Raw genomic sequence first — 72089 nt, 5'->3', positions numbered from 1 at the left:
AGGCATATCTTCACCCCGCCATCCCTCCACCCAAGGGTTCTATAGTATCAGCATGAATACACGGATGGGTAGCTTCTCTGCACGTAGTCCTGTGTCTGCAGCAATAGGTACTCTTGTGAGCCTGATGTTCACAGGAACTCATAGAGGATATCCCCCACCTCCAATGCGGGTAGTCATAGATAGATAGATAGATACTTTATTGTTCACAAGACAAATTACAGTGTCACAGTAGTATTACAAGTGTGCAGGTACTGTATTCAAATATTAGAGGAGAAGTATGAAAGAAAAAAATAAGTTAACTCAAACAGTCTAACAGCAGGGGGTCATCACTTCTATATGTTGACTAATTATAGAGCCTAATGGCCGAGGGTAAGAATAACCTCATATACCGCTCTTTGGAGCAACGCAGTTGTCTTAGTCTATTACTAAGTCTATTATTTAGTCTGTTACGAATGAGGGGAGACCTCATAGAAACATTTTGAATGTTGAAAGGCATGGACAGAGTGGATATGGCAAAGTTGTTTCCCATGATGGGGGAGTCTAGTACGAGAGGGCATGACTTAAGGATTGAAGGACACCCATTCAGAACAGAAATGCGAAGAAATTTTTTTAGTCAGAGGGTGGTGAATCTATGGAATTTGTTGCCATGGGCAGCAGTGGAGGCCAAGTCATTGGGTGTATTTAAGGCAGAGATTGATAGGTATCTGAGTAGCCAGGGCATCAAAGGTTATGGTGAGAAGGCGGGGGAGTGGGACTAAATGGGAGAATGGATAAGCTCATGATAAAATGGCGGAGCAGACTCGATGGGCCGAATGGCCGCTATCTGCTCCATTGTCTTATGGTCGTATGGTCTTACTAAAAGTGCTCCTCTGCTCAGCCAAGGTGGCATGCAGAGGGTATGATCAGCAGGATTTCCTTTCCCTCTACAGCTTGCTGGATGCAATCAGTTAGGAGTCCCACCTCCTCACTGGAGAGAGCACAAGGAAAATTGGGACATTAACAACCAACATGCACAAGAAAATATAAACACAAGCGAGTCTGGAGATGTTGGAAATCAAAAGCAACATAGACAAAATGTTTGAGGAACTCAGCAGATCAGGCAGCATCAATGGAAACGAATAAACAGTCAATGTTTCGGGACAAGACCCTTCTTCAGGACTTTAAAAAAACACAAAAAAGTTGCTCCATAAAAAAACACAAAAAAGTTGCTCCACCTCCAAACATTAGAAAAAGCACAACACATTGAATGATGTGCTTTAAAAGCAAAGTTTATTTTTAATCCATCATCAGGAACTCAGTACAAGGTAGTCAAATGTTTGGATAATCCTAACTGAGGAAGGCCAGAGAATTGAATGAGGCAATTTAGAAATGACAGAGTAGATTGAACAAAGTACAAATTAGTTTAAATTGATTTAAATTCAGATTCAGATTTTTGAACATGTGAAACACACAATGAAATGTGCATTAACAACCAACACACCCAAAGGTGCTCGGGGCAGTCTGCAAGTGTCGCTGCACCCTCTGGCCCGAATGTAGCCTGTCCACAATGTTCAATAGAACCACAAAAGCAGCAACAACAACAAAACAAGGCACTAACAGCAAAACAAGCCCTTTTCCCACCCTTCCAGACAGCCACTCCCTCATGGTAGTGTGCCGGTTAGCTCAGCACTTTACAGTTGTTGCTTGGTGTAGCTCGAAGGACAGGAAGGGCCTATTCCGTGTTGTATCTCAATAAATAAAGTAAATAAAAAGTGAGTTTGTAAATCTGGTTGGAGCAAAGGATGTTGGGAATGGTGGGGGTGAAGCGCCATGGGAGAGACATGCGATAGGTGGGTGGAGGTTCCGGGGGATAGTTGACGTCTCCTGCCCCGAGACACCAGACAAGCTCATTTGATTCCAAATTTTTTTTTATTGATCATTTCAAAATATCTCTCTGGCACCTCTCACTCCCTCCCTTCTCCCTTCCCCTTTTCCCAATCATGATTCCCCTCTCCCTGCCTCCTGCCCACTCTCGGTCCACAATAGAGACCCTTAGCATGATGATGATGAAGATGATGATGATGATGACGACGACGACTCAGACCCAAGAGGCCAGCGTCAAGCATTTTCATGCCTTACAAGGTGCAGTTCAAAAGGCTGTGTGGGGTGCCACTCCTCGCATAGACATTTCACAGTATTATTTTATGAGGCCGAGTTGTGAGCTCGACATTAACCCAGCACAGATGGAGAGCGCACACGGGGGCGGTCTGCCACTGGATCGAACTCAGGAACCTCTGTTCTCGAGCCCGGCGCTGATCTCACTGCGTCACCTGACCCTTAGCAGAATCAGGTTTATTATTGCTCAAACATGTCAGGAAATTTATATTCCTTTGTATCAGCATAACAGTGCAATACATAAAATTACTACAATACTGTGCAAAAGTCTCAGGCATCCTAGCTATATATACATGTGTGCTAAGACTTTTGCAGAGTACTGTAGCATCAGTTAAGCAGCAGTCACAAGGAAAGCATACATTTAGCATACATTCAAGACAATTTTCACAAGAAGCAACCAAGAAACAAGGAAAAGCAAGAACAAAGTCATCATAACATTGTTAAATTGGAGAGATGAAGGTTGCGCCAGCTGATTTAAGAATGGATTGGTTGAATGAAAGCAGCTTTCAAACTGCAAATCTGAATTGTGTTGAATGAAGTAGAAACCACAGAGAGAACAAAGAAACAGTAGCTTAAAATCTAAAACCACTGTATATGAAAAGGAATTAGGTGTTGAAGTATGATTGATAAGAATTAAATCAACGTAGCAGAATGTAATTGATGATGGTCAAACAGCACTCAGATGAGACTACACCTTCAGTACCACAGCCAGTTCTGCTTCTTGTGTTCTGAGATACAAGTGCTGGAGGCACATTTCTCCAAGAGACAAAGGAAGTGTAAGAAGCAGAAACAAAAGGAGAGATGGATCTTGAAAAATAATTTGATTATCTAACATCATATCTGATTGGCTACCTCAAGCCGTTAGCCATCTCAATCCATAGACCATCTAGCACTGACTTGGGTCACCACTGTAGCGTAGTGGTTAGCGCAATGCTGTTACATCTTGGGGCGTCGGAGTTTGGAGTTTAATTCTGAAGTCATCTGTAAGGAGTCTATGTGTCCTCCCTGTGGAATACATGGGTTTCCTCCTGGTACTCTGGTTTCCTCCCACAGTCCAACGACACACCAGTCAGTAGAGTATTTGGTCATTGTGAAGTGTCGCTTAACTAGGCTAGGGTTAAATCAGGGGTTGCTGGGCGGCGTGGGTATAAATGTCGGAATGGTCTATTCCTTGCTGTATTTAAATAAACAAACAAACAAACAGATAGATAAATAAATGATTCCTGCAAACAGCTTATAGTACTTCAAGCTCATATAAAGTGCCCCATTACACTCCTAAACCTCCTTAAGGCCTTAGATTCACCACAGAAACATGCCCTTCGGAATACCTAGTCCACGCTGGTTTAACCTAGTCTCATCCATCTGCACCAAGACCATATCCCTCTATTCCTCTGTAATCCACATACCTATCCAAACTATTCTTAAAAATTACAATTTTACTAACATCTACTATTTCTGCCGGCAACTTGTTCCACACTCACACCACCCTCTGAGTGAAGAAGCTTCCCCACAGCTCCCCCTTAAATATGTAACCTCTCATCCTAAACCCAATGACCTGAAGTGTGAGTCTCACCCAACCTGAAGGGAAAAAGCATTTATACCATAAACTGTGCAACATCTTTTTATTCTTACATTCATAGACAATGTGAGAGGACGGAGGAACATCTGGAGAAACTTCTGAAATGCCCGCTTCGCTGCCGTTGCTACTGTGTGGTCCGGAATCTCCAGAGGAGAAGGCCTCTGAATCCTCGGCTTTGCTTGTTTCAGCGGCCGGGACGAGGTCAAAGGCGGTCAGCGGATCAACGTGTCTCAGTTACAGGGAACGTGCCGTGGGTGTGTATTGGAGGGGCTGGTCGGAGGCACGAAGTTTTCGGACGGACGGACTCAGTGTCGGCTGTGGTCGGGTGCTTCCAATGCATCAGCAGTTGTTGATGCCTGGAGGTTTATGGCAGGGAGTTTCTCCCTTCTTGCCACCTGCTATTAAGGACCATCGGAGTCGATCGAGACTTGAGATTTTTTTTACCGTGCCCGTGGTCTGCTCTTCATCAAATTATGGTATTGTTTTGCACTGATGTAACTATATGTTATAATTATGTGGTTTTGTCAGTGTTAGTCTTTGGTTTGACCTGGTTTTTTTGTGATATCCCTGGAGAAGCATTGTATTATTTTTTAATGCATGCATTTCTAAATGACAATAAATGAGGACTGAGTGTCCTCATAATCTAAAAAATCTAATGTGTTTAGTGTTAAATTACACCTTTTAAAACCAATAGCATCGATGCCACTCATGCAGCCCCCTGGCATGGTGCACTACTACGATAGTCGAGGGGCTTCCACATCCAACATGGCCTCTGCCTGTCCAGTATCGCAAAAAACTATACCATGGTCTTCCCTACCAAAACCTTACAGTGGTTGCATCATGCTTCAAAGCATCCCTCAGCAGGTATTCCTGGAGCCTCCACAGACATCTTGATGTGCTGGCAGACCAACAACACCAATGAGAGGGAACTTGATGATGGTGAGGACAATGTGAGTGAGGTTGATGTTCTGGAGCATGTTGATATTAAGGGAGAGGAGGTGTTGGAGTTGTTAAAATACATTAGGACAGATAAGTCCCCCAGGGCCTGACGGAATATTCCCCAGGCTGCTCCACGAGGCGAGAGAAGAGATTGCTGAGCCTCTGGCTAGGATCTTTATGTCCTCGTTGTCCACGGGAATGGTACCGGAGGATTAGAGGGAGACGAATGTTGTCCCCTTGTTCAAAAAAGGTAGTAGGGATAGTCCGGGTAATTACAGACCAGTGAGCCTTACGTCCGTGGTGGGAAAGCTGTTGGAAGAGATTCTTAGAGATAGGATCTATAGGCATTTAGAGAATCATGGTCTGATCAAGGACAGTCAGCATGGCTTTGTGAAGGGCAGATCATGTCTAACAAGCCTGATAGAGTTCTTTGAGGAGGTGACCAGGCATATAGATGAGGGTAGTGCAGTGGATGTGATCTACATGGATTTTAGTAAGGCATTTGACAAGGTTCCACACGGTAGGCTTATTCAGAAAGTTAGAAGGCATGGGATCCAGGGAAGTTTGGCCAGGTGGATTCAGAATTGGCTTGCCTGCAGAAGGCAGAGGGTGGTTGGTGGTGGAGGGAGTACATTCAGATTGGAGGATTGTGACTAGTGGTGTCCCACAAGGATCTGTTCTGGGACCTCTACTTTTCGTGATTTTTATTAACGACCTGGATGTGGGGGTAGAAGGATGGGTTGGCAAGTTTGCAGATGACACAAAGGTTGGTGGTGTTGTAGGTAGTGTAGAGGATTGTCAAAGATTGCAGAGAGACATTGATAGGATGCAGAAGTGGGCTGAGAAGTGGCAGATGGAGTTCAACCCGGAGAAGTGTGAGGTGGTACACTTTGGAAGGAAAAACTCCAAGGCAGAGTAGAAAGTAAATGGCAGAATACTTGGTAGTGTGGAGGAGCAGAAGGATCTCAGGGTACATGTCCACAGATCCCTGAAAGTTGCCTCACAGGTGGATAGGGTAGTTAAGAAAGCTTATGGGATGTTAGCTTTCATAAATCAAGGGATAGAGTTTAAGAGTTGCGACGTAATGATGCAGCTCTATAAAACTCTGGTTAGGCCACACTTGGAGTACTGCGTCCAGTTCTGGTCACCTCACTATAGGAAGGATGTGGAAGCATTGGAAAGAGTACAGAGGAGATTTACCAGGATGCTGCCTGATTTAGAAAGTATGCATTATGATCAGAGATTAAGGGAGCTAGGGCTTTACTCTTTGGACAGAAGGAGGATGAGAGGAGACATGACAGAAGTGTACAAGATAACAAGAGGAATAGATAGAGTGGATAGCCAGCGCCTCTTCCCCAGAGCACCACTGCTCAATACAAGAGGACATGGCTTTAAGGTAAGATGTGGGAAGTTCAAGGGGGATATTAGAGGAAGAGGTTTTTACTCAGAGAGTGGTTAGTGTGTAGAATGCACTGCCTGAGTCAGTGGTGGAGGCAGATACATTTGTGAAGTTTAAGAGACTACTAGGCAGGTATATGGAGGAATTTAAGGTGGGGGCTTAGATGGGGGGCAGGGTTTGAGGGTCGGCACAACATTGTGGACCGAAGGGCCTGTACTGTGCTGTACTATTCCATGTTCTAAAGGCTTTCACCAAGTTGACAATATTTATTTATTTACTTGTTGAGATACAGCACAGAATCGCCCCTTCTGGCTCATCCAGCCACGAATCCCAGTGATCCCCCAATTTAATCCCAGCCTGATCATAAGACAATTTACAATAACCAATTAACCTTCCAACAGGTACTTCCTTGGACTGTGGGAGGAAACCAGAGCATCTGGAGAAAACCCAAGCGGTCACAGGGAGGATTTACAAACTCCTTAGAGGTCCACATGGGAATTGAACCTGGGTTGCCTGTACTGTAAAGTGTTGTGCTAATCATTACGCTACAGTGCTGCCTATTAGTGGGGACAGATCTTCCAGCAGCATTTGATGTCTGTCCATGTGTTTGTCCCTGATAACAGCCAGTAGATCAGAGAGCCCGCTGTCTCACAGCTGCTTGGGATGAATCATGGCACAGGTCCTTGCTTCTTTCTCCGCACCCATAGCCCTCAAATTGCTGAGTGACCATCCCGTCAGATAAGGTGTGCTACCATCTATCACACAAGTAGCTGAGAGTCCCAGTGATCTGTGGAATTCTCTGCCCAGGGAAGCAGCTGAGGCTTCTTCACTAAATATATTTAAGAAACAGTTAGATAGGTTTTTACATAGTAAGGGAATTAATGGTTATGGGGAAAAGGCAGGTCGATGGAGCTGCATTTATGGACAGATCAACCATGATCTTATTGAATGGCAGGGCAGGCTCGATGGGCCAGATGGCCTACTCCTGCTCTTATTTCTTATGTTCTTATGTTCTTATTCTTTATATCCGAAGAAGCATATTTCACTCATTTCCCCCTCCTCTTTGCTACGTCCATATAATTGGTTCTAATCTGGTGAATAGGAACTTAGTGATTGGGGCGTAGACTCCTGTTCAAAGTGCTTTAACTATGGGTGTCGTTTGGAACAAAGGAAACATAATACCCAAAGCTCAAAGTTCAGAGTAAATTTATTATCAAAGTACGTTTAATTATAGCAATAACTATATAAGTAATTGTTGTTATTATTATTATTAACAATAAGCAGTGAGTAAGCCTGACAAGCAGGTACTGAACAGATCATTGTATTTAATGATAATAATGGAAGGTTGAATACTGGCCAGCACATCGGGGCGGTGGGGTGGGGGGTTGCGGATCATTACTGCTCTCTGAAACAGGATCAAGGAATTATGTATACTACTGAGCCAAGCAGACCCTGGTCAATGTTAAATAACGCTACCAAAAATTGGCATCTTTGGACAAAAGGTTTTTTCCCAGTGCTGTAAAGGAGTGTTAATATAGATTAGATTAGATTATGAGGACACGCAGTCCTCTTTTATTGTCGTTTAGTAATGCATGCATTAAGAAATGATACAATATTCCTCCGATGTGATATCACAGAAACACAGGACAGACCAAGACCGAAAAACTGACAAAAACCACATAATTATAACATATAGTTACAACAGTGCAACAATACCACAACTTGATGAAGAACAGGCCATGGCACAGTAAAAAAAGTTCAAGGTATCTCAAAAGTCCCACATCTCACGCAGACGGGGGAAGGAAGAAAACTCTCCCTGCCATGCCCGACCACAGTCTGACTCTGAATCGTCTGAAAACTTCGAGCTCTGATCAGCCCTCCGACACTGAGTGCCAAGCACCATCTCTGCCGAACGCTTCAACTTCAGCCTCGGTCGCCAGCAGCAGGCAAAGCCGGGGATCTTGGGGCCTTCCCTCCGGAGATTCTCGATCGCACAGTAGCAGCGGCAGCAAACCGGGCATCTCAGAAATTTCTCTAGCTGTTCCTCTGTGCCTTCTCACATCTGCTTTCATCAAATCAGAATTGTGCACAGCATCCTACTTACAAATACGATATCATTTCACCAGAGAGCTGTGCGCACTGCGTCGCGCCTCCATCTTTTCCTCCCTATAAAATTCAGTGCTAAGTTTTAGGACAGGGAATTATGTTTTCTTAATCTCTTTGCTGTTACATATGGATTTGCTGTGCCCTCTGCCTTTGTCTATAACACTCCCCAGGACCAATGTACCAGCTCTGCCCGGGTTTAACGTCCCAAAGTGCATATTTTGCACTTATCTGAATCAAATTCCATCTGCAACTCTCCCTGTTCATCAAGATCCATTTGTGCATTGACTGGCTGAGATTAAGGGAAGACATTTTTTGCAAACATTACTATCCAAAATGGCTGTGCATACAACAGAATAGGAAACAGATGGCTAAAATGATCTGGTTTTTCCACATGCTCCCTGGAGCCATGCACTCCGCATGCACTCATGTCCTCTTAAAGATGGTGGCTGGTAGTGATTTGCCACAAACGTCTGGTCAATAGCCGCATATGACCTTTTGCAAAATGTCAAAGAAAAGGTACGAAGAATAGTACATCATGCACATAAGTAGAGTACAGCCTTTTGGTGCAGAGTTAAGGCTTGAAATTCTCAAGACAGCATCAATGCATTTCAGGAACTGGTTTGGGGTGATTTGATTTTAAAAGATTTGTGTTGCAACTTTATCAACATTCCTCACCACCTTTCCTCTGTTATTTATACTTCATGTTTGATGAAGATTGTATAATTACATATAAATTTGGAATGCATGTAGGAACAAGTAAGCATTTTTCCCGTATAAACTGTAAGACTCATATTGCATGGTATTAGCTTCTAATTACTACCAAGTTCCAACATGCATGTTTTTGGTTTCTTGCCCTGAGTTGCAACTGACAGTGTTAAGCCTCCTAACAAAGAAATATTTCCAATAATTGTTTCAACCAGATCAATAACCTGCAAATTAAGCATCTGACCACGGAAATTAATGGGGGGGGGGGGAAGAGAGATAGAAGTGGGGGCAATGCTACAAGAAAGAGAACAAAGCCCGGCAAACCAAAAGCAAATTGGAATATGAAGTAGGAAATCCCAGCCCTAATTTCAAATGAGAAAATATCTTTGCCGATGCTTTTCAGAAGTATGATAAGGACTTGTGTGACTTTTTAAAAGGCTTGCAGGTCTAGTGAGTCATACCAGATCTTATCCATCACATTTCAACTTTCCTGCCTCAGCTGTAAATTTACCTCTATTCATAATTCATATTATCCTTATTGCAACTTTTTAAGGCACTTTGTGTGTCTATATTAAATCACCTACTTATTCAACCTTTCATAGCCTTTGTCAACATGTCTCTGGGTTTCTAGTGGAATACTTACCACATTTTTTTTTTCCTCATTTATTATTGCCTCTCTTTTTACATTCCAAATATCTTTATCCAGGTGGCCACACTACAGCCTTCAATTTTTAAAAAATCATTCATTGGAGAAAAAATATCTATTGCCACTATCAGCAAGTATTCTGTTCACAGAAGGTTTTGAGATCAGTTAAAGGCTTGGAGAGGTTTGAAAGTTAACTAACTTTTCTTCCATGAAGGCCCTCTTAATTTTCCATCAATTCAGTAGTGCTTTCAGAGACCATTAAGTGCCTCCAGTCAGATTTGGGCCAAGCAAGGGAGATTAAATCTGATAGGATTTAAAACAAAATGATCGGACTATTTAATTTGAGATGATGCAGCAGAAGTGGCTGATGCGAAGAATGCAGTATATATTCACTTTGCAGGCAATCAGAAAATGCTTGACAGAATCCCACATAAATATTAGCTAGTAAAACTGAGGTTTATGTAATAAAAGTTTCAATAGCAAAGCATGGCTTTGAGACATAAAATAGGATCATGGTTAGTGATTAATTTTTCAGAACAGAGAAAGGAAAAGGCAAGTGATAGAACATTTATTCTCTTTTGATTAATAGTTTGGACATTTCAATATTTGGAAGCTGGGAAGTTTGCTAAACTCTGTGGAAGATAATAATAGAGTACAAAGGGATCAAGGCTGGAAAAATAGATGTACAAGTGGCTTGTAAAACGTAGTGCAATAAAAATGTAAAAAGCATAAGAAAAACCAATATGGAGTAAATGGAGTGGCTCCAAAGAGTGAGGAAGTACAGAGGAGCTCATGTGCTGGAATGTTTAAATCTTTTTACAATGGTAGGACATGTGGAGATTGCACTCAATAAGATACATCAGATCCCAAGCTTCATAAACAGAGGCAAAACATATCAAAGCAGAGACACATTGTTGACTCTTCATAAATCACAAGTTCAGTCACAAGTGTGTTATGACTATTTTTAATCATATTCCTTTTGGAATTACGTAAAATCTGAGGAAGGAAAAAGAAAAAGAACTTGGAATGATTCATGGAAGAAAGGTTTTTTAACTATAAATTCAGACTGGAGAGGCTGAGGGAGTTCGTCCTGAAGTGAAAAGGTAAGGATGAAAAGTTTGATAAGGGTGTGCAAGATGATGATGAGAAAATAGTGATAAATTATTCACATTTGTGTGTGGTCCAAGGATCCAGGGGCCTCAAAGTGACTGGCAAAACATAAATGTGGGATATCAGGCAAAGAATGGTTATGATATGAAACTTGGTTCCTCTAGATGGCTCTGATAGCTCAGGGCCTGTACTCACTGGAGTTTAGAAGAATGAGGGCAGATGTCACTGAAACCTATCGAATATTGAAAGGTTGAGACAGAGTGGATGTAGGGAGATGTTTGAAATAGTGGGAGAGTCTAGGACCAGAAGTCACAGCTTCAGAATAGAGGGACATCCATTTAGAACAGAGGTGAGGAGGCATTTATTTGTTCAGAAAATGGTGAATATGTGGAATACATTACTACACTCGGCTGTAGAGTCCATGTCATTGAGTATATTTAAAAACAGAGGTGGATAGGTTCTTGATTAGTAAGTGTATGCTTAATGTATTGAAAGTATTGACTGCCTTGATGATTTGAACTTGCATCACTAGTTTACTTTACCACACATCTGGAGTGTTGATCTAGGAACTTAGCTACTGTGCTAACGTGTTCCAATCTAACATTGTAGCACTATTCTCTGATATGGTACCTCATTAAATATTTAATAAAATCTACAACAAAATGAAATTTTCTGCATTACCCCCCCTCTCTCTAATGTTGATCAAACTGCTGTACCCTGTAGTAATGAATGGTTAGTGAACTGATAATTAAATTTTATTGAAATACAGCGCAGAATAGACTCTTCTGACACTTCAAGAAGCACCAGCATGCAATCCCGCAATTTAGTCCTAGTCTAATCCCGGGGTAATTTACAATGACCAATTAACCTATGCCCTTGGATTGTGGAAAGAACCGGAGCACCTGGAGGAAACCTGTGTGATCATAGGTAGAACATACAAACTCCTTACAGGCAGTGGCTAGAATTGAACCCGGGTCACTGGTACCTGCCCATCACCTCCCCTCCTCTTCCCTTTCTCCCATGGTCCACTGTCCTCTCCTAAGAAATTCCTTTTTCTCAAGCCCTTTAGCTTTTCCACCCACTTGGCTTCAGCTGCTCACCTCCTAGCTAACCTCCTTTGTCTTCCCCTACCTTGTCATTCGGGCATCTTTCCCCTTCCTTTTCTGTCCTGAAAAAGAGTCTCGGACAGAAATGACTGAAGGTACTACTGAGTTCCTTCAGCATTTTGTTTGTGTTGCTCTGGATTTCCAGCATCTGCGGACTTTCTCGTGCTCTGTATAAATATATGTTGTTGTTCGATTTACAACCTGATTTGTATATCCTGTTATTATTAATGTGCCATTGAAAAAATTGTAGGCACAATTTTTAAGTGTTCTTTTAAGCTTGAGATATTTACTTGCATTTCATGCTCTTTAATGTTGTTTTTCTGTAAGATTTCAACATCCAAAGACCTTTAACGAGAATACTTGATACAATTAATGTAGTGATCTTCCCCTGTGGCATTTAGCTTACTGACATGGGAAAATAAAATGTCATGTTTCTTCACTGGTAGGTGTACTTCCAAGGGTGCGGCTCGGATGCTGTCTTTGAGCATTGTATAGAGAATCTCTACCTATGGTATAGATGACTTAAGAGACACAAGAGATTCTGCAGATGCCGGAAATATTGAGCAACATGCACAAAATGCTTTGGGCCAAGACCCTTCATCAGGACTAGAAAAGAAGAGGGCAAAATCCAGAATAAGAAGGTGGGGGAAGGGAAAGAAGTAAAAGCTAGAAGGTGATAGGGGAAACCAGGTGAGGGAGAAGGTGGGTGGGGGAGAGGGGGAATGAAGTAAGAAGCTGAGAGCGCAGAAGAAGAAGGAATCTGATTGGAGATGACATTGGGCCATGGAAGAAAGGGAGGAGGAGAGGAGGTAATGGACAGGTGAGGAGATGAGGAGGGGTGGATGGTAACCAGAATGGGAAATGGGAAAAGAGAAGAAGAGGGAGGGGGAGAAAGTACGAGAAGTTAGAGATATCAATATTCATGCAATCATGTTGCTTTAGCGAGTCTGTGTAATATGAGGATATTTCATTACCAAGCAGTTCCTTGAAAGCCATGTCAACCTCATTTAAAAACAATGCAGAGAATAACTTAAATGAAGAGATAGTAGAAAGTAATAGCCGATTAATTAATTTAAAAGTATTCTTCTTAAGCAAACATTAACATAAAATGAGTGAGAAAAAATATTGTGCAGCACTTATGTAAGACTTTTCACTAATCTTCAGAATTCCAAAGTTTATTAATTAATTCTGCTTTGACTGCAAGTGCTCCTGACTTTCACTCCTTCCAGGCTTCTATTAATTGATGTGAAATTCAAGTGAACAGATTGGAGCTTCACAAAGGGCTGAATTATGGTCATTCTGGACATTTCTTATCAGAATGCACAACTTTTCAAATCTGTCTTCAGCTATCTGTCTTTTTTTTTGTTTCTGGAAACCAGCTCTTAAATTTTATCAGAGAAATACAATACTTTGTTACAGACGATCAGCCGCTCCTTCTAATTTGATTCTTTTCTTTTGATGAGGGATTACTTTGTAAATGTATATTTAAGTTTCATTTTAATGCCTTCTCTATTGTCCATGGTTTCCTTTTCTTCTTCTGCTTCACTAGAAAAGTAAAGAAGGCGTACACTTTTGCAGTAACACACAAGATCATAGTATATCTCAAAGTGCTCCAATGCTAGTGAAGTGCTTTTCAAATGCAGCAACCAATTTATGCATGGCAAAGTTCCACAGAAAGCAATGAGGGACCAATAAAACTCAACAAAGATCCGCATGCATTGAACACATCACCATGAGCTCTGCATGCATAAAATGTTTAAGTTAAAATATATGACTCTTTACAGGCCACATTTTTGTAACAAAGTTCAGTTTGATACTCATGTTCTAAGCTTAGCAATTTGTCAAGCTGAAGCATAAAAGAATCAATGTTTTTATCAGGGAATCAGAAATAAATAATTGCCTCATTCAGAGATAAGTTGTACATATCTAGATTCAAGAATACCTGCTTCCGTTCAGTCATTCAATTCTTAAACAAACCAACACAACTCTAATCATTGCAGTGTATTGTAATGCCCTGGTTCATACCTTTACTGTTATGCAGCCAAAGAAACCAGGGGTTTGCAGTAGTAACACTGACTCCTTTGATCACTTAGCATGAGCATGGACTTTCTTCCATTTTGTCTTAATTTCTTGTGTTCTTTCTTTGTAAATATTGGGTGTAACAATGTTTAATGCTGCTTGCATAATGCTATGTGCCTGTGATGCTACTGCAACTAATATTCAAATTTCAAAGTTAAGGTAAATTTATTATCAAAGTACATAGTTGACACGATAATTCTACCTTGAGAGTCATTTTTTTATTTATTATTTTCTTTTACTGAGATACAGTACAGAATATGTCCTTCCAGCTCTTTGATCCACACTGACCAGCAATCCTGTGATTTAATCCAAGCCTGATCATGGGACAATTTACAATGGCCAATTAACCTACAACTGGTGAGTCTTTGGACTGTGGAAGGAAACCAGAACACCTGGAGGAGCACATACCATCATGGCAAGAACGTACAAACTCTTACAGGCAGTGGCAGGAATTGAACCTACATGTCTATACTGAAAAGCGTTGTGCTAACCACTACACTACCATGCTGCCCCTACTGTGCAACTGTGCCGCCCCATTTTCTTGCAAGCATTTACAGCAGAACAAATAAATACAATAGAATCAATGATTAACTACACACAAAGACTGACAAACAACCAATGGGCAAAAGCAGACAACCTGTGCAAATAAAAAATAATATGTCTCTGAAAGAGACAGTCATGTCTCCAAAAAAAATAATGAAGTGCCTCTGAAAGTGAGACCATAGGTTGCAGAATCAGTTCAGAGTTGAGGTTATTCATGCTGCTTCAGGAACCTGGTGTTCAAAGGTAATAACTGCTTCTAAACCTAATGTTCCTGTACCTCATTTTCAATGGCAGAAGCGAGAAGATGGTATGGGTCCTTGATGATGGATGCTGCTTTCTTGAGACAGCGCTCCCTGAAGATGTGCTCAGTGGAGGGGAGGACTTAGCCTATGATGGATTGGGCTGTATCCATCACCTTAGCAGGCTTTCCTATTCTTAGGTATTGGTGTTTCCATACTAGGTCATGATACAACCAGTCAGGATGCTCTCCACTGTGCATCTATAACAGATTATCCAAGTTTTAGATGACACACTGAATCTGCACAAGCACCTAAGAAAGTAGAGGTGCTGTCAGTCTTCTTTTTAATGGCGCTTATGTTACATTAGGTTTTTATTGCACCTGTACATACATCTATATGACAATAAACTTGACCTTGGATCTTTGAAAATAAAATTGAACAGAGATGGCAATGTACTGAACCCTGGACAACTTACACATTTTTTAGCTTCTCAATCTTTCTGCAGAGCAACAGTTACTCTGGCTTTTATTAGGCCGATACAATATAGCTAACTTATGAGTAGCAAACAATATGGGCATTGTTTCACCTCATGCTGGGCAGTAGAACTACAAGCCACAAATGTGCCAAACCTCCAGGGTCTCCCAAAACACCAGTCACCTACCAGCCACTGCATAGTACCTGAAAAAGCTAAAGAGATTGCAAACGTGACGAGCTCCATCAGTGAGCAGGTACAGGAGCTTGAAACCTAAAATAGCTTTTTCCCACCACTGTCAGATTTCTGAATGGACAATGAACGAACCCATGAACACCACCTCAATATTTTTTCTCTCTTCTTGTACTACTTACTTATTTTTTTAATTTAATTTTAATATATATTTCTTGATGCAATTTATAGTTTGTATGTATTGCACTGTACTATCAGAATCAGAATCAGGTTTATTATCACTGGCAAGTGTCATGAAGTTTGCTAACAGCAGCTGGAGTTCAATGCAATGCATAACATAGAAGACAAAAAGTAAAAATAAATAAATAAGTAAATCAATTACAGTATATGTATTTTGAATAGGTTAAAAATCATGCAAAAACAGAAGTAATATATATTTTAAAAGTGAGGTAATGTTCATGGGTTCAATGTCCATTTAGGAATTGGATGGCAGAGGGGAAGAAGCTGTCCTGAATCACTAAGTATATGACTTTAGGCTTCTGTACCTCCTACCTGATGGCAACAATGAGAAAAGGGCATGCCCTGATGCTGGTAGTCCTTAATAATGGACGCTACGTTTCTGAGGCATTGTTCCTTGAAGATGTCCTGGGTACTTTGTAAACTAGTACCCAAGATGGAGCTGACTAAATCTATGACCCTCTGCAGTTTCTTTCAATCCGGTGCAGTAGCCCCCACATACCGGATGGTGATGCACCCTGTCAGAATGCTCTCTACAGTACATCTGTAGAAATTTTTGAGTGTTTTTGTTAACATACCAACCCTCTTCAAACTCCTAATGAATTATAGTCACTGTCTTGCCTTCTTTATAAGTGCATCAATATGTTGGGACCAGGTTGGGTCCTCAGAGATCTTGACACCCAAGAACTTGAAACTGCTCTCTCCCTCTCCTTTTCAGATCCTTCTATGAGGATTGGTATGTGTTCCTTCATCTTACTCTTCCTGAAGTCCACAATCAGCTCTTTTGTCTTACTGACGTTGAGTGCAAGGTTGTTGCTGCGACATCAGTCCACTAGTTGCTATATCTCCCTCTTGTATGTCCTCTCATCTCCATCTGAGATTCTACCAACAGATTAGGGATAAGAGTACTGACTGTCGCAAACATCAATATACGGCAGTGTCCCCAACCTCCGGGCCACGAAGCAGGCAGTGGTGCAGTGGTAGTTGGGATGCACACAGCACATTTTTAAGAAAAAAAGCCGAAATAAACAAGCTAATTAATTAGGTGCTGCCTGGCACGTAAATGTCGGCTCAGATCAGAGGCGACGCAATTGGCAATCGCTTGTGATATCCTGATAGCATGGCGGGGGCTCCACGAAATCAGGCAAAAACATACAAATTCCATCCAGAATGGAAAGACAAGTGTGTATGTATGTTGAGCCACCAAACACAAGCACTGACTAAAAGAGGGAATCTGGAGCGGCACCGCAACACCAACCATCAGGAATTTAAAGACAACTACCCCCCAAAGAGCGCAATTCGTGCCTAGAAAGTTGAGCTGAAATCGGGTTTGAAGGCCCAGCATCGTTTTTTTGCAAAACATGTTGCTCAAAATAAGGCTGCTATTGAAGCATCATTTCGTGTAAGTCACCTTCTGGCTGAACACAAGAAGACTTTTACAGATGGCGATTTATTCAAGGAAGCAATGGTCATTACCATAAAGACTGTTTTTAATGACTTTAAGAACAAAAACAGCATCACAACCGCAATACATAATATACCACTTGGCCCTGCAACAGTGACAAGGAGGGTAGAGTCACCGTCAGAGGACGTGAATATTTTTCACTACAGTTCGATGAATCCCTGGATGTAATGCAAACAGCTCAGTTTGTTGTATTTGTCAGAATGGCTTTCCAGGATTTTACAACAAAGGAGGACTTCCTCACTCTTTTGCAATTGAAGGAAAGAACGAGAGGTGAGGATATTTATAATGAGTTTAAAAAAATGTCCGTGAAAATGAAATTCCCATTCATAAACTGGTGGCAATTACTACTGATGGGGCCGAGCAATGCGTGGTGTGCGCATTGGTTTTATAGCACTAAAAGTCAGTGCCTACTTCGGGTCAACGTCTATGTGAAATTGTATTTTCACATATGAAAATTATTAAATCTAAGTACAGGAGCTGACTTACTGACAGACACCTCTCTAGGGTTGCCAACTTTCTCACTCCCAAATAACAGACAAAAGTAGCAGTCAAATCCCGGGATATTTGTGTTTACCCCAAGAAAGACTACCATGACCATGAAGCCTTGCACGGGCACCTGTGTGCGCATGCGCATACGTGCCGATTTCTTCTCTTTATCCCACCAATCAGTTTTGGCTCAATTTTCATTATTTCTACTTTATATAGGCTGTGTATTTATCATATCATTCCTGCTTTTACTATATATTAGTGTTATTTTAGGTTTTATGTGTTATTTGGTATGATTTGGTAGGTTTTTTTTGGGTCTGGGAACGCTCAAAATTTTTTTCCATATAAATTAATGGTAATTGCTTCTTTGGCATAAAGCATTTCGGTGCAAAAGGTTTCATAGGAACGTTCTACCTTTGGGGGGGGGGAAATACGGGACAGTTGTCAACCCCTACACCTCACAGACTGTCTCAGACTGGCTGTCTGTAGTTATGAGCCAAATTTCAGGGAACTAGCAGAAAGTATTCAGCCCCAGTCATCGCACTGAGTGCAACAGTCAATTTTTATTCATTTATTTTTCGTGTTGAAATAAAATTAAATAATGAAACTTAGAATTAAAGGTGTGAAGTATTGTAATATTCTTAAAGAAAGACAGCTATGGCCTATTTGATATGCTAGTTACAGTGTTTTCTTTTTTGAATTAATTTGAAAGTTTGACAAAAGTATTTTGTGTAATTCAAATACAATTCGCCCAAATAAAAGGCTTCAAATTGCAAGTACAATCTGAGCTGTTTTTTCTCTAAACGATTTAGTAGGTAGATCTTGCCTTTCACTGATGTCGAGGTAGGGGATCTTGGGCTTAAAAAGGTTGATGACCACTAGAGTAAAGAGTTGACATTTCAGACCCTTCATCAGGACTGAAGTTCCCTTCCATAGATATTGCCTGACCTACTTCATTCCTCCAGCATTTTGTGTGTGTTACTCTGGATATCCAGCACCTGCAAAATCTCTTGTGTTTATAGTTAACTCTTTCCACTTAATCATCTACCACCATTCCATGAGGGTCCTTGTGTTGGTTGAGCCTACCATGAGGTCTGGCTTTTCTGATTTATATTGTCCTTTATTTGGCATTTCATGGGCCAAGTTATAACTTATGGTTTGTGAAGAGGAATCCATGTATCTCAGGGAATGTAAGTGGTGTTTATTTCAATAACTGTGACAAATGATGCATCCAGTTTATAATATGCCTTCTTCAGTACCATATGTGAATGCCTTGCACAGTTGGACAGTGCCCACTCAACATTCAGAGTGAGAATAAGAATAGAGGAATTTAAGAAATAAAACCAGATGATAGACATTCTGCCCTTCATGCCAGTACTACCATTAATAAAATGTTACCAGGTTGGTCTTTCAACTCCTTGTCAACTTGAAGCACTAACCCCATTTCCCTTGACCTTATTGTCTAGGTGTGCATCTCTAATAGCCTCTGCCAGCCAAGTATGTCTCCTGGCCTTCATGTGTGGCTTTACTAAGTCCGGTGGAACCATTTCTACTGACAGGAGAAGGGGAAAAGGCGGGATACCGGCACCTTAAAACCAGTCACTTTGGACAGATGGGGCTCATCAGTGGATGGCAGTTCATCTAGGAGAAGGAAAACTCTGATCTCAAATCTTCACTGCCTTGCGGATATACCCACTCATGGGGAAGGCTTGGGGAGTAAATCCCAAAGAAAAATCCGGAGGTGGAATCTCTAAGGTAGTCCTAGTTGAGTTCAATGCTGACTGGCAGCTCCTATGATACTGCTGGTGTCAAACTGTATTGGTCTCCGCTGTTCCTTTGGATTCATCAGCTGCATGAACAGGGGGAGCCTGCTGTATGGGCAACAACTTACATCGTACTGCCTGGGCTTATGTATTGACTTTGAAGCTAGGACACAACATTCATGGACGAACCCAACCAACAGAAGCCATCATTATCTAAAATCTGTTAAAAAAAAATACATAAAATCCTTGTGGTGTCCTCAGTGTGCATTGGATAAGATCTAAGGAGGATGAGTTACATTTATGTTTCACTTTTAAAAGTTTTGGTAGCTTGAAAGTATCTTGCAGCCAGACCTTGCTTTTAGAGAACAATTAAAACCAGTAATTTGCTTATTATTACACTGGATGCATTCATCACATTGGGCTGAAGACATTTCGTAGTAGAACAATCCTTTCAGTCCCTTCCTCTCTCTGATATTGTATATGTATAAAACTGTAATACATTTCCTCTCAAATACCAGCCTCAGAATACAAGGACTTCTCTTTAGAAGAGAGATGAGAAGGGATTTCTTCAGCCAGAGGGTGGTGAATGCTTGGGATTCATTGCCACGGACAGCTGGGGAAGCCAAGTCATTTGGTATACTTAAAGTGGAGACTGAGAGATTCTCCATTAGTAAAGATGTCAAGGATTACAGGGAGATGGCAGGAGAGTGGGGTTGATTCAGAAAATAAATCAGCCATGATCAAGTGATGGAGCAGTGTCAATGGGCTGAATGCTTCAATTCTGCTCCTATGTCTTGGCTGGAATAAAATATCTTCAGCTCCTATTTGAATCTCTTGTTATTATTTCTTATGAAGGCTAAGTTACAGAATTCATTAATCTACAACATATCATGAGGATAGGGGAGGAAGTAACATGATACACTTGCACAGGGAGAACGTGCAGATTCCACACAGGCAGCAGTCAAGGTCAGGATCAATTCTAGGCTGCAGGAGCTGTGACCTTTTTAGGTCTCTAACCCATAGTGATTTCTCCTTTCAGTAAAAAAATCCCCCTCCCCTCTTCTTCTGTTCCCCACTCTAGCCTCCTATCTCTTCTCACCCGCCTATCACCTACCCCTGTTGTGCCCCTCCTCCTTCCCTTTCTCCTATGGTCCACTCTCCTTTCCTATCAGATTCCTTCATCTCTAGTCCTTTATCTTTCCTACCCTCCTGGGTTCACCTATCGCTGTCTAGCTATTCTCCTTCCTATCAACCCTCCTTTTTTTTAATTCCAGCATCTTCCCCTTCCTTTCCAGTTTTGAAGGAGGGTCTCAGCCCAAAACATCAACCGTCTGTTCATTTCCATGGATGCCGTCTGACCCGCTGAGTTCCTCCAGCTTTTGTGTATGTGTCACTTTTTATGTCTGTCAGAGAGGCAAGTTTAAGTTCTTTACAGAGTCTCAATCATGGTCAAGATTATGATCACCGACACCCATGCCCAAACTGATGGTGATGATCACTGATAAGTCATGAAATGTAAAACATAAAAAGTCACTGTGAGTTATGTTAAATGAACTTACTCACTGGCATTTAGGGCAGTGATGAAGGTCTTCTATCTCTAGCAGTGTCCAGGGCTTTCTTTATCATGTCCGTAGTTTCCCCTCAATTTTCACTACTGTCAGTTTTGTAAGTCCCAGCCAGACACTCAGGAATAGCATCACACTCAGATGTAGAGAATTCTTCATTGCCATTTCCATAACAATTCTGTTTTACCAGTCAGTGTTGTTAGCCCTGAGGTGAACCCCCGACCAGTGGACCACTCTTATTCTGGCCTCTATCCTTTGTCTTGTTTGGCTTGGGTGACCCTACCAAGAGCCAAAGCACAAGACCCTGACTCCAATCAACATAGCTCTGTGGGTGATTGAGGCATGCAAGCCTCCAACCCTATGGCAATGTTGTGGTCCTCTTGGAGGTATGATAACTGAATGAATGAATAAATAGATAAGGATAGATAGATTAACAAATGAGCAAAAATAGATAGATAGATAAATAAATAGAGTGAAAGAGGAAAGCCACCTTAACAATGCGCCATTATTGTACACCAGTGAAGAAAAAAAAGATTGACAAAACACGATATTACTACAGAAACAAACACAATCAGAGACATCGACAGTAGTGCAAGAGGTCCGTAGTTTCCCATTGCTGATGTACATGTAGGGTTGTACAGATCGGTTCAAGAAGCTGATGATTGTAAGAAAGTATCTTTTCCTGAACCTGGTAATGTGGGTCTTCAGGCTTCGGTGCCCCTTGCAGTGAGAAGAGTGCATGACTCAGATGGTGAGGATTCTTGAAGGTGGATGTGGCCTTCGCAGGGCAGCGTCTTGAGTAGACATGTCTCATGTCGTTCCTTATTAATTACCTGGTATGGCTGCTGAAGGCAGTGTCTCTGTAGCGTTTGGAATTTCTCCTTGTATTTAATGTTGTGGAATGAATTCTTCATTAAGCTCCCACCATCCAGCCTGATCTGAATGCGACCTGCCATGGCCTAATGAGGCAAAGGGGTATTCACTGTGTAATGAGAAGTACTGGGGGGGGGGGGGGTAGTGACAGTGCACGTTTAATTGACAGGGAGAGACGCAAAAAAGCACTTTGCCTCGAAAGGTAACTGGGGAGGATCCATTACGGTTCCGTGCTAGCACTTGTTGCAGGCTACGTCAAGAGCTTGGGTTCTGGATGACTAAAGTAGCGTGGCATTTAACAGTAACATTCAAAGCAAGATTTCACATCCTGGCTAAGGCGCTACCTTTATTAATGTGCTACTTACTGGTGGCTGGTGCGGATGCCGAGTTAACATAACTTGTTCGCGCTGTTCCCTGGGCTCACCAAAATACAAATTTAGCACTCAATGCATTACTTCACAGTTAAGGGTTATCTTGCAACTTTGCGCACCCGGTACTGATTCTAATCTCCTGCGTTACATTCTATGATAATAGTCCAAACACCTACCGGAATGTTTCACTTTAAAGCACATAGTAATGTCGGTTTGCCTCTATAATTAACGATCTGTTAATGAATTTGCGTTCTCCGAAATTGTAACCTACATTTTTCGATCGGAGTTAAATTCCAGATACGACCACGAGTCTGAAATCATTGCCAATTTACTTTCCCGAGGTCCTGTGTCAAATCCGCGACTCTCAGGAATACCGACGACGGGAATTTCTACGAATGAGAGTATTCGAACTGGTTGCATCGCCGTCTGGTATCAAGAGTCACTGCACAGGATCGAAAAAAAAAGCAGCAGAAAGTTGCAAACTCAACCAGCTCCATCGTCAGTACTAGCTTCCCCAGCATCGAGGACATCTTCAAAAGGCGAGCGACGCCTCAAAAAAGCGGCACCCATTAGCAAGGACCCCCTCAAAGGACATGCTTTCTCATTGCTATCTTCCGAGAAGAGGTACAGGAGCGTGAAGACACCGAGTCAACGTTTCCTCGGCCATTAGATTTCTGAATGGACATTGAACCCATGAACACTACATCACTGTTATTTTTTTTGCTCAATTTTACAATACTTATTTAATTTATATATATCTTACTGTAATTTATAGTTTTTATTATGTATTGCAATGTACTGCTACCGCAAAACAATAAATATGACGACATATGCCAGTGAAACTGATACTGATTTTTTTTTAAGTTAAACATTGGAAGGTGTATCTGTATTGCGCCATCTCGTTAACGGAAGAGCTATTCGCTGCGAGGATTCGTGGAAGCTTTGAAAAGTTCAACTTGAGAAAATGCAATTTCGTTAGCTAGTGTTCGGTTATGAAAGAAAATAGCCTCTTTTTTTTCTTGGAGAAAACCCTTACACACGGGAAATTTCAAATGGCTGCAGTTACAATGGAATGACGAGGTGACATGTGTAAGGCAAGGTTTTCCTGTGGGTAGATGGTGTAAGTTCATTATAATTTTCTGAAATTCATTTAGTGTGGGTTTCTATCGCTCGCAGGAGTTCCCAGCCTCGGGTCCACAGTTCCCTTGCTTAATAGAATTAGTCCATGGCACAAAATAGATAGGGACCCCCCTCCCCCTCTACTATTGACGAAGGACCGGTTTACTGATTCTCTTTTCGAAGTTTATTCCAGGAATGAAATTTTACTTGCTCAATTTGATAAGACGCAGATTTGCAGAGTTAGCAGAAAGCCCACCGAACTGTCTAATGCCTCATAGAGGAAAAGTCTGCCCATTCCCCTGCTAAATCCCCTCCTCCTCCAGCCCCACCCCGAAACCTGGGCGATGTGCAGAGGCAGGAAATTCGCATCTAACCCATGTGACAGACACCAAAATAAACACTAGACGAGAATCCCTCGAACATTTCGATGGAAATTGCATCAACCCCTTGTCGATGAACTGACTCAAGGCGGCCCCCTTTAGATGGCCCGGTAAAATGCAGGTTTCAGCAATATGCAAATCGATGTTTGTCAGGGATAAAGATATGGTCTTCGATGCGGGAATTAAAACTGTCAAGCATGTGGCGGGACTTAACAAAAAAAAACAACCAAACAAAATCCCAATCGAATCTGTTACCACCCGAGCCCAGAGGTCATTCGAAGAATGACTCGCAACAATATCCCAATAAGACCGGGGAGAACTGACTGTCCGATACAGTCATCAGTCAACATCGCAAAACGGTTCTGAGCTGTTCGGAGAGCTATGATAGACCTCGTCTACAATTAAACTCAATCACTCAATCGCGAGCTGGATCCGAATGCGGGGAGTGAAAACTCTCACAGTTAGTAAACACTTGCCCATTTTAAGAAAATTGCAATTGAATATATTTTATTGCAATCAATATAGGTTGTAAATTTAACTGCATTTTAATACAACAGCTACATGAAGCAGATGTGTTGGGGATTTATATGTGTAGCAGAAATTTACTAAACCATAGTACGGGGACTTAAGTTTAATTATGTCAAGCAAAAATTAAAATAGCCGGGTCGCTGGAAGTAAAATACGCAAGCCATTCTTTTGATAGTGTTTATTATCACCCCCCCCCCCCCCTTTGCCGAAGCGTTTGGTTCGAGCAATCTCTTTAGGGAAACCAGGAGCACAAGCATGTAGCTATTGCTAACGGGTTATCTGAGGCGCTAAGCGACGACAGAGCATGTCCTACAGGGCAACGCGCCTGCATAAAAATGCGATAAATTATTGAAAATATCATCTTTTCGGAAAGCATTTACAACATAATAAATTTCAGGAGAGATCGGCTCATTTTTTTTCCCATCACTTGCTCTTTAACCGGCACACTCCATATCCTTGCCCTCATTCACTCGCTCGTGTTGGTGCCTCCTGCTATCCCCTCCTTTTTGTTACCTAATCTCCACATACAAATCCTTTCCCGCTCCTTTCGCTGAATAGCGAGAACTGATCCATACTACTGTGTTCCATTTAAACTGGATTTTGATTTGTACTCTTTTCATACATCATTCAATATGCAAAAGAGATAAGGGGATTAAATAAAACTTATCTGTTACGTGTGGAAATCGTTGGGTAAATACACCCGTATGTTCTTTTGATGCTGATCTATTAAATAACCGTACTTATGGTACACTTTAGAATAGGTTTTACGCATTTTGCTTAATCTTCGACATTCTAAATTTCAAAATTAGATCGTCAGCGCTTTTGAGTTTGTAACTGAGTTCAAAATATTTAGACAAGGCTTAGGAGGAGCGTCATTGAGAGTGCTGGTGTAGGCATCCGAACAGGTCCCTTGTACGCAGTGCAATTGAAAGCGCAGTTCCAGCTTGATGTCCATGCTTTTCCCGGGATGGTTTCCACGTTGAACCTCGGAGTCCAAGGAACAACAGTTCCAGCGCCCCCTCCATTTCGGCTGAAGTTGTCTTAATAGAGATGCGGGAAGGAAGAGTTTACGTGTGATTTCAGCCCAATGGTAAACCCCTCAAAGGTTCTACACCAGGGGCCCTGTGGAAACTCTAAAATTAATAGAAGGTTGACAAAGTGCCGGCGCGTGTGAGGTTTGCTTGCTCACCACTGTACTGTGATAGTGTAACGCGTGATAACCAGCGAGGCGAGTGCACGCTGCTGGCTTTTGTGTGGCGCCTTTCAGAGTTTCTGATATGCGGGGCTCGCAGAGTGGGGCAGTGGGTGAGTGTTTGTTTACACATGCAAGTCTAAGTGACGAAATTGTGTTGTACTTTGGTGTCTGCTTAGGTGGTTCGGTATCACCCTGACTCGCCGGTACATATCTGCGGATCTCGCGTCCACAGGTATACGTGTCAGTGTGTGAGCTCCTGCCTGTATTTTGAAAGTGTGAAAGTGTGACAGAAAGAGTAGACTCTGGTGTGTTAGGAGCTCGCAGGTGCGGATCAGGAAGGGTAAAGGAAAGGGTTCATGCTCAGTTCCACAGACCTATCATTGTGCCATAATAATCCCGGAAGGGGAAGAGGGCCCTGGGGAAAGAAGAACACTCACCTCTCAAAGGATTCTTTTCTGGGTGATTTCTAGCTGGGTCACATATAAACAGATTTCATTTGGGTGGAAGCAACTGAGTCAGCCAACCCCAGAGATGTAAAATGCCCCCCTTTAAATAACCCCAAACCATCTAATTTGGTATAGTGAATCTGATGATCGATTATTATATCCTCCCATTTTCTGTTTCTACAGATGATCACAATCTTTTCTATCAATTTGCTTCTGTTTAATCTCCTTAACTCTGTTTATCTCAAACCTCATTACATGGGCAAATAGTGTTTTTTACTTCCCAGAGAAAGTGTGTGTGTGTGTGAGAGAGGGGAGAGAGAGAGAGAGAGAGAGAGAGGGAGAGAGAGAGAGAGAGGGAGAGAGGAGAGAGAGAGAGAGATGAAGAATGGGGAGATTATAATTCACGTTCTTCAAATACGCGAATCATCACCCCATCCCGTCATCGAGAGTAATAACAATAGAAATATTTTATCCCGCTATGCATGTGTTTATGCCCTTAACTCATGGCAGAGAAAGTGACCCATTTCCCAAACCCGAGCAATGAGATCAATCTAAAATTCCCTTCATTGAGCCTCGTATAACAGACACTAGCTACAGGACTTGGAGGTCGGATTCGCTGTGGAACATTGGGGAGGTCAAAATGTATTAAAGTGCACCAGTTAACAATCAGAGTTTGGGGGCAAATTGTACTAGGGTCCTGATAGATTTGCCCCATAGGAGATTTATTCGCGCCCAGGTAATAAAAATAAACCTCTCCATCAAGAGAGATTAATTAAACTAATCTTTTTTACTTAATAGCTTGGACTCGTGGTTGCAGCATCGCCAATACATTGTTCCCCGAAGTCACCCGGGTAAAATCGGGAGTTCATGTTGAAAGGTTCTTTATTTTGCATTGACAATCGTTCTTTTAAAAGTCGATAGTGGGACCATTAAAAATGGGTTGAAACGCCTCTTGATCGTGCGAGACTTGAGCGTGACAGGAATTTATTCTGGTAAAATTTCTTTTCACAGTCGCTCTCCCGAGCCGTTTTTTGCATCCTGGTCCAGGTTAGAATAGCGGGAAAAGCCCAAAGATCTGAAACCGCGCTGGTTTCATTTAAAAATCTGCCGCTTAAATCGGATGAATTCTAGTGGGGCGGGGGGGGGGGGGAGGAGGATGAAGCAATGTTATTTCGCCTCGTCGGCTCAATAAATAATAAACTGGCCTGAAAAAATACTATGTTATGTTTCGCAACAATGGTCTGCGGGTTATTTTAATTCGAAGTAATGCAGATATTGGCGTGTTTTTATCTGCTATATGTAATTGTTTGAGTCTGCAATGAAGATTCAGTTCACGCATTGATTGTGAAACAATCGGCAAATAACAACAAATTGATTTTAATGATTTTCTTTAAAGAATCCCCATAATATCAGCGTTTCTCTGTCTTGAAATGTACACTCACTGCACGGTTAATTCGGCATCAAATGAATGTAATATATACAAGCCACACTTCAGACAATACATTTAAAAAAAATTAAACTTCTTTTAATCGTCAGATAAATAACTTAACACCGCAAGTATTGCTGCGCCCGCGGCGCTAAACCGGCGGGATGGATGCGAGAGGGATTATTTAGTAACTGTTCTCTATTTATACACAAGTATCTGGGAACCGACTGGAAGTTTCAAAAACACAAAAGGTGCTGGAAATCCAAAGTAACACACACTCCTCATGTATATGAAGGATGTAAGTAATAAAGTCAATTCAATTCAATTTTCAAAACTCAGAAGGTCGGGCAGCATCCATGGAACGTAAAAAGACAGTCGATATTTCGGGACGAGACCCTTCTCCAGCACCCTGGAGTGGAACTTTCGAAGTACCACTCCACACGGATGTACAAATGTTTTGTTCATGGTGTTACAACAGTATTAGTTTAAAAATATATAAAACGGATACGTTAAACCTACCGGTTTTAAGTACATAGTAGCCCGGTTTGTCTCATTAACTTAACAGTGGAGGAGATGGAAATACCAGGTCGGAAGTTATGCCCAACAGACTCACCACGCGAAAAAATAGCCGGGCGCTTGTTTGATTTCTTTCTTCAAACACCAGGAGTGACGACTGATAATAAATATCACTGATGGGGAGGGGGTGTAAAAGTTAAAAAAAAAGTGGGCAATTTCTGTCGATCTGGGTATGGGGCTCTAAATCTCGCAGCTACAAATAAAACTGATGCCAGTGGAGATAGCTGTTAGACAGGTAAAGAAAGTTCAGAGATAACAGGGGATGATACGTATTCCAGTCGGATGTTACAGCGTTAAGATAATGATGCAGAAACCATAGATAACGTGGAGGTGGAATTGTAGTGGTAACTGAAGACCCCAAGACATTGATAGACAGGTTGGATTGGTGCAACTATTTAATAACCAGATGTATTAACCTTACAAATGACGTTCAGTGTCAGTACGGATATACAAATGACGTTATATATCAGTACGGATGGGCTACGCTTGTGATTTTAAGAAACGCTTAGGCGCGTAACACATTCAAATTACTGTTTTGATACTAGAAATCCTTCAGAAATCTTTGCAGAATTGTTTTACAACGACTGTTGTCCCGCACCTCTCTGTCCCTGTCCAAGGATTCTATTCCCGTCTTAGACCCTGACTGAACACTTGGGGTCGCACTTTATAGCGCTATCACTCTGAGTCTGTGTGTGTGTGTGTGTGTGTGTGTGTGTGTGTGTGTGTGTGTGTGTGTGTGTGTGTGTGTGTGCGCGTGTGTGTGTGTGTGCGCGCGCGCGCGCGCGTAAATAGACACCCCAGTCCGGACAATCTGATCCATTTAGAGTGCCGACTACGTGCAGATACATTTGAACAAGCACCGAGCAGCGAATCCCTTGTTTTGATTTCACTTGCACTTTGCAAATAAGCTGCTCAAAAAGGTGGGAGATGCAGCAAGCTATATTTTACCGGCGGAGTTCTGGGGATATTGTAGTCCGCCTTCCATCTCGAAATGAAATCGATCTTGTTGGTGCAAAGCCAAAGATCTTCTCTAAAGCTAAATTATAACGTCTGGTTTAAAAATGGTGTAAAGTGGTTAACGTCACTGCATGTCAACACACGAAAAAACACAAGATTTTAATCATCTGCGTTTAGATATTTTGCAATTATTACGGGTCTTTTCAATTTTACCTTTTTTTTACAGAAAGCGCAGAATTCGACCTTTGGCTGTAGCAAGTTTTGAACTCACGGGTTTCCTCCCCCCCCCCTTCTTTCTCTCTCTCTCTCTCTCTCTCTCTCTCATAGAACAAATACTGTACTTGGCTGCGGGACAGCCGGTCTGGAGACATTACGGCCTGATCGACATTAATCTCCACAGTGCCTCTGTTCCCGGTTATTCTAGATGCGAGCGTCCCGTCAGAGGCTCGGCGATCGCAATTAAACAACATACAGTACACACACACATATACGCACAGAGGCACAGACACAGACACAGTCACACACACACACACACACACACACACACACACACACAGGTACACATATACACACAGACACACACGCGCGCGCCCGTACACACACACAAACACACGAGACAGAACAGAAAATCACAGAAGGGACTGCGAGTTTTCCTTTACTATCAGCACGGGAGAGTGAGGGCGAGAGTGAAGGGAGGACGGGATTGGGAAAAAGAGAAGAGCAGATGTTTGAGAGTGAAGTGAGGATAGTAGGGGTGGAAGACGGGTGAACGGACAGATAAGGGTGGAAACTAGACCGTTAAACGGAGATAAAGAAATAGAAATAAAAGGAAGATTGGGAAAGATTAAACAAAACGTCGAAAGGCACAGAGAAAGTCAACGGGAAAGAGGCTGGAGGGCGAGAAAGGGAACAAGTCAGGCAGAAAGTGAACATTGTGTTCAAACAGTGCTAGTAAGCAGAGAATGAATAAATAAAAGAAGGCGGGGGGGGGGGGAAGGAGTAATGTAGGGGTGAGAAATCACACCGAACACTTCGGAAAATTATCCTTCTGTGTGGCGGGGATGAAGGGAGCCAGCGGGAGTCTGTAAATGGTTGGGGTGGGAAGGGGGTGCTGGTGGAGGGAGACCCTTTTTAACTGAACTGACCGGGGGAGTGGGTGGGAAGCAGCGCTGCCAGGGATGGAGAGCAGTAGGGTTCACTGTCAGTGGACTGTGGTTGGTGTTGGAGGGAAGATGATCCTCTGCAGAGGAGCAGTGTAGAGTGAGGAGGGGGGCGTCTGCTGGACTGGCTGCTCTGGGCTACCCAGCTGATTATCAGCTGATTGGCTCTAATTGTCAAACTCCACTTCACTTGTTTCTATCCTATTATGCTAATCCCGGCATGCGGAGGCGCTGATTGGCGGGGAGGGCGTGAACTCCGCCTCCCTGTCGGTGACGTAGGTCGTGGGGGTATATACAGTAAAGAAGGAGATTTGCAATCTGCTAAAAGCTGGCTGATCAAAGACAGATTGGCTGTGGGTGATTTTTTTGTTAATATTTATTTTAATTTTGTTCTTGCAGAGAGGCAAAGCTGAGGCGGGCGAAGCAGCAGCAAACAGTAATCTCTGCTTTGCAAACGTAAGCTTTTCGATTTTTACTTTGTCTGCTTCGGGAGGGGAGGACTTGTAACTATTTCCATAAGGCTCTACAGCATTGGGGCACGTCCTCCCTCTTTTCCTCCCCTCCCTAAATCCTTGATTTTTTTTAATGTCCCCCTCTTTTTTCAAGAAAAAGAAACGATTTTTCCTTCTCGGCTGTAACAAGCTCTCAAGACCAGAGGCTTGTTTCTTAATGCCAGCCCGATTGGTTTAAGATTCGCCGCGTTGTGACAAGGACGCCACGCCAAGCAAGACTCGACTCTCTTTCTGCTCTCCATGTACTGTGCCATTCAAAGAAGTTTTACTTACTGAGAAGCTCCGTGGAAAGAAGGCGGTGGGGGGAGAAAACTGCAAAGAGAGAGAGAGAGAGAGAGCGAGAGCGAGCGAACTACACGGTCAAGGCACTCTCAGAGATAAGGCGCACTGCAAAAGAAAGAGAGACTTTAAAGTGTCAGAAACCTCCAGAAGAGACTCAAAGCAATGACTACAGAGCTGGCCATTAATGCAGAATTGCCTACCAGCCCGCTTGCCATGGAATATGTCAATGATTTTGACCTGATGAAATTCGACGTGAAGAAGGAACCACTGGGAGCCGATCGCACTGTGAGGCATTGCAACCGCTTACAGCCGACCGGATCCGTCTCCTCTACCCCCATCAGCACCCCTTGTAGCTCGGTGCCCTCCTCTCCAAGCTTCAGTCCCACCGAGCAGAAAACTCACCTGGAAGATCTGTACTGGATGGCGAACAGCTACCAGCAACTCAACCCGGAGGCTTTGAACTTCACCCCCGAGGACGCGGTGGAAGCCCTGATCGGTAACGCGCACGCCGTCCAGCAGCAGCTGCAGGGCTTCGAGAGTTTCAGAAGCCACCACCACCACCACCATCACCATCACCACCAGTTCCAGGGGGTGAGTCCGGACGAACTGGGCAGTAGCAACGGGCACCATCAACACCACAACCACCATCAACAGCACAGTTCCCCGGCCTCGTCAACCTCCTCGACCTCCCAGCAGATCCAGAGCTCCCCTCATCACCAGAGCCTCCTGGCCGAGGACAGGTTCTCCGACGACCAGCTCGTCAGCATGTCGGTGCGGGAGCTCAACAGGCATCTCCGGGGCTTCTCCAAGGACGACGTGATCCGCCTGAAGCAAAAGAGGCGAACCCTGAAGAACAGGGGCTACGCGCAGTCGTGCAGGTACAAGCGCGTGCAGCAGAAGCACCTGCTGGAGAACGAGAAGACCCAACTCATCCAGCAGGTAGAGCAACTCAAGCAAGAGGTGTCCAGGCTGATGAGAGAGCGAGACTCCTACAAACTCAAGTGCGAGAAACTCGCCAGCAATAGCTTCAGAGAGGCTGGCTCCACTAGCGACAACCCGCCGTCTCCAGAGTTCTTCATGTGAGTCAGCAGTCGCCTGCCATCCTCCATCTATAACACCCCATCCATATGCCTGCTTGAGAATTGTTAAGAGAGCGAGAGAGAGAGAGAGAGAGAGAGAGAGCGAGAGAGAGAGAGAGAGAGAGAGAGAGAGAGCGCGAGAGAGAGCTATCAGCAACATAGCCCCATCCATATATTGCCTGTTTGGTTGTATAGTGTGAATTACGGAAAACTTGCATTTAAAACACACAAAAATATTAATCCTGCATGCTGGACATGTATGGTAATAATTTCTATTTTGTACCAGTTTACTTTCCATTCGGCATGGCGTTTTATTTGAAAGAAGTTACCACTGAATAGTTGAACTATTTTACTGCTTGCGCTGTTCTCGGTTTTCAGCTGACGATTTTAGCGACTTGTAAATATATGCAACAAGAACTGTGTCCATATGCACTGATCCATTTCAGCAGACTTTTTTTAAAATGAGGTGAAACAGTCTTTTTTCGCGGGTGGGGGTTGGAAAGGGGAGTGGGGAGGGAATGTCGAGGGCAAATGTCTGCTGCACCAGAAACCAACATTGTAATTTCGGCGCCTACTTTTTCCCCCCTGTTGTTTTGGTTAATTTTTATTTTGTTTTTTTTGTGTGTTAGTTGTTGCAGAATTTAAAAAAGAAACGGACAGATGTGGAACACAAACAATGATTAGCAACAATCATTTTAAAAAATGCCATTAATGTGTTAATTTTACTTGGCGCCCTGGAAAAAAAAGGGCAGCGATTGCTTCAGAATTTAGATTTGAGACTATGACACTTTCTTTGATCTAATAGTTTGATTTATTCGTTATTTGAATTGTAAACTGTTTGTCACACAGCAGGAAACTGTATTTGTTTTATAAATGCGGTTTATTTCCTAAATGCCTTCCAAACCGGGGGGGGGGGGAGGGGGGTGTGGGAGGGGGTGGAGAAAGTAATGAAGGTCAAGTTTCGGTTCTGTATGTTGTAAATCCAATGCTTGTTAATAAAATATACAGTCACTGCAGTGAGAATGTTTTAGTTTTTTTTTACGTTGATTCAATTAAAATTGGAGCTCTTTTTCATCGCTGACAATGTGGGAATGTTTCCTTAGCTAAGTTGGCCTTATTCGGGTCTTCACGCAAAAGTGATGCGATAAAATGTACACTTTGTTAAAAATTCCACACGATAACAGTCCCGTTTTCTCTTTGTGCGAGACTGGCGTACAGTCACCACTGACAATATGAGCAAAATTCAAACTCTCTGTAAACTCATTTTGCTGAGTGGGTGCAAACAGCGTGCCACCCGCGCGCGAATGTGTGTGTGTGTGTGTGTGTGTGTGTGTCTGTCTGTGCGCGCGCGTGCTTATGCCTTTAAATAATAATGATAATTTGACAAATTCATTCGAAAATAATAGGGCGGCATTCAACATTGTGTGGCTTTACATTTTAAAGAATGCTTTTTTTTCCAAAAGAGAAATAACACATTGACTGTAGTAAAAGAAACAATGTTTTCCAGATTAATTATATCTGACACATAAAATACTCTCTCATAAATTCTGAAGGGATCATGAGCATATTGCTTATGGAAATGACAATGTCTTTTAATTATCTGTTCCGATTTGGAAAATTGTAGTGTTATCCCCTCAAAAAAAAAAGAAATGGTGTTCTGTCTTTTCTCTTTGGTTCTGTGAAGTTTTTTTTTCTATTATATGCTTATTAAAGTCATTGGAATGGCATTTATTTTGATGACATGCTTCTTTAATGTCTTTTCTTCTCACCTTCACTTGAGCCTTTGTTTTGATTTGCTGATTATTGGGGAATAAGTTCAGGTAAAGGGAGAGAAAGTGAAGAGGCACCGCTACATAATACACAAGTTTATATGTGTTTTATTACAGTAACATACCCATTTGTGTTCTCTATTATCATTGTCACCCTGGGTGCCTCTATCCTGACCATGCATTTGGCACCAGAAACTATTCTGACAACATGCCAGCAATTATGTTTGAAATCCCACAGTAATGACAGATTTGCTTTTTTAATGTCAGTGGAAAAATATTGCCTTTAATCTGTAGCATATTAGAGATATATTTACTGTTGTTAAATCAGCACCAAATTTGAATTTTGATTTTTATTCTTTGTATTTGGCAAGCACAGAATGGGCATTATTTTTGATGATTTTTTTTAAACTGTCTTGCAAGCCAGTTATTGCATGCTAGCTTGGGAAAGCCTGAGAGGAATATTGTTTGTGGGAACTGCCAGTGCATATTAATGTCCTCTCGAGCATGCGGTGAATGGGGCTAATTGAACAACAGTAATAAAGAAAATAACAAGAAAAGGTCTTGGTATGTTCAGCATGCTGTATTCTGTTTGAATACTGTGTGGCTGGAAAGTTTTCGAAGGCTGGAGTTCGTTTATAGAGGAGGAGTTTCTGTCATATCATTAACCGTTATGAATTTTAATTTTCATTTTGAAATGGACATTTCAAACGGAAGGAGGAGTCTTGAGGTTACCAAGTCTGCCCTTCGGTTACCTGATTGCCAGTAACGCACACGGCATTTAATGAAAGTCTAAAAAAAATAGGAGAATAGTGTACAAAGTCTCAATGGTATTTCTTTTAAGGATGTTCTTGCCTTGTCATGCAGTCGTCCCTGTTTGCAGCAACTGCAAACTTCCAAGTATTTGGTACCATTTCAAGGTTATGGCAAAGAGACCTGTGGCCCTCTCGGCTGTGCAATACTGCAAATTGGATGAAATTCTCGTTGTAGGCAGGATTTCAGCAGGACGCATTGATCGCAGCAGAAATCTGAGAGAGGCGGCAAATAGCTGATCTTTCAGAAAGTGATCATTTAAACACAGCCTTTGGAATTTTCCTAAATATAAAGCTTGCTTTTATAGATACGGGCAATTTACACTGTTTTGAGAAGAGAGTGCACATCTAATAAAATCATTCTGAATAAACATTTCAGTTGGTAAAGTTTACACTAAAATTCAACATCTCCATGCATCTGAAGCTAACGTAATAACACTCTCTCTTCTCACACACACGCACACACACTCGCTCTCCCTCTCTCTCTCTCTCTCTCTCACATACAGACACACACACACACACACACACACACACACACACACACACACACACACACACACATAAACAGAGCCAAGGCAAAATTATGTTTATACTTTTTATACTGCTTTCATAACCCATCTGGGACACAAAACCACAGGGTTGCTAGGAGAAAGTAAGTTGTAGGAAGAGTTGGAAAATGGTTTTTTTTTGGAGAATCTGACAACAGGGTTCATCAGATGCTGCGATTTTTAGCAGTGCGCACCAGTTCCCCTCGCTAGTGTTGTTCTGAACTAACTGTTTCCAGCTGTTTGAGGCTGAAGTTTTCAGCGTATTGCCGACTTGACTTGCTGTAGTGAGCTGGTTGGTTACCAGCGGTTGACACTGAAGGGTCAGGGCATCTTTTCAAGAGATGACGGTGTCAAATTACTGATCTTAGATACAGCAGAGATAACGCATGGGCCTGACCAGCAAGAAGCGAGTTACTCCTCTGGTAAAAAAACATTGAAGGCTGACGGTGTGTGCTAAACCTAATGCACTGTTGATGACAGAATCACACTCTTATCACGAATAAAAGCTTTTTTTTCTCATACAGACATAAAAATTGGAATACTGCAGAATTTGGAAAAAGCCAGATACTTTCTGGGCCAAATTGTACTAGGAAGCGAAACAAAAGAAAAACAAGGCTGAAATCAAAAAGCTACCACAAGAGAATAGCTGACATTGCAGTAGTTAAGGCAATTTATAACAATGTTATGCTGTACTGATAATTTGTCCTTAATAAAATTAACCATGCACAAATGCTATAACATTGAAAGGATTGTTTCTATCAAAACTGTTTAAAGGAATCAATTATTTAAAGCTAGGGCCACCATTAACTCTGGTGAGTTCTTGATTCCTGTGCATTTCAAAGAAGTGGTCTGTCAGTAAATGCCTTTTCCAATTTGAGTGTAATGTAACCATTCCACTATTTTTAAGGACGCTATCTGTAGGACATCTTAGGAATAAAATAATATTTTCCATTGCTATGATTTTAACTTTGAATAAAATAATATTGCAGTACACAGGCTATATTTAGCTTTATTTTAAATCTGATGACTACAATGGAGACAAGCAAATAAATAGCCAATGTTTGAGCCAGTCATAGTTACCAATATAAAGATTGTCAGATAAAAGAGAGAAAGAGATAATATTCACAATTATTATAAAATAAAAATAAGTGATGCTTATAAAGAATGGTTGACAAACAAGTTTAGCATCATTTTTGATTCAAACCATCAGATCTTTCGGAATGTGTTTGTGTCTCATTTTTCTCTGCGGCTGACTAGCCGCATTTTTTCACCACACGACCAGTGAAGCACTTCTCACTTGGCCTTTATCTAGACTGTAGAGGTGCATAGCATAAATTCTGCAACACCTTCCCAGGTTATGATCAAGAACATCGACAAGAATGGTGCCAATTGAATTCTAAAGAGCTTAATTTAAGAAATAATCATTTAAATGTTTAGCAAGCCCAAAGAATTGAAGTTCTGTGTATTGTATTGGGAGATAATAATTGTTTTTGAGAGATTCAGATGAAAAGTTTTGGCCACTGGATAATAGAGATGCCCCGTGTGATCTTTCACCACGTATATTAAACACAGCAGCTTGATACCCCTATCTCCACCAAAACAGAATCATGCCCCATACAGCGATTCATTCTAACTCCAAAAACCTGGACAGTTGGGTAATGTCTTGTTTTTCTGACCTTGCTTGTCCTCTTTGAACTAGTGGTGACATTTAGCACTCAAACATTTTGCTGGAATCTTTGGTTTTGTACAGCTAGTTTAGAGTGAGATAGAACAGGACCATCAATCATTCTTAATATCGAGAATGTAGGGCCGGCAAAACAAATATTGTCACTCTTAACCGGACATATATATTTTTAGAATTAATTTTGAGATATTGTGAGGGATGGGCTCTTTCAGCCCAACAAGCTAAACTGCCCTGCAACCCACCTATTTAATCCTAATCTAATCACAGGACAATTTACAATGTCTAATTAACCTAATTACCAGTATGTCTTTAGACTGTGGGAGGAATCCAGAGCACTCGGAGGAATCCCATGTGGTCCCGGGGAGAATGTACAGTACAAACTCCTTACAGGCATTTGGTACTGAACTCTGAGCTGCGACACCATGAGCTGCAATAGTTTCATGCTAGCCTGGTAATAAAATTGTTGTGGATATCAGACATTTCAAAAGCATGGGCACAATCAGTCAGATGCAGGCCTCCAGTGCTATAAAAACTGCAGGATTTTTTAAAAGTGGAAGATTTTTATTTATTTTATTTGACCATGTTATTTTACACTGGTCACTACTGTTAGCTAATATACGTAATGATGTGCATGTGTGAGAGAATGCATGTGATATATTTTTCATCGATAATGAGTAGGTTGCGTGATTCGCTTGTCACAGTAAGTGATGTGCTATTGCTCAGACCCACTCAGCAACCAGCATTCTTGCTGCCTTTGGGAGTTAATGTGTAGAATTCGCAGTAATTGCCATGCACACTGTGTCGTAAGTGTTGAAATTCTCAGAGTTGGTTGTGGAATTTTGCACTACATCAAATCACTTGCCCTATGGATGAGCAAAACTTCACACCCTGATAATTGGTTCATCACAACATAATTCCTGTCAATGTCATTCTAATCATTGGAGTTTATCCATAAACTGCTGCTATTGACGGCAGGAAATGAATTGTGTATGTTTAATATGGATCATGAAGTTGAAACAGCCTCGACTCTAATCCTTCATCCAGAAAGGAAGTATTTATTCGCTTCCTCTGCTCCATGCAATGCTTCATTCACGTAAAATGATCTCTTAAGCCTTGCTCACACTCAGCCTTCATCACAGAACCAGTCGCTTCATCTGGAAAAGTTCAAAGTTTGATGTAAATTTGTTATCAATGTATGCCATATGCTACCCTGAGATTCATTTTCTTGCAGACATTCACAGTAGAACAAAGAAATACAAGGGAATTAATGAAAAGCTACACACACAAAGACTGACAAACAGCCTATGTGCAAAAGAAGACAAACTGCGCCAAGAAAGAAAATGAATAATAATAACAATAATAATATAAATAAGACTAATAAATAATCACACAAACAAATAAATAAATATTGAAAACACAAGTTGCAGAGCCCTTGAAAGTAAGGTTGTGGAATCAGTTCAGCGTTGAAGAGAATTAAGTTTTCTATAATGGTTTAGGAGCCTGATTTCTTGTTCCTTTTCATGGCATTTTTTGCCTTCCCTTAGGTTTGTCTGTTTTTTTTATGAGGCTGAGTTGCTAGCTTGCTGCTCAACGCAGCGTAAATGGAAACTGTTGGCCTGGTCCAAACCTGGGACCATTGGCCTTGAAGTCCAGTGCTTATGCCACTGCACCACTGGCTGGTTAAAGGAGCCTGATGGTTATAGAGTAATAACTGTTCCTGATTGGGGTAGTGTGGACATAGAGTTCCTGCACTTCCTTCCTGATCGCACCAGCAAAAAGACAGCATGGCCTGGATTGTGGGGGTATTTGATAATGGATGTTGCTTTCTTGTGGCAGCACATGTACTTTCTTTTCCAGACTTGCTGAAGAAAAAGCATGGGATATGAAATCAATTAACCTGATTAGATAATAACAAAACAGCCACCACAGTGGTCTTCAGCAGTTAGCATATTACAAAGGTCGAACAGTGGGCTATGTACGTATGTCCAATCTTAGAAAACATGACCTAAGACTTGCAAAACTCAGTGGCATCACAGCAGTTTCTTTAAAAAATTCATTCTTGTGATATGAATAATATCAAAGTAAGGTCAAAGTCTTTATTGCCTGTCGCTAATTGCCTTTAAGAAGTTGGTGGTGAGCTGACTGCAAGATCCCATAAACTGGGTAGGTAGGAAAGAAGATTACGACAGTCTGGTGGCCATAAAGGAGTTGGGAATCCACATTCTAATAAACATATTTTAATTATTTAGAGATACAGCATGGCAAAAAAGCCCTCCTGGCCCAATGAGCACATGCCACTCAATTACGTACATGTAATCAATTAACTTGCTAACCCTTTGTCTGTCTTTGGAATGTGGGAGGAAACCAGAGCATTTGGAGAAAACCTATGCGGTCACAGGAAGAACATACAATCTCCTTACAGGACAGCAGCGAGAATTGAACTCGAGTTGCTGGTGCTGTAATAGCATTACGCCAACTGCTACGCTACCATACCACCCTTACGTGATGCTACCATGTGCAAAATGGGTTGGTGGAAAATTAATTTTGCACCAAAAAAAGCCTTAAGTTTGACATTTCTGAAATATCCTATCACCAAAGTTACACAGAAAGGGAGGGCAGGAGTACAGTTGCTTCCGCTGCCTCTCAGCCCCAGGGTCCTGGCTTCAGTCCTAGCCCTGTTGTCATAATTGTGTGGATTTCTGCTGGGTGGTTTTGATTTCTCCCACATCCCAAGAGCATGTGAGTTGATTAATTGACAACTGTAAATTACCCCTTAATGTACTGTAGGTATGTAGCTAAAGAACTGAAGAGAAATGGACAGGCCTGTAGGAGAAAATATGTACCTGGCTGCAGAGAAGTATGGGAGTGGGACTAGAATTGCCCTCCCTTTAGCCAGCATTATTGACAAACTAAAAGGCCTCCTTCAGCCTTGTAATAAATAAATAAACAGGTAATTGCCACATAATCTCAAAAGACTGTAGAATGTGAGGTTATAAATTTGCAGGAATTTGTTTTGTTCCAATAATCTCACTGGTCACGTTTAAAGTCCTGCTTACCCCCTTGATTTTCCTTTGTGCACGAGACAGTAAAGTGAGAGAGAACAGGAAGAAATTAAAGATTAAAGAGGAAAGGCTCGCATTACTTGTCACATTTACATTGAAACATCCAGTGAAATGCATTGTCTGTGTCAATGACCAGCGCAGTCCGAGGATGTGCTGGGAGGCAGCCCACAAGTGTCGCTATTCCTCTGCTGACAACTCAACATGCCCACAGCTTACTAACCGCAACTCTAAACCAATTGTCTTTGGCATGTGGGAGGGGACCGACGCACCCAGAGGAAACCCACATGGGCATGCACTCTGCTTTCAGAAAGCAGCAGGAATTGAACTCCGATTACAGATTGCTGATTGTCGATGTTGTAAAGCGTTGCACTGACTTCTACCTTCTGTGCCCCCCGAACAACATAATTCTTGTATGACTTCCTCACTCTTGTCAATGCTGTCTGTACAGGGACAGTGCACTGTGCAGTAGAAAGAACAGCTTCTTAAAAATCTCGTAGCTTTGCAGCAGATTTCTTACTCAGAATGACAGGTCGTATGGAAGAATGCCAGCGAACGGGTTTAGAGAGGGAAGGTAAATGGCAGTTTAAAACTAAACTGCAGAGATATCCATCTTGGTTACACCAGACATAACACATATACTGTAGATCTGAATAGATAACAGTATCTAAAATATCAACACTGCAGGACTGTCACCAAGACTCTAGTCTATCCCACTGCCCTTATAAATCTGGATTGTGAGGTTCAAACTAGCTTAGTCTGGTGGGATGGTAGTTAAGCCTTAATGAAAGGTCTCAAATGAAATGTAATATGGTAGCTTCAGCTGGTTGTCTTGAAGGTGCCAAGTCACAGCAGAAAACTGTTGGTAACTCAGAACGCTTTGCCAAAGCCCCGGCCCCAGAGATGCCTGTGTGGGAAGTGAAATACCACACTTATGCAGTGGAGGGTGCCCTTTAGAGGTAGCAGCTCAGGCAGGCGATTAGGGAAGAATGGAGGATTTGTACTGTGCATCAGCCATTCACCTTACATGAACCCGGTCTCTTTGATGTGGGACTAGAGGAAATAGGTTTATGTTGAAAGACTCCCTGATGTGTGCAAACAACTTTGCACCTCCCAGGCTACACAGAATAAATCAGTACAGTTTCAGTACAGTGAATGTCAAGGCCACCTCTCAGCTACAGTGAGCTGGGTTCAATCCCGAACATGGGTACTGTCAGTGCGGAGTCTGCACGTTCTTCCTGTGACTGTGCAGCCTTCTCCTGGATGCTGTGGTTCCCTCCATACGTCCCAGATTCAAGGGCCGACAGTCTAATTGGAAACTGCCCCTCATGTAGGTGAGTGGCAGGAGAATAGGAGCATGGCTGGAGGAGGGGAGCACTTGATGGTGATGCAGGAGGAAACAAACATTGTATGGATTAGGGCTTAATAGTTCGAATTACATGATGGGCTGATGAGCCTTTTTTCTGTGCTGAGTGATAAAACTTTGGTGAGGTAATATTTAACACCAAAATGGTTGAGCCAGGCACAGATTAAAAAAAACTCTTCAAATGCTTCTGCATTATTTCCCCCTCCATCTCTGTAATCTCATCTAATTTACAACCCTCTAAAAGACGCGAGCCTTTGAAATCCTCCTCTCTTGATCATCTTCAGAGCTGGTTGCTCCATTGTTAACTGGCACCCATTCTGCAGCCAAGGTCCTCAGCTCCTGAATCCGTTTCATAACCGTGTCTGTCTCTCTATCTTTCCTTGGTATTTAAGACTCTCCCTAACAGAGCAAGTTACTGATCACTGGTCCCAATATATCCCCAGGAGGCTAGCTGCCAGTTCTTGCTTGATCTAACTCCTGTGAGGAACCGTAAGACATTTCACTACGTTTGAGATGCTCCATTAATGGGAATTGTTGTTGTAGACTCATAAAAGCTAATTGCTCTTAGCCTCCCATGTAGTGGATTATTTGATTAATCCCAAATTATTAATATCAATGAATTGATTCATTAATAGGCACATTTAGTGCAATTCATTAACCATTTGTCCATAATGTGTTTCATCCAAAGAGATCACCTGAAAGTAAGCATAATCTACCTTTTGATTTTATATCTTACATTTACACAGATTCCCAATGAAATGCACAAGAAAGCAGCCACTGCGCTCCATGCCTCACACAAGGTAAACATCTTTTCATTTGCTTTGGAACCCGGTAACTTGGCATTCCAGAAGTAATTTTGAAATTTGCTTTTGTTTTCGTTAAAGGTTGCCTTCTATCTAAAAATGAGGAACATACAAAGGAATCATTTCACTGGGGACAAAATATATACAGCTTTTCATGTTGCCACAACATTGCATTGTGACAGCAGCTCAACGCCGAGGATCTAGTCTCACCTAATGAGCAGCATCCAGTGTAAAATGAACGTGTTCGTATATTAAAAGGCAAAACAGATCAAGCAGGTCAAACGGTGTCTCATTTTATTGTTAAAGGTCATGAGTGAAACAGATCGATTAATGCATTTGGGGTGGGTTGAAGCAACAGCATTTGCCAGCATCTGATCTGCAAGCAGATAGCAAACAAAGTTTGATCAGAAGAAGGTTTTTCTTAATCAAGTTCATTGTACTTGAGCAGGCTCCTACCATATATCCCGAAAAACAGCAGATAAAAAGTATGTGGATACACGGAGATTAGCAGCACAATATCCAATCTTGGGTTTGGATGCTTCTTGAAGTCCCAGATATTATGGTGAGCCTGCTTGGAATCCTTCTATGTTTGCATAGAATGGAGTGAAGTCATTAACTGGGGCAGCATGGTAGTGTAGTGGTTAGCACAATGCTTCACAGTGCAAGGCTACCTGGGTACAATTCCCATTGCTGTCTGTAAGGAGTTTGTACGTTCTCTCCGTGATTGCAAGAGTTTCCTTTGGATGCTCCGGTTTCCTCTGACAGTCCAAAGAAGTAATGGTTGGTAGGTTAATTAGTTGTTGTACATTATCCTGTGATTAGGCTAGGATTAAACTGGTGGTTGCAGGGTGGCGAGGCTTGAAGGGCCTGTTCTGTGTTATATCTCAATAAATAAATAGAGAAAAAGAAACACCCTGTAACTGAGTGAGCTTTGGAAGATGGTCTCAGGAGGGTTTGTCTCACGCCAACCCCACCCGTGTTATCTGATTTACTTGGCTGTTTATGGGGCCAGTCAACAGCCCTGTTATGTTACAATGCTCCTGCTATGGTACTAAACACCCATACTTCAGCTGGGTGTGATTGCAGGCAAGCAGAAATTGCATGCAACAAATGAATTGCTTACTTATTGGAATGAAAGCAATTCTTAGACTACTGTAGCTGATGCTCCCATGTGACTCCCTACTTCAGTGAAACCTAACGTTGATTGGGGGACCACCTTGCAGAGCATCTACGATCTATTTGCAACAATCAGGATTTCCTGGTGTCAACCATTTTAATTCCACTGCCCATTCCTATTCCTACATGGCTTCCTCTACTGTCATGATGAGGCCACACTCAGGCTGGAAGAGCAAAACCTCATATTCTGTTTGGAAAACTTCCTACCTGATGGCATGGACATTGACTTCTTCAACTTCCAGTAATTTCTTCCCCTACCCCTTTCTCTCTTTTCCCATTCCCCATCTGGCTCTCCTCTTATCTCTTCTCTTCTCCCCACAGACTCAATACCATTCGGCAATTATTGATCAATTTGTCCAGAGTCAAGGGGCATGCGTCCTACTTACTGAGGTCCTAAACTTTGGTCTGTACTGTTTGGTTGTTAACAGCCACAGGTGTTATATTACAGGTCCCAAATATATGTATTACCATCAAGTGAGTACAGAGCTTAAGTGTTGCGTCAGTCTTCTGAGGGTTGGGCAACTCCCAACAGAGGGAAATTTAAATTTAAGTAATATAAATATATCTGGAATTTAAATCAGTGGTATTTTTAGTGATGAACATGATGCAGTTAGGTAGCTGGTTTATTTTTAAAATGTCCTATCCAGATCACTAACGCACCGTGGTGAAGGAAGTCTGGCATTCTTTATATGACTCTGGTGATTTAGTTGATTTATATAAGATGTTGGTGAGGCCTAATTTGGAACACTGTGTGCAGTTCTGGTCACCTACTACAGGAAAGATATCAGTAAGATTGAAAGAGTGCAGAGAAAATTTACAAGGATTTTGCCAGGACTTGAGGACCTGAGTTATAGGGAAAGGTTGCATAGGTTAGGACTTTGTTCCCTGCAGTGTCAGAGAATGAGGGGAGATTTGATAGAGGTATACGAAACTATGAGGGGTATAGATAGAGTAAATATGAGCAGTCTTTTACTACTGAGGTTGGATGAGACTAGAATTAGAGGTCATGGGTTAAGAGCGGAAGGTGAAATGTTCATGGGGATTATGAGGGGAAACTTCCTCACTCAGTGGGTGGTGAGAGTGTAGCATGAGCTGCCAGAAACTTGGGTAGGTACATAGATGGGAGGGGTAAGGGGGGCTATGATCCTGGTGTAGGTCGGTGAGACTAGGTAGATTAACAGTTTGGCATGGGCTAGATGGGCTGAAGGGCCTATTTCTGTGCTGTGGTATTCTATAATTCTGTGACTCTGTGACTCTGAACAAGCCTCTGAAATGGCCAACAAGTCTCTCAGTTCAAGCATAGTTAATTCTTGTGTTTCTTTCAACAAATGAAAAGTAGTTGTCTCCAAGGGGCACCTAGCTGATAGCATTCTGTGGACATGTTGTCCATTGTAGGTTTTTCCCATCAATGGGAGGAAACCGAGATTAACACTATTTGTCAAAACATACAGTGAAATGCATTTGCATTAATGACCAAAACAGTCCAGGGATGTGTTGGGGGCAGCCCGCAATGTCGCTATAATTCCATTGCCAATATAGCATGAATACAATTCACTCACCCTGACCTGTATGTCTTTGGAATATGGGAGGAAACCAGAGCATCCAGAGGAAACCCACGCCATCATGGGGAGAACAGACAGACTCCTTATAAGCAATGACGGTAATTGAACTCCAATCTCTGGAGCAGTAAAGCACCACTCCAGCCACTGTGCTATAGTGATAGTGATAGTGATGAAATGGAGACCAGCTTTGAACTTGCTGACCCATAGCAGGAACATCCAGGCAATCTGCAGCACTTGGCCTGAGCAGGAACATCCCTGACTTACAATGATAAGTATTTATGGAACAAAAAGTAGTCACTTGAACCTTTAGTTATGGAAACAGGTCCTTCAACACAACTGGTCCATGATAACCAAGATTCCCATCTAAACCAGTCTTATTTGACACAAATTGCCCACATCCTTCTAAATCAGGAGTTCCCAATCATTTTTATGCTATGGACCCCTACCATTAACCAAGGGGTCTGTGGACCCCAGTTTGGGAAATCCTGCACCAAATCTTCCCCACCTGCCCAAATATCTTTTAAATATTTTTAGTATAACTCCCTCAACGACTTCCTCTGGCAGCTCATTACTGACTATGCTCTGGGTAAAAAAAAAAAAAATGCCCCTCAGGTTCTTATTAAATCTCTCCACTCTCATCTTAAAACTGTGCCCTTTAGATCTTAATGTCCCAACCCTGGGAAACAACTGTGCACATTCACCCTGTCTAAGCCCCTCATGATTCTATCTACCTCTGTAACAGTACCCCTTATTCTCCTAAGCTCCAATGAACATAGTTCCAACCTGCTCAACCTCTCTCCATAACTCTGTCTCTTAAGACCTGGCAACATGCCCATAAATCTCTGCTGTACCCTTCCCAGCTTAATGACAATCTTCCCTATAGCGAAGTAACCAGAACATAACACATTGTTTCATATGAAGTCTCACAAACACCTTGTACAACTGCAACGTAATATCCCAACTTCTATACTCAGTGACCTGACTGATAAAGACCAGTGTACCAAAAGCCTTCTCATTGAAAATTTATGACATCGAAGAAAGCTTTTCAGCCCATCTCATTTGTTCTGGTCAAAGAAGAGCTATCTCAACCAACCCCACCTTCCAGGACTTTGTCTGAAGCTTTGCAAGTCACAGCTCTTTGAGTACACATTCAGATATTTCTTAGATGTTTACTGATTTTATTGATTTGCTGAGAGATACAGAATGGTAACTGGCCCTTCTGACCCAATGAGCCTGCACTAGTCAATTCAATAGTTCAGTAGATCCATTTAATATCAGAGAAATGTATCCAATATACATCCTGAAATTCTTTTTCTTTCCAGAACTCTACAAAAACAGAAGAGTGCCCCAAAGCCCTCCTCACACGCACAAGCTGCTGAAAAGCAATGACTCTCCCCACCCCCACCTACTTCTGCAAAAAAAATCAGCTCCCTCCACCCACCAAGTATACAATAGCAAAGCCCCCAAGAAAGGTTATGATCTACAGTACAACAAAAACTAATTGTCGACAATTCGACGTACCACAGGATCTCTCTCTCTCTCTCTCTCTCACCCCCAAATAAAGGGAAAAAGCAATGTCCCCTTTCACAGCGAAAAGGGAGACATTACAAAACAACTCGTTGACTTACAGCATTAAAGTCTGTCATGCCGCTTTTTTTACCGAGTTCTGTGACCCGAGAATCGGCAACAATCTCTCGCCCACCAATAAGAGCGAGAGAGAGAGAGAGAGAGAGAGAGAGAAAGAGCATAATTCTACGAGTACAGGACCTCTGACAACTGAAACACTGTTCCCAATGTTCTGTTCTCTCCCGCGACACTTCAGTCTGTGGCACCGGCTTAGTATCAGCCCGTCCACAGGGCTGCGAAAACTCAGAACCTCAAAGGCGCGTTCGTCTTCTGGACTGCGTCCTTGGGATATTGAAAAGTGGCTGGCCGTGAGCCACTGGGAGTGGGTCTCACCAACGCAAAGAACTGAAGTCTGAGCGTAACTCCAGGTTAGTGTCTTCGACAGAACCCCTTCCACCTTGAAAGGGAAATGGATAGACATCAAAGGTAGAAATTAAGCTGTTTTCGTAGATGAACACGAAGGAGTCACAATTTAGTACCATCATGTCTCAGCCTTCGGCTATGTCATTCTTACACCCATGTGACCAGTTAACCTACAACTCTAAAATGTCTTTGGACTGTGGGAGGAAAGCAGAGTACCTAGAGGAAACCCACATGCAGCAAGGATGTAACGTTGAGGCTTTATAAAGCACTGGTGAGGCCTCACTTGGAGTATTGTGAGCAGTTTTGGGTTCCTTATCTAAGAAAGAATGTGCTGACATTGGAGAGGGTTCAAAGGGGGTTCACAAAAATGATTCTGAGATTGAAAGGCTTATCAAATGAGTAGTGTTTGATGGCTCTGGACCTCTACTTACTGGAATTCAGAAGAATGAGGGGGGACCTCATTGAAACCTATCAAATGTTGAAAGGCCTCCGAAGAGTGGATATGGAGAGGATGTTTCCTTGGGGGAGGGGGGATTCTAAGACCAGAGGACATAGCCTCCAAATAGAGGGATGTCTAATTTGAACTGAGAGAAGGAGGAATCTCTTTAGCCGGAGAGTGGTGAATCTGTAGAATTCTTTGCTACAGGTGGCTGTGGAGACCAAGTATTGAAGGCAGTGGTTGACAGATTCTTAATTGATCAGGGTGTGAAGGGATATGGAGAGAAGACAGGAGATTGGGGCTGAGAGGAAAATGGATCAGCCATGATGAAATGATGGAGCAGACCTGATGGGCCAAATGGCCTAATTCTGCTCCTATATCTTATGGCCTTATGGTCACGGAAAGAAAGTACAAACTCCTTTTGGGCAGTTGGGAGAATTGAACCCAAGTCACTGGCACTGTAATAGCATTCTGATAACTGCTACGCCACTGTGTCATCCACAGATGCTTTGAAGAATTTTGCCCCTTCCAGATCTTCAAGAAGTGAGTTTCAGCCCTTACCCTTCTCCAAATGAAAGTGTTTTTCCTCATCTCTTCTCTAATTAGTTTAGATATAAGCTCTTCACTTACCTCACAAAATGCAAATGAACAAGGATTGTCAGACGAGATTCTGCAGGTGCTGGAAATCTTGAGGAGCAGATGCACATAGCACTGAAGGAACCCAACGGGTTTACGGACAGTTGATATTTCAGGCCGAGACCCTTCATCAGGATTGGAAAGGAAGAGGACAGAGGCCAGAATGGAAGGGTGGGGGGGGGGGGAGGAGCACAAGCTGCCAGGTAATAGATGAGTCTAGGTGAGGGGGGCTCCCTTCCTGATGAAGGACCCTGGCCAGAAATATCAACTTTTCAATTCCCCCCTTCGATGCAGCCTGACCTGCTGTGCTCCTCCTGCCTGTTCCGTGTGAATGGAAATTGAGCCCTGTGGACCCCATGTGTAATAACCTTGTAACCACAAAATACTTGTCCATCTGTACTCTGCTTCCTGCCACGTATCAGCTCTGGATCCAACTTGACACTTCTCTTTGATCTGATGCACCTTTCTCTATTTGGCCGAAACCCATGTTGGCCGAAACGAGCTATTGAATCTACTTCCACATCCTGGCTTTAGGCCCAAATTAGATTGGAATGCTGTGACAAATTAAACACATATACTGAATCAGATTCAGATTTGTTTTATTTATCATACGTACATCGAAATAGATAGTGAAATGCGTTGTTTGTCTTAATAACCATCAGAACCTAAGGATGTCCTGGGGCAGCCCGCAAGTTTCGCCACGCATTCTGGCACCGACATAGTATGCCCACCATTTTCAGCAGAGCAGCAGTAAAACAAGCCCCTTTCCTTCCTCCCGCCCACCCACTGGTATCTTTCAGACATCAGGAGGGTTCTACTATCACATTTTCAGACATTGAGTTCCAGGTTCGCCATCCACTGGATGAATGCATTTTTCCTTAATGTCCCCTCCATCCACCCTGATATCAAATTCTGTGCATTCAGATTGTGACACAGCAGCTCTTGATTCACAGCTCGGACGTCCTGGATTTAATCCCGACTCTAGAGCTGAGTCCGGTGCCCCACAATTGCCTGGGTTTCCTCCGGGTGCTCTGGGTATTCCCAGTGTCCCAAACACATGCAGGTCAGTCGGCTAATTGGCCATTTTATTTTGCCCCCAGTGTATGGATGAGTGGCAGAGTCTGGTGGGAATGTGGGGAGAGTGAAATGTGATGATTATAGGCATGGTGTAAATTGTAGTTTGATAGCTGACAGGGGCCTGGATCGAAAACCCGTGAATGTAATGATACTTTTGCATTTATACTCTGTGGCCACTTTATTAGGTACACCCTGTTCCTCTTAAAGAGGCCACTGAATGTATGCTCATGGTCTCTTGCTGCTGTGTAGCCCGTCCACTTCAAGGTTCGACATGTTGTGAATTCAGCGATGCTCTTCTGCACACCACAGTTGTAACCCATGGTTATTTAAGTTACTGTCACCTTCCTGTCAGCTTGAACCAGTCTGGCCATTCTCCTCTGACCTCTCTCATTAACAAGGCATTTTTGCCCACAGGACTGCTGCTCCACTGGTTGTTTTTTGTTTATTTCCCTCCATTGTCTGTAAAGTCTAGAGACTGTTGTGCGTGAAGATCTTAAGAGGTCAGCAGTTTGCGTGATAGTCAAAGCATCCCACCTGGCACCAACAATCATTCCACAGTCAAAGTCACTTAGATCACATTTCTTCCCTATTCTGATGTTTGGTTTGAACAACTGAACCTCTTGACCATGTCTGCATGCTTTTATGCATTGAGTTGCTGCCATATGATTGGCTGATTACATAATTGCATTAATGACCAGGTGTACAGGCTTACCTAATAAAATGACCACTGTGTTCGTAACAGCTACTTTAGTGGGTTGGAGAAGTAAAGGGAGTTTGCAATGACTTTCAACTTCCTGTCAAGATGTTCCACCAAGTCAATGAAGTGCATTTAATGTAAGGTAGGTGGCATATATGCACACAGCAAAATCCCATAAACAGCAATGCGATAGTGGTCAGGTAAACTGAGTATTATTGAGGGGTTAACTTTTCCAGGCCAAAAAATCTTCTTGAACTTTCCTGTTCTTTTTCACAATAATGCAATGGAATCTTTTATATCTACTTAAGGATTGCCTCACTAGAGCATCACATTCAAGAAAGCTGCCGAGGTGCTCACCCCTTGTGGTTAGTGGCCTGAGTCCAAGTCTGCTAGAGGCTGGAGGTTTGTCCAGGGGTTAAAGGACAGTGTATGTGAGTGAGAGAGAGGAACAGGGCTTTTTTTGCTGTTGCTTTGTGTCTAGTTGTGTTGCGTTCTGTCCTGTGAGTATTGCAGGGTTTGCTTTGTTGGCATCAGAATGGGGCGACACTTGTGGGCTTCCCCTCGCACACCTTCGGGTGCGTTTTTTTGTTAACACAAGTGATACATTTCACCGCATGTCTAGATGTACCTGTGATAAATCAACTTGAATCTTGAATCTTGGTCATGCTTCCAAGCTTCCTATCCGATATCTTGGATGTTAATGGAAGTTAAGTTTAACAGAACCGAATTTTGGTCATGGAAAGCAATGTGCAGCTGCTACTGACAGCACTATAGACAGATTGTGTGGGCACTGCTGTTTGTGGGGTCTTACAGTCTGTAAATTAGTTTTTGCTCTTTGCAATATCACAGCGCTGATTACCCTTCATAAATCCCTCACTGGAAAGAGACGTCAAAGAAGACACTTAATTGCAAATTCTTTCCCTGATGATGTCACTCTGGGTTAGTAGTTAAGTTTAAAAAAATGTTGCCTCGACGAGTGGAAAACACAAGCTAATAAACGTTCATAACTCTATGTGTAACTGTTTCATTTTTAAACCGGGACAGTTGTAAGTGTTTTGTTTTAAGGTTTAAAAATGAACTCTGTTAAATGGTGTTCAACTCACACAAAGTATGACTCAATGACAAGCATGAACGCTGAGTCTTAACTCCAAAGCATAAAATCAATTGAACAAAGAATCACAGGAGCCAGGAAATGTGTGTCATAGTTTCGTTTTACTTTAGTGAGGCACACTCTTATGATGTGGCGACGTACTGATGTATGCATTCACATACTTTTACATATATTCCATAATGAACAATTTAAGCAAACAAAGACTGCTTAATCAAACAACATATTTGCAGATATTACTGAAATATTAAATATTCAAAGATGAATGCTATAACTTGGGGGAAAGATTCTGGATTGCGGTATTGATAAGGCTAAGAAATAATAATAATTTTATTTACTGTATATAGTACCTTGCATAGATTGTAAGGTTAAATCAATATAGTCATAAAAATATGACAGAATTAAAAATCATAAGTAAAGACAAATGTTATGTAGAAAAAAATGTAATTGAGTATACCAAATTATATAAATATAATCAACAGCAACAGGCATTAAGTAATCCTAAAAGTAGGCCAAATTAAAAAAAGTAGGTTTTTGGAAGTGCTTTGAAACCTTTCACAGTACTAGCCTAGTCTATCTCGGTCGGTAGCATATTCCAGATTTTTGGTGCATAAGAGCAAAGGACTGCATCACCAGTTCTTGTATGCTTGGCTGTAGGAACACTAAGCAATCCAGTATTCGCGGATCTAAGATTACAATTAAGGACGTGAAGGGATAGACATTCCAAAATATACAGAGGAGCTAGATTATTCAGAGCTGTACATACAATTAAGAGTATTTTATAATATTACATGTTTAAAAACATGCATAATGCATTCTCTTAACAACGTTTTAAAAAATGGCTCTGCTTTGAGAGGTGAAAGTGGAGATTTGAGGGGAATTTCAAGTGTGTCAGTTAATGCAATGTCAACGATCCCCAATGATATTAAAATTTTGAAGGGAGACTGGTTTAGCATATCAGATTACAGTTGCTGGTCTGCAAGTCATCTAAAATAGCTACCCGGGTTACTTTACACAGAAAGGTGTGAAAAAGCTTAAATTCTTGCTTAATATGAATTGCATGATGCAGTCATTCCACAGTCACAAATTAATTAGCTTGCTCACAGCAAGCAAAGTAATTAACAACAGTATTGTAGCCACTTCACTAAGTTATGTTATGACCTACCCCAGGGGTGGTTAGATAAATAGTCCCAATTTCTGGACCAAGCTCTCAATGGAAAGTGAATCAATCCCACTTTGCAGTTACGTGAAACTGTGGAATTCGTTGCCACTGACGGATTTGGAGGCCAAATCATTGGGTGTACTTAAAGCAGAGGTTGATAGGTTCTGGATTTGTAAGGGCCTCAAACATTACAGGGTGAAGGCAAGAGAATGGAGTTGAGAGAGATAATAAGTCTTGTCATAGGAAGAGCATTTGATGGCTCTGGGCCTATATTCACTGGAATTCAGAAGATCTATCAAATTTTGAAAGGCCTCAGTAGAGTGGATGTGGAAAAGATGTTTTCTATGCTGGGAGAGTATAAGGCCAGACGACATAGCCTCAGAACAAAGAGGCGACATTTTTGAATGGCGATGGGGAGGAATTTCTTTAGCCAGAGAGTGGTGAATCTGTAGAATTCATTGCCACAGGTGGTTGTGAAGACCAAGTCATTGGGTATATTTAAGACAGAGGTTGATAGATTCTTGATTAGTCAAGGCATGAAGGGGTACAGGGAGAAGACAAGAGATCAGGGCTGAGAGAAAATGGATCAGCCATGATGAGATGGCGGAGCAGACTTGATGGGCCAAATAGCCCAATTCTGCTCCTGTATCTTATGGTTTTATGGGATCGGATTATGTTTGAAAGAAAACTAGAAATAAGCACATGATGGTAAAGGTGACACGAATATTGTTAGATTGTGTGAATACCTTAACTGGTCGAAAAATGTCCTTGAGTGAAGGAAACCAGCTCTCATTTTAAATCTAGGTTATTCAAGATTCCAGTCATACATCTGTCCTCTTGCTGCAGTGCTTTGGAATTCCACTCAGTTGCATCACCTCTGGGCCAAAACAGAGAATGTTGGAAACACTGAGCAGATCAGGCAGCCTCAGTGGAAAGGGAAACAGAGTTAACGTTACAGGCTGAAAACCCTACATAGGAAGATGTGGCAGCTGTACAAAGGGGAAGGTGAATGGAGGATGAGCCTTTAACCTGAAACGTTAACTCTGTTTATCTTTCTACAAATGGTGGCAGATCTTCTGAGTGTTTCCAGCTTATTCTGTTTCGATTTCAGGATTCCTGCCACAATAGATTTTCTTTGAATTCATGCCATTTCTGAGTAATTTGGTTTACACTATAAATGCCAGCCTTGTCAATGGTGTCATATTCCAGCCAAAAAAGAATATAAAATATGTAGTTCAATATAAGCATTACACAATCTGATATGATTCTGTTATGAATATACTGTGGAATATCCAATAAAGATATGCATTGATTTTATGGGTATATCGATTGCATTATTATTGCACTACATGGAAGCATAGTGTTTAGCACAGTGCTATTACAGATTGGGGCATCGGAGATCGGAGTACAATTTCAATGTCACCTGTAATAGTGTAATGGTTAGCACAACACTTTACAGTACTAGCAACCCGGGTTCATTTCCCCCCCATTGCCTGCGAGAAGTTTGTACATTCTCCCCATGACCATGTGGGTCTCCTCCCGGTGCTCTGGTTTCCTCCCGCAATCCAAAGATGTACCAGTTGGTAGGTTAATTGTTCATTGTAAATTGCCTCATTATTAGGCTAGGATTTGAAAAAAATAACCAAGGGATTGCGGGTCAGCGTGGCTTAAAGGGCCTATTCTCAATAAATAAATAAATATGAAGTAAGAAGTTGGTGTGTTCTCCCCATGAGAACATGGGTTTCCACCCACAGTCCAAAGACATACTGGTTAGTAAGTTAATTGGTCACTGTAAATTGTCCTGTGATTAGGCTGGAGTTAATTCAGTGGGTTGCTGGGTGGTGCAGCTCATTGGGCCTGAAGGGCCTGTTCCTCTCTGTATCTCTAACTAAATAAAATAAATAAATAAAATCACTAAGCAGAAAGTCTCTGGAACTTAGTGCCAAATTATTTTTCTGATGTTGAAAGTCCCAAAGACAAAACTAGAATTAAATGCTTTGGGGGGGGGTGGGGGGGAGGTGAAACTGCCTTAGACGGTTTTGTGATTAAAAAAAAAGTTCTGATAATTTTTTATGTGGTCAAAGTGAACTTGTATCCACACAGAAGAAGATGATTGACCATTATGCTGATTATCTGCATTTCAGTCACCTGCCCTAAACAATAGGACTGCTTTTTATTCTTTCCCCGACGCTCTCTGAAGCAACTCAGGATGCAGCATACTTTGAAATATTTATTGACTGTGTGAGAGGAGCCATTTTGTGGAGCGGTGAAGGTGAAAGATTTATTGGTTGAGGATTGGTGGGGCGTCACATTAGAGTAATGCAAGTACAGTTTCAGTGTCCCAGGTTCAATTTCTGTTGCTGTCCGTGAGGAGTTTGACCTCATGGGTTTCCTCCGGGTGTTCCGGTTTCCTCCCACATTCGAAAGGCCTATGGGTTAGTACGTTAGTTGGCCACATGGGTGCAATTGGGCCTGAAGAGCCTGCTCCAATGCTGTATCTCTAAATAACTTTTTAAAAATAAACGATAAATAGCTAGTCACAGGAGTGGATAACCTCTCAGCTTTTAGCAGTTTTGAGGCAGGGAGATGCTTAAAAGGCATTTCCCCACCCCAAAAAGTATAATATCAGTAATTGCTGCTTGTGCCTTCCTGGGTCTTCAGCTTGTCTTCAGGCTCAGCCAGTGTTACTGTTTATCACAATGCAGGTTCAGTTAGCCCAGCCAGTTAAACAGGTTTCTCTGCTTTGCTGTGAGGTGATTGCTGAAACTCAGACCGGCTCAGGCTTGTCTAATAACGCAAGCAGCCTGCATTAGTGTTTGACTACCAGCAGCTTTTAACCCCTATCTCTCTGATCCTTTAAAAAAAATTTGTACGTGGCATGAAATTGCAACTTTCATCGAGGCTGTGATTACATTTGCCACACAGTCCGACTGAAATTATCCAATGTGCGTTTAGTGCTTATCAGATGTTCCCAAAATTTTACCAGAAATGCTTTGAATAAACCATCTAAATCACTCAATTTCTGCAGTATGTTCTCATAGCGTAGTGAAAATATTAGCAGGGCCAATGATTTCAATTATTGCATCTGCTTTTTAAGCCCTTTACAAGCTATGATTTGGGAGAGAGATGGACATGGACTGAAATGGGTTTCAAGGGCTAGCTCATTCATGTCTTGGACAATATGCAGCTGACCTTAAGGGCTAAAATGTCATATTCAATCACACAGTTAATACATGTAACATCATAATTCCCTGCTTGATTGATCTCACAGCACATGTTGAATTTTAAAAGCAGTTTTAAGTTAGTTTTATTCCTCTTCTCAATGCTGTTGTTCCTTACTTTCTGTCCCCTTTTCCTTCACTCCTGTTTCATTCACTAAGTGAAGAGTTGAACTGCCTGCAGGATCCAGTTTGCATTGTTTGCAGCTAACTACCAGAAGATAAGTAAGAACAGTGTGGGTTGGATGAGCTGCCATTTTTCAACAGCCTCCAGGGAACATCTTGTATTTTATTACCTCACTTTCCTCAACATCTAAAGCATGATGGATGAACTAAGATGTGGAAATTTTCATTACACAATCATGTCAAATGGGTAAAAAGAAAAACAGCTTGTACTTATACACACAAGAAATTCTGCAGATGCTGGAAATCCAAATCAACACACGGAAAATGATGGAGGCACTCATCAGGTGAGGCAGCACCAACGAGAGGAGTAAACAGTCTATGTTGCAGGCTGCGATCCTTCATCAGGACTGGAAAGGAAGGGGGAAGAAGCCAGAATAAGAAGGTAACAAAAAGTTTCATTTGTGGATTGATACCGAAGATTGAAGCCTGAAGGTCGATTGGAAGCTAACGCCTGGAGACTGGAGATTGGAGACCTAAGGCCTAGAGGCCTGCCCTGGAGTTGGAGGACTGTCCGTGTGTGTGCCTGGTTGGGTGGGAGGGAGGAAGGAGTCATGTTCTGATGTTGCTGTTTTGTTCTTTGTTGTTGTTCCATTTTCTTGTGTTCTGTGTTATTTTACTGAGCATTGTGGGCAAGTTCTGTGGGCACCAGAGTGTGTGACAACATTTGTGGGCTGCCCCAGCTGGTTGTTAACGCAAATGATGTGTTTCATTCTATGTTGAATCTGAATCTGAGGGTATTACTTTTCACAGCATTCTATATCTTTTTTCTGTTTATCTTTGAAGATTACATTAGAATATGTGCTTATGCTATTCTACAAAGTTAAAATGATAGTCATTGTTTTTCTGTATGTTTGAATGTACATCTGAATCTGAATTATGAACCACACAGAAACATAGGAGAAAGTTCATGCTCAACAGATAGTAATGAAAAAAAAACCTATATATGTAGCAACTACAGAGTACTACAACACAGAAACAGGCCCTTTGGCCCATCTAGTCCATGCTGAACTATTATGCTGCTTAGTCCCATCGACTTGCATCTGGTGTACAATGTTCTATTCCCCACCCATCTGTGTACCTATCCAATTTCTCTTAAATGTTGAAATCTCAGCCACATCCACCACTATGATTGGCAGCTTATTCTACACTGTCACTACCCTCTGCGTGAAGAAGATCTCCCTCATGTTCTCCTATAACATTTCACCTTTCACCCTTAACCTGTGACCTCTATTTTGAGTCTCACCCAACCGCAGTGGAAAAACTGGTGTTTTACCCCTTCCTTTTTTGTCCTGAAGAAGGGTCTTGGCCAGAAACGTCAAATGCTTGTTCATTTGCATAGGTGCTGCCTGACCTGTTGAGTTCTGTCAGCATTGTGTGTATGATGTCAGTGGAAGAAGCCTACTTGCAGTTACCCTATCTATACCCCTCATAAGTTTGTATACCTCCATCGAACCTCCCCTATTCTCCTATACTCCGGGGAATAGAGTCCTAACCTGTTCAATTTTTCCCTGTAATTCAGGTTCTCAAGTCCCAGCAACAGCCATGTACATTTCTTCTACACTCTTTCCATCTTATTGATACCTTTCCTGTAGGTAGGTGACCAGAACTGCACGCAATACTCCAAATTAGGCCTCAGCAATGTCCTATGGAGCTTCAACATAACGGCCCTACTCCTGCAAACAATACTTTGTTCTATGAAGGAAATTCTTCTTTAAAAATTTATGTTCTTTATTTTTCTCCCTCACATCTTGTATTTATCGTCCAAAATGTTAAGTCTAGGCTCTATCAGTAGAAACAATTACCCTGTCTTTACCCTTTCTAAGCCACTCAAGACCTTGTACGTCATATTTCATCTTAATGTTTGCTACACATTTTAAAATTTCTCTGGTCTTAACCCGTAGAAGACATCCCTCATTAGGGGAAGTATTCCAATAAAAAACCATTAAGACCGAAATAAAGCTGACTAATAATCATATAAATTCCTCTATAAATTCTGGTATTTTATCAGCATCAAGGTTGCAATAATCAGAAGAAGTTAAACTATCTTAAAAATGTATTTTAATGGCTAACAGATTTAATTTCAAATTGTGCATTAAGCATGACTTCATTACAATAATTCTTTAACTTCATATTAGCATGTGTTATAACTTTTGTTAATATTTTGTTGTCTTTAATTACAATACATTCACACATGTTATATTTATGATGATCTGTGCATATGCTATGGCGGACTTGACACATTGCAATAATTAGGCAGTAGCACATTTGCTAAGAAGATTTACAGAGTAGCCTGTGCTGTGGCTGGCCCTGAGGGCTGATTTCCGGGGAGTGGTAGCTGGTTAGCAAGTACAGCCATGCTTGATTGATGCATCAGGAACTGATGGGTGTAGACCAATTCCAAATGATGTGCTTTGCTCACCTGAGTTTTCAATGACAAATTCAAAACCTGTGTTGCTGTTGTGAGATTAAACCAGGCTACCTCGTTCAGCAAAACCTTGACGTTAATTTTTTCCATTCGTGTCCTCAAATACCTCTGCAATCAACTACCTCTGCATGTCCTTCCCACCCTATGACCTGCCAAAATAACTGAGGAAATGCAGATTTAATTGATCCACCGTCAGAGCTGTGTCTTCTGTCATCATGACTTTGAACTCTGGAATTCCCTCTCAGCCCTACTCCCCCTCTCTTTCTGCTCTAAAATATTGCTTAAAATCTGCTTCCTTTGATCAACTTTTGGTCATCTGCCCAAGTTCAATATTGTGTATGCTAATACTTCTGTGAAGAGCCTTGGGATGTTTTTGCAGTGTTAAAGGTGCTTTCAAAATGCTGTTGTTTAATATGGCACACACGTGGTTTATTTTGCCTGAAGATGATTTGCCATGGCCTTGATATAAAAGCAGAAAGGAACGTTTTATCATTAAAATGATGGGGGTGGGGCAGGACAGGGTGGGAGTGGAGGAAGGAGGAAATTCTGTGGGTACAATAAAAGTTACATTTGTATTTTTGGAAAGCTTCCAAACACTACTATCAACTCAGACGGCATCAGAAGATCGGAAAGCAGCATTGATGCAGGTTGCAAAAAAAACTGCAAACGGTTGACCTCTCCTTAAAGGCAATGCAACAAGTGTTAACCCTTTCATGACCAAATGCCGATTTTTCTACTTTAGTAATAGAATGACTTTCTTCCCAAGTGCCCATCTTCACAGATCTACACACTTTCTCTTCACCTGCCTATTCTCCCCGTCCCCTTTCTCCCATGGTCCACTCTCCTCTCTTCCAATCAGATTCCTCCTTCTTCAGCCCTTTATCTCTTTCACCTATCATCTACCAGCTTCTCACTTTATCTCCCTTCCATCACTCACCCACCTCCCCCCCCCAGTGTGTTCCCCTCTCACCTGCCAGCTTGTGCTCCTTCCCCTCCCCCACCTTCTCATCCTGGCTTCTTATCCCTTCCTTCCCAATCCTAAAGAACGGTCTTGGCCTGCAACCTTGACTGTATATTCCTTCCCATAGATGCTGCCTGACCTGCTGAGTTCCCCAGCATTGTGTTTATGTTACGTCTTCACAGAAAGACTGAAATGAATTTTGAAGTTCCTAGTGATGTGCTTACTTGTGTTATCTGTCTTTTCTCAACTACACTCTGTGGCCACTTTCTCAGGTGCACTTGTATCTGCTCACTAATGCAAATATCTAATCAGCTAACCATGTGGCAACAACTGAATGCATCAAAGCATGCAGAGGTAGTTAAGGTCCTAAAGAAGGAGTTTGATCCAAAACTGCAGGTGTTTATTCATTAACATAGATGCTGCCTGACTTGCTAAGTTCCTCCAGCATTTTGTGTGTGTTGCTCTCAATTTCTAGCATCTGCAGATTTTCTCGTGTTTAAGGTATTTAGTTGCTGTTCAGACCAAACATCAGAATGGGAAAGAAATGTGATCCGACTTTGACCATGGAATAATTGTTGGTGCCAGACAGGGTGGTTTTAGTACCTTAGAAACTGCTGATCTCCTGGGACTTTAATGCACAACAGTCTCTAGAGTTTATATAAAATATTGCAGAAACCAGAAACACTGCAGTGAGCAGCAATTCTGTGGGTGGAAACGCCTTGTTAATGAGAGTGGTCAGAGGCGACTGGTCGGACTGGTTGAAGCTGACAGGCAGGCGACAGTAACTTGTGCTTTACAACAGTGGTGTGGAGAAGAGCATCACTGAACGCAGAACACATTGAACCTGAAGTGGATACGCCACAGTAGCAGAGGGCCACACTGGGTTCCACTCCTGTTCCTAACAAAATGGCCACTGAGTGTATTATGCTCTCATTCTGTATTGGTTTAGCAGTTATCTTTCATTCCATGCCAGAGTTGGTATGGAGAAGTGTGCTGGCACCAACCCAGTATAAGTTGTCTAACTATCTCTCTCCTGCAAGGGTCTTAATCTAAACCTGCTGCTGTATTCTGGCAAGATCACACACATTAAATGGATAATGTAGTAGTATGTTGTACAAGAAATGGATCAAGTACCATCAAAGATATTTCTCATTCCCTCTTGGGATAAGGGCATTGCTGGCAAACCCCGCATCCAACACCCATCCTGAATTGCACTTGAGAAAATGATGTGTTACCTTCAGGAAGTATTATGGCGGGGGCCCATTCACAATGCTACAAGATGAAGCGTGACTGTGTAGATTGTCTGAACATTTCAGAGGATGGTTAACAGTCAACCACTTTGCTGAGTCTGGAATCACATTTGACTGTGGCAACTGGGGCCAACCGGGAGAAAGAGATCCATTTAGAATATCAGCTAACAGTTAGTGAAATATCTTAGAAAGATTTTCGTATGTGAAAGGCTCTACATTAATGGACACAAAATACTAGAGAAACTTAGTGGGTCAGGCAGCATCTACAGAGGGGTTCTGGGCTGAGACCCTTCATCAAAGTGAGGGGATCATGGCGATGAAGGCTCTCGGCTCAAAACATCTACCTTTTATTTCCCTCCATAGATGCTCTTGACCTGCTCTGTTCCTCCAGCATTTTGCGGATGTTGATCAAGAATTTCAGCATCTGCTGATTTTCCTGTGCCTACGTAAATGGAAGTTGTCACTGGCCTGTATCTTCAGATTCAATTAGTTATCACATGTACGTCGAAACTTGCAGTGAAACACATCGATTGCAATTCACACAACCTAAGGATGTGCTGGGGGCAGCCCACAAGTTTCGCCCATATTCTGACACCAACATAGCATGGCCCACAATGGTCAACTGAACAACACAGAACACCATAAGCAACAAAACTACAGCAAAACAAGCCCCTTTTTCTCTCTCCCACCCACCCACCCACACACCTCCTTACACACACTATGGTAGCTCCTACAGCAATCCAGTTAGTATCTTAGTATCCCACTGGGAAATATAATCCCCGGGAAAGCCAAGGGACCTCTTCCAATTATTTTTCACATTATATAAACTCATATGAATACTCATAATCTGGTTGAGTGGTGTCATTCCAACAACCTCTTGCTGAATGCCAGCAAGACTAAGGAGCTGATTGTAAATTCCAGGAGAAGGAAACCAAAGATCCATGAGCCAGTCCACATCAGAAGATCAGAGGTGGAGAGGGTTTGCAACTTTAAATTCCTTGGTGTGAATGCATGCAGTCATTTTCCCAGGGTTGGAGAATCAAGAACTAGAAGGCATAGGTTTAAGGTGAGAGGGGAGAGGTTTAATAGGAGATTGGGATACAACATTTTTACACAAAGGGTGGTATATATGCAAAATAAGCTGCCAGAGGAAGTGGTTGAGGCAAGTAGAATAAAACACAAGCTTTTCTGCAAATGCTGGAAACCCAGAGTAGCACAAAAAGTATTGGAGGAACTCAGCAGGTCAGGCCGCAGCTATGGAGAGGAATAAAGAGACTTTTAAAAGACAGTTAGACAGATATGTGAATTTGGAAAGGGTTAGAAGGTTATGGACCAAATGCTGCCAAATGGGCTTTGCTCAGGTGGGGACCGGACCAATTAGATGGGGATCAATTAGGGCCAAAAAGTCCAACCCTATGAATTTTCTGGACATAGTGCCCCTCCTTCTTGTAGGCAATTTAGAATTTACAGGCAGCTGTAATTTTAGACAAAGAGGTAACAATAGCACTAGGTTAGGCACACTGATATCCTCCACACCTTCAAACTGCAGTGTGATGCAGTGCGCAATTTGTTTGTGACTGGAACACTTCTGCATGTTCTGCACTTCACGTTTCCCCAATGATAATCCTCAACTAAATACTTCTACCATTTCCATTACTCCAGATGTAATCTAAGAAGGTTATTGCTTGTCATATTGATTGACGCTGGTGCAGCAATTATGTTTTTGACCTCACAGAGTTAATCCATAGGATATGACTGGGTTCTTTTTAACTGGATATCTAGCTATCTTAAATTATTCCATCAGATAATATTTTTCAATTAACTCTGGGCACCTAACAGTTTAATAAAGCTGCACTGATACACTTACACTTGATAGGCTATAACTTACATGTGATTACCCAAATTGAAACATCGTGAATCACATTTTTTACAGCCCTTTTTACACCCTGCCAACACCCTGCAGTATAGTTCGATTATTCTAATATATACCGGGCCTGGGTGACGTGCAAATCTCACTTTCAGTACACTTTTTTAAAGCTTTTATTTCCAGAGTATTGAAATTGGGCACAAACCAATTAATTAGAGCTGGTAGAAGATGGAGAAAAGCCGTCATTTGAATGGAATATTCCTTTTTTTGCATTTCTTTGGCCAACTCATTAAGTGTATCAGGTTATTACATAGAATATATTAACTATAATTGTTCTCAGAGTGTAAAATGCACTTTGTGGGTTTGTATTGAATAAAGAACAAATTTAGATGCATATTTAAAATATTGTGGCATCTTGTACCATGGTGTAAAGAAGAACTCCTTGGCTGTGCTAAACATATTCCCTACTGACCTGCTGCAGGAGGTGCAGATTTCAGGTTAAAAAAAAAGAAACATTAAAAAAAAACATACTTATTGTGATGTACTGTATCTCCCAATCACACCTCCTGGTTTGCATTTCACCCCCAGCCTCTGGGGCGGAATGATACAGGGTCAAGGGAAAGTATGCCCAGGAAGGGACTGTGCTGCTAATTTTGCGAACACTTTCACCTTCACACTGCAGCAAAGCCTTTTCTCTCAGAGTGGGACGTGTGCATTTAGTACAGTGCGGAAGGCATTGACTGTGGAGCTACAACCTAAAGTTGTGACAAGGACTCGGAATGACTTAAAATCTCTCCTCTCTGAGCCACCAATGCTCTTTAGAAACAACTTTCAAATTTTGCTTTTTGTTTTGTTCAGTCATCATCTTTCATCCTCAAGGATGTGATGCTGAGGCTTTGTATAGCAATTGGTCATATTCCACTTGGAGTATTGTGAGCAGTTTTGGGCCTCTTATCTAAGAAGGGATGAGGTGGCATTGGAGAGGGTCCGGAGAATGCCCAGAGGAGGTTCACAAAAAAGATCCTGGGAACGAAAGGGTTAACATAAAGGAGCTTTTAAAAGGCTCCGGGCCTGTACTTGCTGGGATTTAGAAGAATTCATTGTAGCCTATCTGGTATTAAAAGGCCTATATTGAATGGATGTGAAGGGGATGTTTCCTGTAATGCAGGATACCAGAACCAGAGGATACAGCCTCAGCACAGAGGGACGTCCCTTTAGAACAGAGGTGAGGAGGACTTTCTTTAGCCGGAGAGTGGTGAATCTGCAGAACTCATTGTCACAGATGGCTGTGGAGGCCAAATCATTGAGTATATTTAAAGCAGAGGTTGATAGATTCTTGATTAATAAATGTGTCAAAGGTCAGGGGGAGGAGGCAGGAGAATGGGGTTGAGAAGGATAATAAGTCAGCCATGATGGAATGGCAGAGCAGATTCGATGAGCAGAAAATTCTCCTCCTATGTCTTGTGATCTTAACGAAATTGTGGTGGTAACTAGATCCATGGCAAAGCAAATCCAATGTTCTTTTTTACAGAAAAAATGGGACTTTAGGAGTGGCTGACTTGACCACCTGAAGTACATATCGTTGTTTGTCATTGATTCTATTACATTCTACTGTGAATTCATGCAAGAAAACGAATCTCAGTGTAGTAGTATATGGTGACAAATACTGTACATACTTTGGTAATTGAATTTACTTTGAACTTTAATAAAGATCACTGCTCTTTATTTTATGTAAATGTAATAAGGTAACATGCTTGAACGACTGGTGTCCTGTCGCACTCACCTCAATAATAAGAAAATGCTTTGAGAGGCTGGTCAAGGACTACATCTGCAGCATGTTACCACCCACACTGGACCCCCTAAATTTGCCTACCGATACAACCGATTGACAGATGATGCAATAGCCGCAGCACTACGCACTGTCCTTACACATATGGAGAAGTGAGAATGCTGTTCTTAGACTGCAGTTCAGCATTCAACACTATAATTCCCTCCAGGCTCGACAAGAAGCTCAGAGACCTTGGCCTTCACCCTGCCTTGTGCAGCTGGATCCTGGACTTCCTGTCAGATTGCTGGCAGGTGGTAAGAATGGGCTCCCTCACCTCTGCCCCTCTGACCCTCAACACAGGTGCCCCTCAGGGCTGTGTCCTAAGCCCCCTCCTTTACTCTCTGTTTGCCCATGACTGTGTCGTCACCCACAACTCCAATCTGCTAATTAAATTTGCCAACAAAACTACATTGATTGGCCTTATCTCAAATAATAATGAGGAAGCCTACAGAGAAGAAGTCATCACCCTGACACAGTGGTGATGACTTCTTAAGAAAACAACCTCTCCCTCTCCCTTAATGTCACAAAAACAAAGGAGCTGGTTGTGGACTACAGGAGGAATGGAGACAGGCTAAGCCCTATTGATATAAATGGATCTGGGGTTGAGAGAGTGAACAGCTTTAAGTTTCTCGGCATACACATCACCGAGGATCTCAAATGGTCTGTAAATACCAGTTGCGTGGTGAAAAAAGCACAACAGTGCCTCTGTCACCTCAGATGATTGAAGAAGTTTGGTATGGGCCCTCAAATCCTAAGAATTTCTACAGGGCCACAGTTAAGAGCATCCTGACTGGCTGCATCACAGCCTGGTACGGGAACTGTATTTTCCTCAATCACAAGACTCTGCAGAGAGTGATGCAGACAGCCCAGCACATCTGTAGGTGTGAACTTCCCACTATTCAGGACATTTACAAAGACAGGTGTGTAAAAAGGGCCCAAAGGATCATTGGGGACCTGAGTCATCCCAACCACAAACTGTTCCAGCTGCTACCATCCGGGAAACAGTACCGCAGCATAAAAGCCAGGACCAACAGGCTCTGGGAGAGCTTCTTCCACCAGGCCATCAGACTGCTTAATTCACACTGATACAATTATATTTCTATGTTATATTGACCGTCCTGTTGTATATACTATTTATTACAAATTACTATAAATTACACATTGCACATTCAGAGGGAGATGTAATGTAAAGGTTTTTACTCCTCGTGCATGAAGGATGCAAGTAATAAACTCAATTCAATTGAATTCAATGTTTTGGACGTAATGTTAAAACCGACGAATCCGAATCATACTGGTGGGATGGTTTTAATGGATTCAGGCAAGCCACTCATTTTCCAGAAACTGAACTGGAAAGGTTAATGCTGTATACAGCACAACACGTTGTCCCAGCACTCTCACGGAAAAATGAACTGTGGAGTGGCTGTGTGTGTAATAAACTTAGCTGTTCCACAGTGGCATAAGCTAGTAGAGCAGCTGCCTCACATTTCCAGTGAACTACGTTCATCCTGATCTTTGTCGCTCTTTGCGTGAAGCTTGTATGGGTGCCTTGGTTTCCTCCTGCATCACAAAGTCAGATGGGTGGTGGATTAATTGGCCACTATAAATCAATATTTATAAATTTAACAGTGCATTTTTTGTGTAGGTAATATCATGTAGGTGAGTGGCAGACTCAAAACATACTTGCTGGCAGTGGGAGAGAAGAGAAAGTGGCATTTGTGTCGAAGTAGTGTAACTGGGAGCGTGATGGATGGGCTGACATAAACACAGAGATTCTGCAAATGCTGGAAATCCAGAGCAACACAGCAAAATGGAGTGACACTGTAACGTGGTGTTAGCACAATGGTTTACAGCACCAGAGGCCTGGGTTCAGTTCCCGTCACTGCCTGCAAGGAGTTTGTATGTTTCTCCCGTGACCGAGTGGGTCTCCTCTGGGTGCTTCGGTTTCGTCCCACAGTCCAAAGACCTACCATACGTCGGTTAATTGGTCCCACGATAAGGCTAGGATTAAACTGGGGGATTGTTGGGTGGTGTGACTCCCACAGACCCGGAAGGGCCTATTCCACACTGTATCTCAATAATAAATAAGTAACTAAATAAATGCTGGAGAAACTCAGCAGGTTATGTAGCACCTATGGAGAGAAATAATGAGACGATGTTGTGTTCTGAGACCCTTCATCTGGACTTGTTATACTAGATGGGCTGACAGCTACTTTCCACACTATATGACTTAATGGCTCTGTTTCTGACTGTATGCAGAGAGGCCTACTGGTGCAGTGTTGACAGTGTGTGTTATAGAACTGGATATAGATAAATATAAAATAAAGTTAAGATAAATATAAAATAAAGTTATAGATATAAAATAAAATAAAGTTAATGAAACTTGTATCATTCATGAGATATAATTCTACTGACAGGCTCCATCTTCGTTGTCTATTATGTCATAAAATCATAGAGCACCACAGCACAGAGAGAGGCCCTTTGGCTCATCCGACCTGTTATTCGATCGATCTACTGCCATCGATCTACATCTGGACCACAGCTCTCCATATCCCTTGAATCCATGTACTTAAAAATTGTTATCATAAATGTTGAAATTGAACCCGCATCCCCTGGAAATTCGTTCCACACTCTCACCACGCTCTGAGTGAAGAAATTCTTCCTCAGGTTTCCTTTAAGTATTTCACCTTTCACCCTTAACCTCTAGTTTTGTCTCGCCCTCTCTCTGTGGAAAAAGTCTGTTTGCATTTACCTTATCAATACCCCTCATGAGTTTGTATACCTCTATCAAATCTCTCCTCATTTTCCTATACTCCAGGGAATAAAGTCCTAAACTATTAAACCTTTCTCTGTAACTCATGTCCTCACATCCTGGCAACATTCTGTAAATTTTCTGTGTAATCTTTCAACCTTATTGATAACTTTCCTGTAGATAGGTGACCAAAACTGCAGACAATACCCCAAATTAGGCCTCAGCAATGTCCGATACAACTTCAACATAACATTCCGACACCTGTACTTAATACTCTGATTTATGAAGGCCAACTTATGATAGTTCTCTTTAAGGCTCTTATGAAAGTTCTCTTCTCAGATCCTCAGCTCCCAGCACAGAGTGACTACTGATTGCTGCCAGTAACAGGACTAACTGTATTAGTACTGATTGTATATGTGGCAGAACAGATCGGCCCAGTGTTGACCGAGAAATCAGGGGCTGAGTGCCCACCTTGAAGCTTTTAGGTTGTAGTGTTTAATAATAGTTGTTGTAGTGCTTAATAATTCAAAAAAAACAGGGTTCTGCAGATGTTGCCAATTTAAAATTAAACAGAAAATGCTGGAAATATTCAGCGGGTCATTAGTTTTATTAATTCTGGCAAAGGTTCACAGATATTAAATATTAAAGCTGCTTTAATCTCATCTGAGATACTACTTGATTTGAGGTTCCAATATCTTAGACCATAAGACACTGGAGCATAATTAGGCCATTTGGCCTGTCAATATTATGCTAAACCTGTTTGTGAAATCAATGCAGCAACAATCTTAGATCAACGTGATTGAGAGAAAATATGTGCACACACAAAACCTGTTTCATGCCTCAGAAGGCCCTGAGACATGTCATGGTTAATGAATTCAAAGTTCAAAGTAAATTTTTTTATCAAAGTACATATATGTTGCCATATACAACCCTGAGATTCATTTTCCCATGGGCATACTCAGCAAATGTATAGAATAGTAACCATAAGAGGATCAATGAAAGATCAACTAGAGTGCAAAAGACAGCAAATTGTGCAAATGCAAATGTGAATAAATAGCAATAAATAACGAGAACATGAAATGAGATAAAGAATCCGTAAAGTGAGGTCATGGGTTGTGGGAACGTCTCAATGGATAAGCAAGTGAGTTCAGTTAACTCCTTTTATTCAAGAGGCTGATGATTGAGGGGTCGCAAGTGTTACTGAAACTTGTGGTGTGAGTCATGAGGCTCTTGTACCTAATTAGTCACTGTTGTGGACTTGCAGTTTGTGAATAGCAAGATTCCACAAACAGCAGTGTGATAGCAAGCAGACTGGCTGAAAATAGTATCTCACATCTGGGTGCTCAAGAGATAATTGTTGTTCATAGAAATGAAAATGCTGGAAAAACTCAGGTGTATCTGTGGAAAGAGAAGCAACGTTCTTTCTCTTCCATGGGTCTGCTGGAGGCTGGAGAAGGCCTATCCTGGGTTTGGAGGACTGTTTGTATGTTAAGGAGGAACTGGACTTCTATTGAATTGTTGCTTGTTGTGTTTTGTGTTGTTCTGCCATGCATTTTGGGTGTGCTATGTTGCCGCCAGAATGTAAGGCAACACTTGTGGGCTGCCCTCAGCACATCCTTGAGTGTGTTGGTTGTTAATGCAAATGACACATTTCACTGTGTGCTTTTGATGTTAATGTATAAATAAAAATGAATTTGAAACTGAAGTCAGTGTTTCAGGACTGTGACTGTTGGTCAGAATGAGGATTCAGTTTGTCATTTCTCATTGTGGGGTACAGACACTAACCCTTTCTGCTTCCCTTTCTACAGATGCTGACTGAGCTGTTGAGTGCATCCACAATTTTCTGTTTTTATTTTGGTCTTTTCCAATTTTCATTCTTCTGAAGATGCTGATAGTACGCATTCTTTTTAATGACATTGGTTGAGAGATGAAGTTTGGCCCAAAGTTCCCCTTACAATTTGTTCTATTGGAGTGGAGGTTTTGTGGACATTCATGTGAAATTTTATCTGGAAAGCTGTTCCACTGACAGTATGTATTCCTTCTATAGGTCTTCAGCATATCAGCTCATAAAACAATAAGGAGCACAGGCTGTACTTTTGGTTATGAAAAAGACTGTATGATAATATAGCTGTTAGCATAATGCTATTACAGCATAAGCAACCTGGCTTCACTTCCCACCGTTGTCTGTAAGGAATACATACTTTCTCCCTGGTCTGGTTTCCTCCCACGTTCCAAAGGCATATGGGTTGGTAAGTTAGCTGTTCACATGGATGTAGTTGGGCAGCATGGGACTCTTGGCTCTGAAGTGTTAGGCCGTATTCTGGAGTTAGGGTATATATCAAATGTTAATTCCACCAGCAACCACTTTTCAGATTTGAGTGTGGATTGCAGATCAAATATAAGACGCAGCTCTGAACAATTAGATTATGAGAACACTTGGTCCTCTTTTATTGTCATTTAGAAATGCATGCATGCATTAAGAAATGATACAATGTTCCTCCAGAGTGATATCACAGAAAACAGGACAAACCAAAAACTAACACTGACAGAACCACATAATTATAACATATCGTTACAGCAGTGCGAAACAATACCATAATTTGATGGAGAGCTGACTGTGGTCACGGTAAAAAAAAGTCTCAAGTCCCGATCGACTCCCGAGTCCCTGATAGCAGGCGGCAAAAGGGAGAAACTCCCTGCCATAAACCTCCAGACACCGACAACTGCCGATGCCTTGGAAGCAGACGACCACAGCCGACACTGAGTCCGTCCATCCGAAAACTTCGAGCCTCCAACCAGCCCCTCCGATACAGCCTCCTGAGCGCCATCCTCTGCTGAGCACCTTCAACCTAACCCCAGCCACCGAAACAAGCAAAGCTGAGGATTCAGGGCCTTCTGCTCCAGAGATTCCGGTTACCACACAGTAGAAGCGGCAGCGAAGCTGGCATTTCAGAAGTTTCTCCGGATGTTCCCCTGTACTCTCACGTCTGTCTCCATCAAATCAGAACTGGGCACGGTCCCCTACTTGGCAGATTACAGATATCATTCACCGGAGAGGTCGTGCGCGCTGCCTCACTCCGCCATCTTCTCCTCCTCCTTCTTTAGACCTCAGATATCTGCATATGCATGAATGCAGTTTAAAATCAGTGGAAATTAACATTCATTTTGAGTGTCTGGAGTGTGAGTGTGAAGAAAGAGGTGTTTGAAAACTATATGTAATTCAAAGGAAGCATTGTAGATACATTATAACTATAGAATTGTCCTGCTGTCAACTTTAATCTTTAGCATATAAAATGCCATGTATTATTGGGTCAAGCAGACCTCTTCTTCCAAGACTGTCTCGAATAGCTGCTCATTGTGCTGAATAAACTTCTATATCCACTAGTTTCAGTGTCTCTCTCTGGTGACTTTGTTCCCGTCATAACAGAAAGGGCCTGCTACCATGCAGTATCTCTAAACAAAAAAATAAAATACAATAAAAACAGAAATGCTTGCAGTAATCAGCAGACACCAGCTCAACCTGAAATAATAACTTGGTTTGTCTTTTCTCACAGATGCTATCTTACTTTTTTTTAGATTATGAGAACACTCATAATCTAACATTCCTCTTTTATTGTCATTTAGAAATGCATACATGCATTCAGAAATGATACAATGTTTCTCCGGAGTGATATCACAGAAAACAAGACAGACAAAAGACTAACACTGACAGAACCACATAATTATAACATATAGTTACAGCAGTGCAAAGCAATACCATGATTTGATAAAGAACAGACCATGGGCACAGTAAAAAAAAGGTCTCAAAGTCCCGAGTCGATCGACTCCTGAGTCCCCGATAGCAGGCAGCAAAAGGGAGAAACCCCCTGCCATAAACCTCCAGGCACCGTCAACTTGCCGATACCTTGGTAGCAGCTGACCCCAGCCAACATTGAGTCCATCTGTCCGAAAACTCCGAGCTTCCGACCAGCGTCTGTGATACAGCCTCCCGTGCGCCATCCTCTGCCGAGTGCCTTCGACCTCTCCCCGGCCGCTGAAACACGCAAAGCCGAGGATTTCGGAGTCTTCAGCTCTGGATATTCCGATTACCACACAGTAGCAGCGGCAGCGAAGCAGGCATTTCAGAAGTTTTCCAGATGTTCTGCCGTGCTCTCACATCTGTCTCCATCAAATCAGAATTGTGCACGGTCCCCTACTTGACAGATAACGGACATCATCACCGAAGCGGCCGTGCGCACTGCCGTCGTGCCACCATCTTCTCCCCCCTCCCGGGAAGATGAGTACTTGCTGAGTGTTTCCAAAACTTTCTGCTTATATTTCAGATTTTCAGCGTCTGTAACTATGTATTTGATTTTCTTTTACAGTTTTTTTGGTTGGGGAAAACATATAAATTATTTAGAAGTATTTTTGAAGGATTTTTAAATGCCTGCTCCATATATTGGTTGGATCAAAGGAGCTTAGCAAACACATTTTTATCTGTCCATCACATGCGGATTCTAAAGCTAATCGGCAGTCATTACAAGGACAGCCAGCAGGATACTGCGACCAGCTCTAACTGTGGGGAGGTGAAAGGGTTACTGACCCTCTGTCTTGTGAAAAGGAAGTATCTGAGCATATTTAGGTATTTGACAATTAAAAATCACAAAGCAGCAGTGGGAGATATTTGAGCTGGGGTATGTATTTATTTTTCTAATTTGCAAAGGCACCCCCCTCGAGATGGCTATATAATGAGACTGCTATTTATCTTGGGATGAACAGGAAGGTGAGGCACCAGCATTGCTGGAAACATCTGGACATCTCAGCCTGTTGCTCCATTCTGTGCTTTGTCCCCGGAGAGGACACACTTTTCCTTCATTTTAGAAATGTCACAATGTAAGATGCAAGAAATAATGATTAACTGAAATGAACCACACTCAGATACAGAGAGAAGCTGAGCATCAAAATACAAACAATGCAGGAAAGCGGACAATAGCAAAAGTGGATAATACTGTTCTGTATGGAGCTTTGATGCCTTCCCAACACAGAAATAGACTAATTTTAGCTATTCTACTTGTTATAACTGGTGCTTCATATATCAGTTTGGCTCAAGCGATTGCTTCATGTTTGTGTGAGATCCCAGCTAATAGTGAATATTCCATATCCTTTGGAAAACATCCACTGAATATATAGAACATTTTGCAATGGAACAAAGCTTTTCACAGCAATTACGTGATTAGAAAATATAGGTACTTTATTGTTATGTTTAGTAACTTCAAAATATTAAACTAATTCAAAGGAAGACCCAAGAGTCTGAAATGTAAGTTGAACTTTGTGTTTATTTCAAGCGGTACGTGCAAGTAACACGTGGTAACGTATGCAATTCACGTATTTATACATATAACCCATAATTACTTACTTAAACAAATAAGAATGCTTAATCAGAATCAGAATCAGAATCAGGTTTATTATCACTTGCATGTGTCATGAAATTTGTTAACTTAGCCAGCAGCAGTTCAATGCAATACATCATATAGAAGAAAAGAAAAATAAATAAGTAAATAAATTACAGTGTACATCTATTGACTAGATTAAAAAATCATGCAAAAACAGAAATAATGTATATATTAAAAAGTGAGGTAGTGTTCAAGCGTTCAATGTCCATTTAGGAATCAAATGGCAAAGGGGAAGACAGAGGTGAAATCAAACACTAGATTTACAATATTATTCAAATAATATTGAAATATTAAATACAGAACATTTATAAAGAGAGAAAATGTGGCAACCAGATTCATAAACAGTAACAAGCATAATCATACTGAATTATAAAACAGAGGAGGAGAGTGCCTCTTGGTGCAGATGCATTAATAAAGCTTGCTAGTTCATGTGTGATCTACCACCCTCCCCCACCGCTTCCCACTTTTTCTCCTGAAAGCAGCTGATCTGATTCTATTCCTCCCAGGAAATGTACACTAGATCACAATTTTCAACAGAGGTGCTACCTGTCCTGTTGAGCTCCTCCTGCATTTTGTGTTTGTTCCTCTGACATTTCTGCA

At 41.9% G+C, this 72089-nt stretch overlaps 1 protein-coding gene and 1 long non-coding RNA gene across 2 annotated transcripts; both read left to right on the top strand.

The window, feature by feature from the left end:
* The first annotated feature begins 25274 nt into the window (after positions 1–25274).
* Positions 25275–41964, top strand: LOC140208538 (uncharacterized). Its single transcript, XR_011888816.1, has 3 exons — positions 25275–25361; positions 41671–41724; positions 41809–41964. It is a non-coding gene; the product is annotated as an uncharacterized lncRNA (long non-coding RNA).
* On the top strand, positions 30149–31840 carry LOC140187510 (transcription factor MafB-like). The gene has a single exon (XM_072242859.1). It carries the CDS (start codon positions 30773–30775, stop codon positions 31691–31693), a length of 921 nt encoding a protein of 306 aa, XP_072098960.1. The 5' UTR covers positions 30149–30772; the 3' UTR covers positions 31694–31840.
* Positions 41965–72089: the final 30125 nt, after the last annotated feature.

This window comes from Mobula birostris, chromosome 2, assembly GCF_030028105.1.
Source record: "Mobula birostris isolate sMobBir1 chromosome 2, sMobBir1.hap1, whole genome shotgun sequence".
Lineage (NCBI taxonomy): Eukaryota > Metazoa > Chordata > Chondrichthyes > Myliobatiformes > Myliobatidae > Mobula > Mobula birostris.
Note: the sequence above shows the minus strand (reverse complement) of the source record. Positions and strands in the feature narration are given on the sequence as shown.

Excerpts from the sequence above, each read along its gene's own strand:
- LOC140187510 (XM_072242859.1), top strand. The coding sequence starts at position 30,773 with ATGACTACAGAGCTGGCCATTAATGCAGAATTGCCTACCAGCCCGCTT.